This window comes from Oryza sativa, chromosome 4, assembly GCF_034140825.1.
Source record: "Oryza sativa Japonica Group chromosome 4, ASM3414082v1".
NCBI lineage: Eukaryota > Viridiplantae > Streptophyta > Magnoliopsida > Poales > Poaceae > Oryza > Oryza sativa.
This window is the reverse complement of record NC_089038.1, coordinates 4995376-5067464: the sequence shown is the minus strand read 5'-3', so window position 1 is coordinate 5067464 and position 72089 is coordinate 4995376. Positions and strand designations below refer to the sequence as shown.

The 72089-nt window shown below is 45.0% G+C and overlaps 2 protein-coding genes, 3 long non-coding RNA genes and 1 pseudogene across 7 annotated transcripts; 3 read left to right on the top strand and 3 right to left on the bottom strand.

The window, feature by feature from the left end:
* Positions 1-30: 30 nt before the first annotated feature.
* LOC4335067 (uncharacterized) lies at positions 31-5342 on the bottom strand. Of its 2 annotated transcripts, XM_066309526.1 has the most exons (4): positions 4250-5342; positions 621-754; positions 296-499; positions 31-167 (listed from the first exon to the last, which is right to left on the bottom strand). In XM_066309526.1, the coding sequence occupies exon 1, from the start codon at positions 5216-5218 to the stop codon at positions 4547-4549; it is 672 nt and encodes a 223-aa protein (XP_066165623.1). In that variant the 5' UTR covers positions 5219-5342; the 3' UTR covers positions 31-167; positions 296-499; positions 621-754; positions 4250-4546. The 2 variants fall into 2 exon arrangements, with proteins under 2 accessions (XP_066165623.1, XP_025880442.1); XM_026024657.2 differs by having other exon boundaries at positions 31-499.
* Positions 5343-5756: 414 nt separating this feature from the next.
* On the bottom strand, positions 5757-9797 carry LOC136356080 (uncharacterized). 2 transcript variants are annotated; one of them, XR_010740729.1, is made up of 3 exons: positions 9548-9797; positions 6569-6744; positions 5757-6484 (listed from the first exon to the last, which is right to left on the bottom strand). It is a non-coding gene; the product is annotated as an uncharacterized lncRNA (long non-coding RNA). The 2 variants fall into 2 exon arrangements; XR_010740728.1 differs by having other exon boundaries at positions 6646-6744.
* A 27359-nt stretch (positions 9798-37156) lies between these two features.
* LOC136356068 (uncharacterized) lies at positions 37157-37774 on the top strand (annotated as a pseudogene).
* A 12012-nt stretch (positions 37775-49786) lies between these two features.
* On the top strand, positions 49787-51229 carry LOC4335065 (acyl transferase 15-like). Its single transcript, XM_015779032.3, has one exon. The coding sequence runs from the start codon at positions 49859-49861 to the stop codon at positions 51134-51136; it is 1278 nt and encodes a 425-aa protein (XP_015634518.1). The 5' UTR covers positions 49787-49858; the 3' UTR covers positions 51137-51229.
* A 2123-nt stretch (positions 51230-53352) lies between these two features.
* On the top strand, positions 53353-60096 carry LOC107280514 (uncharacterized). Its single transcript, XR_001544951.3, has 2 exons — positions 53353-53835; positions 59826-60096. It is a non-coding gene; the product is annotated as an uncharacterized lncRNA (long non-coding RNA).
* A 2400-nt stretch (positions 60097-62496) lies between these two features.
* On the bottom strand, positions 62497-63497 carry LOC136356299 (uncharacterized). The gene is made up of 2 exons (XR_010741015.1): positions 62993-63497; positions 62497-62859 (listed from the first exon to the last, which is right to left on the bottom strand). It is a non-coding gene; the product is annotated as an uncharacterized lncRNA (long non-coding RNA).
* Between the last annotated feature and the right edge of the window lie 8592 nt (positions 63498-72089).

Here is a 72089-nt window from a genome sequence, read left to right as displayed (position 1 = left end):
AAACATTCAGTTATGCTGTATATATCACAGTTAAATACTAACTCAAATTTTATCGATTTCCTTTCGGAATTAATTACCAAGAACAGAATCCTGTACATGACAAACAATTGGCTCTCTCCTCTAGTCCTACCACATCTCTTGCTCCCAAGTCCCAATTTGTCCTCTTCCTGAATCAGACAAGTTTATGTAATTGTGTTCAGTAATTATGCATACTCCACAGTAAAGATCCTTGCCTTGAGGCTTCAGCAGCAGCTGGCTTACAGAAACAACACAGATCCCAAGAGAAAATCAGTACCTCAAAAATTCAGAGAAGAAGCAAGAGAATAAGACTTCATCACTTGGGTAGCCTTTAAAAGACTGCTTCCAGCCTCTTTCGGAAGCAATGCAGGTAAATTCAGCTTATATAGTTGCCAAATAATATGATTGGGATGTATGGCAATGAATCCTTCATGAAGAGGCTTATGGAAACCGAAATAAATGCAACAACAGATGGAATCAACTGAGTAAACAAAAAATTGAGAAGTCAGTCATCCCTTGAGGAAAAAAATTGAATATCAAATTGGATTAATCAAATAATGGATCTGAAAAACTTCGGTAAAAAAAAAAAGATGTGAACAAACCTTTGCTTTAATATTCAGCAGGAAAAGAGTAATCTCTTGATCACGTAAAAAATTGCTTGATGCCCACCAGAAATCCCGAAAGAACTCTATAGAACCCCGAAAGAACTCTATAGATCCCAGAAAGAGGCGTGCATCTGCAGAATCAAATATTTTTTCATTGTCAAGATTCATTCATGAAGAACAAGTCATAAAAGTAATTCATTCATGAAGAGCAAGATACAAAAGCAATTTCTTCGTGAAGATCCTATATTGAAAAAAATCACAGAAGTTATTTGATTCATTCTGAACAAGCTAGATAACCTCATAACCCATGTTTCATCATATAGGTTACTGATCATATCAGAAGGCAAAATGGGAGTTAGAGCCATCATTTCGTATTATCAATTAATCTATACTAATTTCAAAGAACTTAAGCATGGAGAAGCAAATGAATCATGTATTTATTGGTTAAATAGAAGGGAACATGCGCGGCGCCACGCCGCGCAACCAGTATGGTGACATGATGTGCTAATCTGATGCATTGCCTTACTTAAACGTTTTTTTTTCAAATCTCTGGATCATCTTTGCAAAATGAGACAGCGAGTCAGGTATCAATAATCACCTACAGTGGCATTGATGGTATCAGCTGATACAATCTACAAGTAGGGCATTGCAAATGGTGGGGAGGTAGGGTTACATATAGATTTCGACTGTTTTCATCAGCAGGATTGCAGGACCAAGCATGCTCAGAATTTCCAGTGAAGGAGGCCCTTAGCCATGGTGCCAACAGGTTCTTCTTCGCTCTAATTTCGCCTTGCTCACCTAATTGCTTGTTCAATACAACTGTAACATGTTCATACACCAAAGCGGAACATTCCTCCGATGATCCGATCTTTCAATTTTGCAATAAAATACTTACATTGATTATAAAATTAGCACTGAAAACAAAAATTAAAAAGTAGTAAATAGGTGATAGCAAAAATATAATTTCAAAACTGGAGGGGGAAATGCAATCGGTTACCCCCATCAGAATTCTTCTCCAAGACAATGCCATCTTTAGACACTTGATGCATATCCCATTGATGAGAAACAAATGAGGTAACTTTATTTAGGAGGGATGGCCTGTCATGTCCAGTTGATACTTGCAAGATTGCGTAAAATATCAACAGTGCCCCAGGGAGAAATATACTTGGATTAATGGAAGACAACAGATACATTTGCACATTTTTGTAAGTCACTGACAAGTTTGGAAATCTTTCAGTTTGTAAGTCTGACTGAAATAATCCTTCATATCAATAATAGACTTAACCAGTTAACCTGGTAGCAATCTAGTAGTACCCATGTCATGCAAACAACCTAAGATATCATTTCAAAAAGACGCGATCTAGTGAAATTCAGGCACAATTCTCAAAAACATAGAAAAAGACAACTATTGTAGTATATAGAAAGCTGGAGTCAGGAATGTGATGTAGGACAAGCTCCCTACCTTATAAATGAACTCACCAAAGCAAAATTAATTTAGTTCAGTGGTTTCAGATTTACCTATCAAAATAGTTGAGCAAAGGCAACTATTCTGTATTCAGGTTAGCAGGCTAAGTATCGTGCATAACAAAAATCATACATCGCATATTGATTCAGACAGTGCGGCATAGTCGCAGGGCTCCTCAACCACCCAGCGCGATGGCCGTGCAGTCCCTGAAGCACTCATACCCTGAATTAGACCCTAACGCTAGCGCCCTAACAAAACCCTATGCTGTACCTGGACATGGATCGATGGGCAACCAGAAGATGCGCTGCTATCGATAGCCTGGCCCATGGCATGGACAACGTTCTCCTTGGGAAAGTGGCAGCCTCACAACAATGCTTCATCTACTATCTAACTGTCTGACGATTAGGCAACACACGATCGACTGTTCTTTTCAGTGCCCACTTCTCCATTGTCATTTCGCAATATTAACACATCCTACCAATGCCCAAAGTGTGTCATATTCTTGAACTATGAAAACCAAAGTTAACAAAAAAGAGAGGAGGGGGAAGGAGGAGCTGTGAGACGGCAATTTTATGAAATTTAGGCAGTGAGTAGCCAATGCTGATGAGAAGGCATGGGTGCAATATAATCTTCATGGAAAGCTATGCAAGCAAGCATCATATTATCGAAAAGAATATTGTCATGATTAATATTTGTGATGAACAATTAGCTATGCAAATGATTTAATCGATGAATTGGTTTGAAAAAATGTGTGGATGTTGGTGTAAGTGCGTGTGACTAATGTGGATCAGGTTGTGATTTCTGTGCCCAGAAATGGTTGTTTTGTCTGATTGTGTGTAGGTGACTTGAGGTCAGCCTTGGTCAATGGTGAGGACCGGGACTATGTTCAATGAGGAACAGATGTGTAGTGCGGTCGAGATACCATATAAGAAATTGACTAGAGTCAGGATTCTTGGAGGTCAACTTCGGTCAACGGTGGGGATCGGGACTAGATTCATGGAGGAGTTGAGATCCAGAAGGTCAAGGATACCGGGTGACGAAGTTGGATACGAGATGGTATACGGTGGATGGACATCGTGTGGGAGAGATCTTCACAACGGGCTTCACGAGGTGTGTGTGCAAGTGTCGGTGTTAGCGAAGGAAATTACGAAGAAACTGGAAGAAGAAAAGATGTGCTACAGTACACGAGGTACTGTAGCGGGGATGCATGTACGTGTGCTGTACATGTGTGATGGCGGCAAGCGGCAGTGCCTCGGCTGGGATGTGCACGTGGGCTTGCTTGTGTTGTAGACAGGCCGGCCCAGGTGGTGAGTTGGCGGCCTGCTTGGAGGAAGGGTCAGCGCGTGGAGGAATAGGAAGGAGACCGAGACCGAGCCGGCACAGGAGCGTTCGGCTGTGGTTTTGGAGAATAAGGAAATTGAGGGATTAAGTCCTATTGTAAATAGTAGTTCTACATCTACTATGAGTAGGAGGTTTTTTATGTATAAATAGAGAGGGAGGGTGAGGCCTCCTAATATTGGTTCTAGAGAGACTAGAGTTGAGAGAAAGTTAGGGTTTCGAGTTTAGTTTGAGATTTTGGTGAGGAGTGCTGTTTGTGCACTTTGTAAACACTAGTTGATGCAATAAAGTCAAAAAGTTTCAATCTACATCTTCGAGTTTGTCATCTACCGGTATTTCTATGTCCCGATGGTCTAACCGTAGGTGTGCACGCGGTCTGACCGGTGGGATAGCGGCAGTCTGACCGCAGGTGTTCGGGCGGTCTGACCGGCGGCAGGTGGGCGGTTCGACCAGCGGCGACTAGACCTCGTCACCGACTTCGTTCGAGAATAATCTTTAATTCTGTAAAAGATTTTGGGTTTTTGGTTTTTCCTACCATTCACCCCTCTCTGGTAGGTTTGTTTGGTCTCGTATGATCCTACACCACCGTGGATCAGTATAATGGAGCCAAAGAAAAGCTCATTTGAAACTCACAAACTCTCTCTATTTTTCATCACACAGTAAAACAATCTAAAATACAGCCGTTCCTGTTCAAAGAAAGAGCAATACCATGCCTTCTCAAGGAATGCAGGTGAGTGGATTTTGCTCTCTCCATCGAGTCAACACAAGCAGAAAGCAGGAGGGGAAAAGGGGGAGTTGGTGGTGGGGGTGAAGGATGGAGTACCGTAGCGAGCACGAGGTCAAGCTCGAGGCGGCGAAGGTGGTCTGAATCTGATGCACTGCGCACTCCAACTCGTCAAGGGCTCGATGCTGAGCAAGCCCCTCGTCATCTCGCAGGTGAGGGAGGATTGGGCGGCAGCGGCGTGATCGAGGCAGGTGAAGTCGTCGCCGACGGCCGGCCCGGTGCCGGGGTTGGAGGAGGCCATCGTCGTTTTCGTCGCAGCCGCCGTCAGCATCATCATCGTCGTCGCAGCCACCATCACTGTTGTTGTTGTTGCAGCTGCCACTCGCTCCCGCTCGCCTAAGCCAGCCGCCCTCGCTCTCGCTCGTCTAAGCCCGCCGCCGCCGCTCGCGATGACGGAGGCAGGAAGATCAGCATGCTGCCGGCCCTCCCGCTCCCGCCATGCCATTCCTGAGGACGGAGGCCGCTGGATCCATGTGCCGCTAAGGCTCCCGAGGACGGGGGGCGATGGATCCGCATGCCGCCGTCCTTCCCACTTGAGCCTAGCAGCTCCAAAGGACAGAGGCCGATGGATCCGCGAGCCACCGTCGCTCCCGAGGACAGGGGGGCAGATCTTTGCGCCGCCGTCCTTGCCCCTACACTCTCCCCCTTTCCAACGGCGTGGGGTATGGAGGTGGAGCGGTGGAGACACGAGGACGGGCAGCAGAGAGCGGGGGAGGACGGATGACTTCGTCGGCGGCGGGTGGAGGGCGGACGACGACGGTGACGAGTTGGGGAGGGCGGAAGGTGGCGGGGGGAGTCCTGCGCCCCGTGTGGGTGAGGCGGCGGCCGAGCGTTGGGCAGGATAGGGTTTGGGTCCGATGGCGCCAGATCTGGAGGAGACGGCCGCCGCCACTGCCCTCCCGGCGGAGCCGCCGCCGTGTCCACCCTCCACGCCGCCTCCATCCTCCGCAGCCGTCTACACCGGATCTGGGAGGAGGGGAGCCGCCGCTGGTTCCACCCTCCGCGCATCCACCGCCTTGAGCCGCCTCTGCCATCGCCGGTAGCTGCCGCCGCCACCGCCCTCCGACCGCAGCTCCGGCCGGGATCTGCACCGAGAGAGGAGAGGTGGGAGAGGAGAGGAGAGGGAGAGAATGGGGAAGGGTTTCGGGATTGGGGGGGGGGGGTTAGTGTAGGACGTTTTGAAGAAAAGCCCCTATATTTTTTTATGTTTACAACGCTACCCCTATAAACGGAATTTTCTCTTCTTCGCATTGTATTTTTCTGGAAGACAAGAGGTTATACATAAGAAACAAAACAAGATGTCAGTCGGTGCAAGGATGTATGCGATATTCCGTGCAAATATGAGGAGTTTTTTATAAAAAGCCCAGCCCTCTTACCGGGAGCAGCCCTTCCACCCTAACCGGCAAGCATGCATACCACCACAGCGCCCAATTTTTTATTAACCGGCACACCGCTTATGGGCGGTTGCCCCCGCGCACGCGAGGAGCAGGAGGGATTAGCAGCAACGTGTAAAACAATGAGATACCCCAATAAAAATTCAAAAAAATGAGAAAAACGGTGGGGTTAGGGGAGTTATTGATTGATGATGTGTACAGTAGGATCTCTCCTAGTCACCTATAGAGAACGGCCCATAGGTGATAACTCATTTAAAACCGACACCTATTAATCTTTTCTCACCTCCACAAGATGGAAAAAAAATATAAATCGACATATTGGACTCTCGAGGAGTGATCCTCTCTAGCGGGAGATTGTGAGATCCCCCTTTGTGAGTTCGGCCGGGGGCAGCGGATGAGATCCGAGTTTTTCGAGACAAAAGAGACACAAGGGATTTATACAAATTCGGGCTGCTAAGAAGCGTAATACCCTACTCCTGTGCTATGCTCCTTGAGTGAAGGATTACAAGATCTCCTTGTTGGAGTAAAATGTGGTGTTGATCATCCGGGGCTAGAGACTGCTCTAGAGCGTCAAATGGATCATCCCAGATCCCTCCCCCCTTTTACTAGGTCTGGACCTCCTTTTATACCTCAAGGGGTTACCACATGGGCACAAAAACCTAGCTCCGGTGGAGAAGTGTTTTGCATTAAATGCCTGTCTTGTCTCTTGACTTGGGAAGCAAGCGCGCGTCATCTTGATGATGGGGCCTGTCAAATCTTGCCGCCTGACACGAGGGGCGCCAATGTCAGCTGCTTTTAATGGGTGAAGACTTCTGGGCTCCTATTTGTCGACCCACGATTTTGGAAATCGGAAATCTTCTGTGTTTATGAGTACCAATCCCTGAATCAGTAGTTGGTACACACATAAATAGCCGAATCACAACATATCACGAATGAATTCAGGCTAAAAGAGTTAAATGCTTACATTAGGGCCAGGCAGGCCAACAACTATCAGAGAACAATAGCGGAAGACAAAATAGTACAAGGGCCCGGTTGACATACCACAAGCAGTCGACTAGGGAACGAGACCTAGAATGGAACCGCACTCCGATCATCTTGTTAGGTACGCAAGCGTACAAACAAGGGCTTCTCTTCAACACTCTGCTAAAAGATATATATATATAGAGCAACAATGAGTACAAAAGTACTCAGGAAGCCACCACACAAAATGCAGTAATGTAAGGGTATTACTAGAGTGGCTATGGTTACTTTGCGTAAAGTTGAGTTTTCAAATATCATTTCACAAACCTAAGACCTAGCATAAACTGATCAAGTTTTAGTTCCATTGTTCATTAAACAGGGATGGTTCTGTCCACCATCCATTGTGTTCCCAAGGATAGCTTCTCGCCACTGGTCGTCATGGTTTTCTGGGGACTACACCTTCTCGCCTCTCAAGGAGTTGATCCACCAGCACAAAATCATCATGCATATCCCATCCCATATAGATTAAGGAATTAGAGTCTAGCCAAGTGTAATACATGTCCCGGTGCTCAATAACCGCGAGCACGACTATTCGAATAGATTGGATTACTCACACTGCAGTGGATGTACACTTTACCCGTACTCTGTGACTTGCCCAACACATGAGCCTACGTCCCAACGAATGAGACTTGCCATGGCAAAGCCTTTCAATAACCTTACTTTGGCAGTACCCGCTCCGTGAACTTTAGTCCTCATGCACTCTAGGCGTCCAAGGTTTCTAGCAGTGAGAGGAGTTCTGGCGCTCCCGGGAGGGAAAGATTCACACATGCGTTAAGTTAGGGTTAAGTTTAGATTTACACATGGCAGTCCTGCCGATGGCGACACCACTATAGGCACCCGCCCTTTGCGGTCCTACCAATGGCTGCCCCACCGTAGGCCCCTGCCTCTCACACACATCAAGAAATCCACTACGGCTTGGGTACCGCCTCCACTAGGCTATTTACTCCGCTAGGTCTATACCCACACGAGAAGTACGGTTGTACTAGGGTTTCATGCTCAGGATAGTTCTTATTCTTGATAAAATCTTGATCAACCATCACCTCCTGGAAGCTGCATACGTTGCCTCATGACTAACCGATATACAATTTCCATAATACGCGAGAAGAACCAATATTCAAACAACAATCAAATATGCACAAACAAAATAGAGTTGTTGAGGTCGAACCTAGGGTTGCTCATACTACTTGTGTTTGCTAATGGATTCTAATCAAGCTAAGAGCTAATGTTTCTTAGTCTTTCTGTGGCCATAGTGGTTTTGTCTAGCTAATGGCTATGGAAGAATTATGGCTACACATGCATCTATCTAAATAAAATGGTCATATACTAGAGGTTCTGTCGTCGGATGGATTTAGGATCAATCACATAATTACAGTGAATCATTTGTATTATTATTTTATTGATGGAGGATTTACTTTGATTATGAACATATTTTCCTTGTCACAGTAAATTATGAAAGGTTAATAACTATCCATGCTTTGCATGTTAGAGTTGTTTAGGTTAATCATACTATGGTTACAGATTATTTGTCTGTGTGGTCCCGTAACGATTAATTACAGGAGGTCAAAATTTATAATTAGGACTTATCTACTATTCATGTTTGTTATATACTCCCCAGTTGAATATATGGAAAAGGGTAAATCAATTGTATAGTTATAATGGGATGTACAATATACGTGTGTGCAACGATGTATAAGGTTATGGTCGCCTACAGTACATGAGCCATTTAGAAAGTGTACTACCCAATGCTCCAAGTGACTCCTGAATATATTGTAGTTAAATTATACATTAGCTAGTTTCTATATGGCATTGCATTGATTAAATTATTTGGTGATTCATCCACATCTAGCTCTGTTCTTATTCTCCTAAACAAGTTAAAGATTCATCTATGTGTGTTTATATTTTAGTTACAAAATATGAGGCTAAACTTTATGTAAGTAATTTATAAGTCATGGATTTTATTGAACATTAAATAGTGCTAGTTTCTTCCTATACATCCGTTCATTTGAGACATTACTGTACTTAATTTACATGGTTGCTACTGTGACAAAACATGCTAGAAACAAATATTATTACATCCACTCTACTGAATAATACCAATTTTATTTATTAGCATATTTGTTGACCATAATCTAATCATTTGATATTAATTATTTAATAATTGTAAATATGTTTTATTAAGTAGTGAGTTATATACCATTGGAAAGCTTATGAATTTATATGAAATTAGGTTCAAGTTTCACTCAAATCCGAGTTAAAATGAGCAAGTTATACTAGTTTAAAGATTCAATTTCGAATTAATCCAAGAAATTGTGAAAAGCTACTGTTCATAATTCATTTATTTTTAATCCGAAGTATATCCTTATCCCTAACAGCTGCTGACATGTGGGGTCAAAGCTTTGATTTTCTTTTTCACAGGATTAATTTTCTAAAGGAAATAGGAGGAGTGGGGACGGCTTGTCAGTGGCTCGGCCGATGGTCATCTTCAACCTTCATCTTCTTCCTCCCGACCGAGCGGGAGCAGCAGGGGAACACGGTGCACCCAGAAGGCCGGCCGAGGGCAACCCGGCGGCGGCCAGGGGACGCACGGAGAAGCTCCAGCGACCACCCACCGGCTGCGGCGGCGCTTGGAGGGACGGGGCGCATGGCCGCCATGGCTGCGCCATAGCCGAGCTCGGCTGCAAGTGGCTAAGACGACAGGAAAGGTTTCCGACCAAATTGATGAGTGCGTGAGCATCTACGGCATACGGGGGTTCCATTTTGTTAGCTAGATAGGAAGGGGAGCCCCCGGGATGGCTTGTCCACGGCGAGCTCGCCGGCGGCGAAACAGTGGCCGGTTCGGCACGGCTTTGGGTGCTAATCGCCAAAATTGGTGAGACACTAAGCTTCTATGGAACTAGGAGAGGCTTTAGGAGCGAGGTGTTACCGAGAGGTGGCAAAACGGCGATGTTCGATGCCGTGGTGGGGAGACGGTAGTGAAGCAGAGGTGGACGATGGCGGCGAGCGCGCAGGTGTTCGACTGCAGGTCCTCGGGTCACACCGGCACCCGGAGTTGATCCAAGGTAGCAACAGTAGAGGCATCCCGAAGCCACAGCTCCCGCGGTCGTCAGTACCGGCTCCGGCTTCAAGCAATGGCTATGGAGGCACGCACACAAGGTGCTCGATGAAATGCATTCGAGAGGAAAGGCAGAGAGGGATGGGGATTTCATTGGGGCTTAGCTTAGGGTGTAAGCAAACGGTGTGGATAAGATCGCCAGCACATGTCTGGACGAGCTAGAGCTCTAATAGCGATCGGATAAGGGCAAGGAGATGGATGACGTGGATAAGTTTCGATCCTCCCAGGATTCGGGTTCGATGCATCGATCGGGCGTGATTTCCCATACAGTAGAGTTGCAGGGGAGGGATTGCTAGCTGTGGGAAGAAGCGCTACATTATCCAGCGGTCTTGGCTAGGGGCGACGAGATGACGACGCGATGGCGACAAGAATGGCGGCGACAGGCAGTGCTAACGGCCGCCGATAGAGAGGTGCAGGGCTATCTCTAGGGTGACGCGGGATGACGTGGAGGCCGTTATCCCTCGGCATCGATGGTGACACGCGATGGGACGTGGTGACGCAGGCGCTCGTGGCGGCGCAACCTTTTTGCGGAAATCCGGCGGCTCGGTCAGGCGGCGGGGTCCACGCGAGCGCGGTGCGGCGTGGCGCGGTGCACGGACACGCCTGGTGCGGCGCACGGGCAGAGAGGTCGTGCGCGGCCTGGTTGCAACAGGGAAGGTGCAGCGCTGGGTGTTCGGCATGGGCTGGGGTTCTGGTCGAGCACCTGGCGGCCTATGAACAGTAGCCGGCCGAAATTAAAAGATTTCTAGGGTTTTGAGGGATTTAAAAATTGAGAAAATGGCTAATTCAATTTGTGTTTTCACCAATGCATTTGATCAACAATATTAAGTATTCAAATGTGAATTTGGTCCAAAATAAACATTGTCCAATATTTTAAATCTTACTATAGATTTTATGATTTTCTATATAACTTGTAGGCTCTGATATTTATAAAAATTAATCAAAATATTCTAATGTGACTACTATTAATACAATATCTCATTGGTTGAACTTATTTGTCTAGCAATGTATTTTACACGGAAAAGTTTAATCTATTTTATTCGAGAGGTAATTTGAGACTTGGTACAACATTGATCTAAATGTTTAATTAAACACTCACATAACGTATTTTATATATAAAGTTCAATTTATTTACATGACCAATTATTTTATGCGAGTAGGTTTTATTCCATGCGAGACTCGATGAAATTTATAAATATTAATTTAATTATTCTAGTGGAACACTCCTATATCTATAAAGTCATTGCAGTGGCGACTATTTCGTGGTTACTTAGATGTCATGACCCAATTCAATCCGTAACTTATAGAAATTAATAATTGACTTGCACTTTATTTGGCTTTGCTACCTTGTGTATAAATATTTCTATGGTTAATAATAAATAATGCATTATTGTGATTATTACTTAGATGTATATATTTAGTTTAATATTCCATTGTGACAATTTTATAATTTGCCGAGCAATAACAATCATAACAACCAGCATGATGCAAAAGTTTTAAAAAGTTCGAAATTTTAGTGATTTTTATTGTCAGGAATTTTCAGGGTGTTACACTATTACACCGGGAAACGGGAGCCTAGCTTTGACCAGAGCGGGAGGACCGACTCTGGCTGGGATAAGAGGATGAGAACCTCTCACCATCATTATTTGATGGGACATGTCAGGCTGCACGCCGCCTGACACACGAGCAGCGCACAGGCGCACTACCTAGTCCCATCGGTCATTCGACCGGAAACAGACCGGTTGAGTACACTGCACGCCGCATTAAATGCGGCGTGGCGCGACCGCTCGGATCGCCATAAATGTAGGTAGGTGAGCACCTGTAGGCGGACACCTAACCCACCGTACGTGGTGACCTAGAGAGGGGGTCGGGGGAGCCCGAGCCCTAGTCACGGGAGGGGGCGGTCTCCGCCCGACCTCGGGCCGGATCCCCCCTCGGGGGAGGGCCACGTGGCGCCTGGGGCAGCCTTCTCCCTCTAGTCTCGTTTAGGGAGTGGCCGCCGCCCTACCTCGGGCCCGACCCCTCCCGGGGGAGGGCCACGTGGCATTGGGGGGCAGCCTCCTCCGTCCAATCTCTAGGAGGGAGTGGCCGTCACTCCACCTCGGGCCAAACTCCACTCGAGGGAGGGCCACGTGGCATTGGGGGGTAGCCTCCTCCGTCCAATCTCTAGGAGGGAGTGGCCGCCACCCCAGCTCGGGCCTGACTCCCCTCGGGGGAGGGCCACGTGGCATTGGGGGGCAGCCTCCTCCCTCTAAACATGATACCCCTGGGCCCATATCACCGACAGTAGCCCCCGGCGTTAGCCCTGACCAAAACCTTTCCCAGGTGGTCAGGGTTGACGCCAATCTGCTAGTTAGTTGACATGTGGGCCCGATATTCTGTCCAATCATCCTGGGAGTTGGGCAGTGGGAGTTTAGTCACGTTCATACGTCGCCTTAACTTCCCACTTTCCTCCCGGTTTCCGAGGCGTTGTGGGCACGGGAGTTTAGCCCGTACCTTAGGCTGTGAACTTATTTCCTGTATATACTCAGCAAACGTTGTTAGATTCTCTCGGGCCCGTGAGCATACGCCGCGTACCTCGCTTGCCCCTGCCTTTTGTTAACCTCTGTTCGTGTTCTACTTCATCTATTCAAACAATTATTTTTGCGTGAGCGTGAGGACTGAACTTTCCATAGCTAGCAATCTTCACCCGCGATCAAGCCAAGCTGGGCGCTGTAGCCAGCCGGCGGGGCCAAAGCCAACCACTACGGAAGAGCCAGCACAGGGGGCCCCGGGAGTCGACGGCGCCAAGAGCTCGACGCAGGGCTAGGAGAGAGCTAGGAATCGTAGCCCCCGCATTTTAAGCAAAGAATCGTTTGAATAGATGAAGCGAATACAAACTTTTTGTTACCAAGGGATGCAAGCCAGCACGCGACACGTGGGTACCGCGGGACCGCTAGGAAGAGATAGGCGAGAGATAAATATAAGCAATAATGATTCTATGCAAACGATTATCTTCGCGCAAGTGCGAGGACTTAATTTTCCATAGCTAGCAATCTTCACCCATGATCAAGCCAAGCTGGGCGCTTTAGCCAGTCGGTGGGGCCAAAGACAGCCGCTACGGAAGAGCCAGCACAGGGGGCCCCGGGCGTCGATGGCGCCCAGAGCTCGACGCAGGGCTAGGATATAGCTAGGAATCGTAGCCCCCACACTTATAGCAAATAATCGCTTGTATGAATGAAGCAAACACAAACCTTGCTTGCATGTCGCGACCTTTCAAATCTTTAGCTCGAAGAGGGCCTCCCACCATGGGTTCCTAACCATTTTGGGAAGCCTGCGACCACTTAGAAAACAAGGTGAGGTTCCCACGAGCCTGTGTCCCCACGTTACACATTTTGTTTGCTCTTTCCTTTCGGTGGCCTCCTTCCAATATCTCTCTCTTTTACATGGACGACTACTTTCGCACGAGTGTGAGAGCCGAAAAACTCTAGAGCCAGCGATCCCTGTCCACAGTTGAGCCAGGCTAGGCGCCGTAACCAGCCGGCGGGACCAAAGCTAGCCGCTACGGAAGAGCCAGCACAGTGGGTCCCGGGCTTCGACGGCACCCGGCGCTCAACTTAAGGCCGGAATAGGGCTAGAAAACTTAGCCCCCACACTTAGCGAGGAAACGTTCCTGTAGATGAGAGAGAGGTTGGGCTCTTACCACCGAGGGACCAAACAAATGCGTAACACACGAGCGTCACAGGGCCATGAGAAAAGAACGGGGGGAAAATAAATATAAGACTTTAAGCTGTATTAAGCTGATGAATTGAAAAATTAAAAATACTTGAAGCTTGAAAGGACGATTAGTTGAGCCGGGCCGGGCACCGTAGCCAGCCGGCAGGACCAAAGCTAGCCACTACAGAAGAGCCAGCACAGGAAGTCCCGGGCTTCGACGGCACCCGGAGCTCAACTGCAAGAGCCCTCCAAGGTGTAGACCAAGGCGGGTGGCAGGTTCATGAGCGATCCCTGCGCTTGGCCCTGGAGGGCCATAGGGAAGAAATTCGCCTTGACCCGGTCGTCGCCCCACGTCGCCTCTATGATCGTCGTGTGGATCTGGAGGGACTCAGAGGGGTTGACGCTACTGTGGTACCTTACGGTGAGGCTGGGCCGAACTTTGGGGGTCATCGGACATTCCGAAGACTCGCAATAAAGACCTGGCCGCCAGTCTTACCCGGTGAAGATACGGGGGGCCTAGCCCCCTGCCTGGGGTGGTGCGGCACTTCTGAGGAGGCTGCACCTTCCCCCGCATTGGCGGCACGAAGCTTATCACGCCGGCGCTCGAAAGAACCTCAAAAATAACGAACGCGCCCCTACCTGGCGCGCCAACTATCGAGAGGTGATCCTCTCTAGCGGGAGATCATGAGATCCCCCTTTTTCGGTTTGGCCGAGGGCAGCAGGTGAGATCCGAGGTTTTCGAGATAAAAGAGACACAAGGGATTTATACAGGTTCGGGCCGCTAAGAAGCGTAATACCATACTTCTGTGCTATGCTCCTTGAGTGAAGGATTACAAGATCTCCTTGTTGGAGTAAAATGTGGTGTTGATCATCCGGGGCTAGAGACTGCTCTAGAGCGTCAAATGGATCGTCCTCGATCCCTCCCCCCTTTTACTTGGCCTGGACCTCCTTTAATACCTCAAGGGGTTACCACATGGGCCCAAAAACCTAGCTCCGATGAAGAAGTGTTTTGCATTAAATGCCTGTCTTGTCTCTTGACTTGGAAAGCAAGCGCACGTCATCTTGATGATGGGGCCTGTCAAATCTTGCTGCCTGACATGAAGGGCGCCCATGTCAGCTGCTTTTAATGAGTGAAGACTTCTGGGCTCTTATTTGTCGACCCACGATTTTGGAAATCGGAAATCTTTTGTGTTTATCAGTACCAATCCCTAGATCAATAGTTGGTACACACATACATAGCCGAATCACAACATATCACGAATGAATTCAGGCTAAAAGAGTTAAATGCTTACATTAGGGCCAGGCAGGCCAATAACTATCAGAGAACAACAGCGGAGGACAAAATAGTACAAGGGCCCGGTTGACATGCCACAAGTAGTCGCCCAACCTCGGGCCCGATCCCCCCTCGGGGGAGGGCCACGTGGCGCCTGGGGCAGCCTTCTCCCTCTAGTCTCGTCCAGGGAGTGGCCGCCGCCCTACCTCGGGCCTGACCCCTCTCTGGGAAGGGCCACGTGGCATTGGGGGGCAGCCTCCTCCGTCCAATCTCTGAGAGGGAGTGGCCGCCACCCCACCTCGGGCCTGACTCCCCTCGGGGGAGGGCTACGTGGCATTGGGGGTAGCCTTCTCCGTCCAATCTCTAGGAGGGAGTGGCCGCCACCCCACCTCGGGCCTGACTCCCCTCGGGGGAGGGCCACATGGCATTGGGGGGCAGCCTTCTCCGACTAGTCTTTGGGAAGGAGTGGCCGCCACCCCTCCTCGGGCCTCACTCCCCTCGGGGGAGGGCCACGTGGAATTGGGGCGCAGCCTCCTCCCTCTAAACATGATACCCCCGGGCCCATATCACCGACATGGACCAACTATAAACATAGGCACCGCTTTATCTGAGCTGTCCCCACCCTCCGCTCCTGACGACGATGCCGTTGCCCCCTTTCCTCCCGCCGCCGGCCATCCGCCTCCATCCCGGTCATGGGCAACCCTTACTTCGACCTCTCCCCGTAATCCACCCGTAACGATGACGATGTTGTCGCCCCCTTCCTCCCGTCGCTGGTCGCGCGCCTCCATCTTCGACAAGGGCGACCCCTCCTCCGATCCCTCGCCGCGCTCCACTGCCGCCAATGACGACGCTGCTCCCTTCCCGCACTCCTTCACCTCCACTAGCATGATGGGGACGTGCTTGGTTTCCAAGGATGACAGCGACGATGCTTGGGAGGTGAGTAGCAGATCGGTGTTGGGATTTGTTCTTGTGTTTGATTTTGAGTAGCATGTTCCTCTCCCTAACCAGTGACGAGGAGCAAGCTTGCCTCAATGCGGCACGGCTATTTGTTTTACGAAATCTACACCCAATCAGTACACTGGCCAATGTCACCTGTGACGGGCCCAAACCCTCATCTTTGACAGCTTCGCGCATGGTCAGTGATCAGTGGTCATTGGTGAGTCTAGTCACCTTTGACGGGTGGCCGGCCGTCACAGGTGACACCCACCTCTGACGGGCAAGTTACTAGAAGGCCGTTAGAGGTGTTAATCTCCGCTAGCCTAGGGCGAGTTGGGACCCGTCACAGGTGACTCATCTCTGAAGGACCTTTAAATAAAGGCCGTCAGAGGTGATGGTCTCCGTAGATAGAAGCTGTCACAGGTGATCTACCTGTGATGGCCCCAAAAGTAATGGCCCGTCACAGGTAGGTCACCTCTGACGGGCCTTTATTTGCTAGTCCGTCACAACTGAGGTTACCTTTGATGGATTTTTGTTCTGACCCGTCATTGATGAGTTAATTCTAGAAAAAAAATAAATGCTAAATATTGGCTAGCCTCAAGATTTGCTAGCCATGCCCTCTGAAACACAGATACATCACAGATATATTCTAGTCACCCCCCAATATAACATCACAGATCCATCTCAAACATCACAGATCCCCAACAACACAGATCCATATCAAAAATTGACATCATTCACATATGCAGTTCAAATGCCACAATTTTGCACAGCAAATTCACACCCCTTGAAAGCCACAATTTCGGTCGTTGCTCATAGAACCGCATATATACTTACCAAATGGATTAAAGCCATAATGTCGTCGACCTCCACGACCTGTCAATAAGGAAAAAAAAGGAGAAAACAAATGAATAGTACAACGTAAATCATAGTTGATCAAATTTGATGACAATTTAGTAAACTACCATAAATATTGCACATATGAAAGTAAATTACACTGCACTCCATAAAAACATATTTTTTACATCACAAGAAATTATAAAAACATCTTCTTTACATCACAACAAATTATCTAGCCAAGTTCATGAGTCTATTTGACGTGAAAACGTCCTTTCTTGTTCATTATTTCTGCAAGAATGAAGGCGCACACTTCACCTCTGATAGTGGGGGGGGGGGTTGATGGGTGAGATCTTGAAGCCATCTCTACCTTTCTGTTTAATAAATAAGAGGTTAGCACGTTTTGAATAGCAATGTTGGTATTGAAATGAGCTTATTCGCCATTAGCAACAACCTTAGGGTCGAAATCTTTCACCTCTCTTAGAAGTGTTGACATGTTGTGGCACACGTGGAAACCACATTGGTCTCCGATCTGTTGTGCGCATGCGAACTTGGTGTCATGATAAAGTTCGTCGTTGCCCTCCTTGTGCCTACCACCCTTTTCCACATATGGGCCCCAAGCCATATTTAAGGCCTTGGTGATTTCAGTGAAATCATAATCTTTGGACTTATTGGAGTTAAGGTAGGTAACCCTACTCCACTTAGGTACGATGACTAGGAGAATCCAATGTCGCCTGCGCAGTGGTTATGTAGCGTTAGTACTAAGAACCTTAACTTCAAAAACAATATACACGAAGGGTATTGTCCTCTTGCTCTGGGTTGTGTGCGCACATGATGTACTCCTTGTCTTGATGGGACCATAAACACCGGTTGACATAGTCAACCACCTCAGTGAAGCTCTGTCGTAAATTAACCTCGTTCACCATGGATGGATCAAGGAACCCAACCTGATTACCAAGGCGACGACTCTCGATCCAACACAACCTTAAAACATTTATGTATTAGAACTAATTTAATTAGGAGATATAGTCCAATCATATCACAAGTATAGAAGGTATGCACTTACAAGGAGTAGCATTTTAGAAGACCAGTGTCCAACTTCCAGATCCTGAAAAGGTTGAAGAGGTCATCAAAGCCTATAGTTATGTAGGCAGGCGACGATAGGAACGGTTGGTGGTCGTGATGTCCAACTATGGATGACTCCCTCATTTTCCGCTTCGCATTGCTTAGCTCCATGTATTGCTTATGTAGCTCTCGGCAAGCAATACCCATCACGGCTAACACATTGTCCTCCACCAATGGCATGCTTAACTCAAATTGGGCCGGCGCACTCACGACCTTCCCCGCTTTGCTCACCGGCATCGACGTCGTAGCCTTGCCCATTTTTGGCTCCGGCGCAAACTCCCCAACCTTCCCCTTGCCGCGTTCATGCTTCTGGCCCTTGACAAGTGGTGGGGAGCTATCAGCCTTTCTTGTGGTCTTTATTGGAGCCAAGCTTTGAGCTATATCTGCCAAGTCCATATTAGCTCCATCAGGAGAATGAGGTACTGACAATGCCGGTCCACGGGGAGCCTCAATTGATAGCTTAGACTTGGGAGGTGTAAGCTCCATCAGTCGACTTGGATGAGGAGTCAGTCATCTTCACAACTATGTCTTCTTTGGGCCATTGTATGAACATCTTGCGCGAATCGCCCAAAGTCATGATTTCATCATTGGGGGCATGGGCAGCGGATAGCCTGACAAGGTGTCCTTTACTGTATCGATGGACACCTTGGCATACACAGCTAGCAGGTCTGTGCCGTGGACCTTGTCTGTAACCGAGGGCTTGAAAGCCATGCCCTCAGCGACTTCGGGAGCGAAAGTTGGGTGGACCCTCGCCAGTAGGACACATTGTGCTACGCCCTGTATATGCGAAAGTTGGTTTTTTATTAGATATGGATCAGATAACATCAATTACCTCTATGTGGTCCACTGCAGCTAGTGGTGCGACCGGGAGACCAGGGGCCGACACCTCTGTGGATGCACAACTACTCTTGTGCTGTGACGGACTCGCGTCGTGTTGTGCACGAGGAGTTGGATGCACAGCAGGTGTTGTGCCTTGGGGTATATTCATGTCGGCGAGGACTTTGTTAACCCTTTCTTCCACCCTAGCGTTCATGCTAGCTTCTAGTTCTTGAATGACCTCAACCTTAAGTTCGGCCTTCAAACAAGCGTCCCTCTCTTCCTTGGAGACTTTTCGTTTCCTGTATTGGGAGCTGTACTGCGGGAGTCCATTGTAACATCCTGAAAATTCAAGACAATAAAAAAAATCACTAAAATTTCAAACTTTTTAAAACTTTTGCATCATGCTGGTTGTTATGATTCCTATTGCTTGCCAAACCGTAAATGATCACCAAGAAGGTAAAGAAAAGAACTACATTTAAGCAATAGATATGATTTATGAGAATATATTTAATCCTACAAATAATTATGTGCAAGATATTAAAATCAAATAAAATAAAAGTTATTATTAACCTATTTTATCAAATATTAAAATATTTGAATAATATAGGTGGGTGCCATAATACAAGCCGGCGACTCATAAAGTTGATTCCATCGCACTCGTCGTCAGGAAACTCGGCGTTTACCCCTACCTGGCGCGCCAACTGTCGAAACATGAATTCAGCAATAATAAAAGGGGGTAGCGCTCGAGACCTAAAAGTGGATGGATGCGGAGACAAAGGATTTAGACAGGTTCAGGCCCTCTCAATGAGAGGTAATACCCTACTCCTGTTTGGGGATTTGAATCCGCCGAGTGTGTATTGATCTGACGATTAGGTTGTCTCATGCCCCCTAGAGGGCCTCCTGCCCACCTTATATAGGGTGGGGGGCAGGATTACAAGATAGAAACCTTAACCAATACGGTATCGGTTTCCTAAATCTACTTACAATATTATCAAACCAGGACTTTAGGCTGTTCCGTAATATATAAGGAAACGTAATACCCGAGTCATGATCTATTACATATTCCATAGATATAAGTTATCCCCTATGACTAGTCGGATAACCATGCCGTATGGGTATGGGGTACCCATAATATCCACAACATGAAATGATGATCATTCAAATGAACTGAGCTCTCTGTATATATAATAGAATTATGGGAGTATTTAATTCGATATGTAGATCGATTTTGCACCAAGTTCCTAATTGCATTTAGGGATTGAAATTTGATATATTAAACCCCTCCATATAAAATAAACTAACATATAGATAAATTGAGCTAATGTGCTATTATGTTAATAACGGTCTCATTAGAAAAAATTATAGAATCTTTAATAAACCTTAAAAACAAATTGGTAAAATAAATATAAATTAAAAATAAAAGATTAGGTACGGATAGTAATAAATAAAATATTATCGCGACCATATTTGGATCAATTAAATTTAATTGCGATAGAATAAGAATTTACCCTAATTAAAACTCAAATAAATTATATAAACAAAATATGAGTGATATCAAATTAAGGAGAATTTTAGTTAGGATAACACAAATATGGGATAAACTTCATTTATACAAGATTTAGAAATTATGAAATCAAATTTATATTGAAAATAACCTAAAATCGGGAATAATAGGAAAGTGCACTATTCATTGCTCGCAAGGTGTTCGATTTGGTCCCTAACCTTTCCCCTTCTCTCCCACCTCTGCCCTAGCCGTCCCGAGCCGCGCGTCGCCACCTTGCGCCGCTCGCCCGCCGCGCCGCCGTCGCCATCGTCGCCGTCGGCCTCGCGCCCCGTGCCGCTGCCTCGCGCCTCGCGCCGCCGCTGCCGCGCTGTCGCCATCGCCGCGGGTCGCCGTCGTCTCGCGCCAATGTCGCCCGTCGCCGCCGCATCGCCGTCCCATCGCGCCGCGCACCGTCTCGTCGCCGCTCGTCCGTCGCCATCGCACCTTGCGCCCCGCGCCGCTGCCGCCCGCCCATCCCATCGCCGCGCGCCCGTCGTGTCGCCGCTGCCGCCCCGTCCCGTCGCCGCGCCGCGCGCCCGTCGTGTCACCGCTGCCGCCCGTCCCATCGCCGCCTGCCACCGCGCGCCGAGCCCCGCGCGCCGCCCCGAGCCCCGTGCCGCCATCACGTCGCCACCCATCACGTCACCACCGTCGCGTCGCCGCCCCTCCCCTCTCCTTCTTCCCCTCTTCCCTATAAACACCCCCACCCCTCTCCATTATTTCCCACTCTATTCCTTTCTCCTCTCCCTCTTCCCCCTTTTCCACGCGCCGCCGTCGTCGTGCCGCCGCGCCGCCGCCACAAAGTCACCGCGCCGCGCCGCGACTTGCGCCGCCGTCGCCATCGTTGCCGCCGCGCCGCCGACCACGGTGACGCCGCACCGCACCGGGTGCCGCGCCGCGTCCTGCGCCGCCGTCGCCGTCGTCGCCGCCACCGCCGCCACCGATGAGCCGTCTTTCCCCCCCCCCTCCATCTCGCGCCCACCGCCGTCGCCGCCCGAGGGAGAAGCCGAGGAAAAAGAGAAAGGAGCCGGGAGGGAGAGAAGAAAGGAAAAAGGAGAGAGAGGAGAGAAAGAAAAAGAAAAGAGAGGCCGGCAGAGAAGAGAAAGAGAGGGAGAGAAAAAGGAGAGAAAAAGAAAGAGAGGGAGAGCAAAGAGAGAAAAAGAAAAAGAGGAGAGAAAAAGAGGGAAAATAGAAAAGAAGAAAAGGAGAAAATAGAAGGGAAATTGGGGGAGAAATTAGGGGGATTTAGGAAATAAAAATGGTCGGGGTTAATCATAGATTATTTTTGGAAATTCCTCGAGCGTAATAGTATTTCGATCGAAATTCCGAGTTAATTATAAATATATGTTTCTGGATCAGATTAAATTAAAATTGGTAGTAATTTAGATATAATTAATAACCAAACAATTAGATGAATTCTTATAGATTATTATAGATTATTTTTGGTAATCTCTATAAGTCATCGGTTCACGGTAGAAATTCGGATTCAATTACTTGGAATCTTAGCCGTGTATTATATTTAATCGTTTAGTCATAGACTAAATTAAATTGTATAATATTTCTAAGATTTCGTCCGATATTTAGCTCGTAATCGAAATTTCTAACCTGTTATATGGATATAATGCTCGGGATGAGTAAATTTAAAACTTATGACAACAAAATATTTATACCCGCAAAATAGTTTAAATCGAAATTGGGTTTGCCGTAGTTCGCAGATAGTAAAGTTAATAAAAAGGAATCGACTTTTGCATTCGACTTTTACTCGGATTTAAGTGAAACTTGAACCTAGATTCATCTAAATTCATAAGCTTTCCAATGATATATAATTCACTATTTAACAAAATATATTTATAATTATAACTTAACTAATATCAAATAATTAGATGATAGTTAACCTAAATAGTGTGCCAATGAATAAAAATGGATGTTGTACAGTAGCATAATTATCTTTAACATGTCTTGTCGCTGTAGCAACTAAATAAATTAGTTATAATCAATCCTTCAAATTAATGGATATATAGGAAAATATTAGTACCAGTTATTAATCTATGTCCAAATATAATTAAAACCCACGACTTATTAGTTATTTAAATAGAGTTAGCCTTATAATTATTAGGTAAGTAAAATATAGATACACATAGAACGGTCCTAAGCTTGTTTATGGCAAATAATAACAGAGCTAGTGTGATTAAATCACCTATATGAAATTAATCAACGACATATCCCATATAATAGCATATAGTAGGCAAGGTGAGCAACCCTTAGTTAACCAAGCAGTAAATAGAAACTATTCAAATAAATGATTCAATATACTAAGATATTGTGCACACACATATTGTACATCCCATTATAGATATATGGTATCGTATTAATCTGCTTGTTGCGTATATTAATTTAGAGGGAGTATATGACAAACATGAATATTAGATAAATACTAGTTATACATCTTGTCCTCGTATAATTACAGATCAACTGTAAATTTGGATTATTCATTGTAAAATTATGTGATGGGATAATCCGTAACCATAATATGATTAACCTAAACAATTCTAACATACAAAGCATGGGTAATTGTTAACCTTTTACAATTTATTTTGACAAGTGAAATATGTACATAATTAAAATAAAGCCTCCATTAATAAAATAATAATACAAATGATTCACAGTAATTATTTGGCCGATCCAAAATCCATCCGGCAACAGAACCTCTAGTGTATAACCGTGCTATGTAGATAAATGCATGCCTAGCCATAATCCTTCCATAGCCATTTGATAGACTAAACCACCGATTAGCCAAATATATATGTATCCTATAAATGCTATGTTGGTTAACTCCTAAATAGGCCACGTTGACAATAGAAAGATTAAGAAACCTTAGCAAGATTGGAATCCATTAGCAAACACGAATAGTACATTTTGTTGCGCATATTTGATTGTTGTTTGAATATTGGTTTTTCTCGCGTATTATAGACCTTGTGTATCGGTTAGTCGTGAGGCAACGTCAGCAACTTCCAGGAGGTGAAGGTTGATCAAGAATTACATCAAGAATAAGGACTATCCTGAGCAAGGCAAGTCATCACTATTCCTTGAACATGTTGATCCCAATTGCGAAATTGTTTTGTTTACAAATAAACTTGCATGCAATGATGAACATCCTACTGGTGATTATACCATGCCTTGATTATTGTTCACCTTTAAATCTTTGTAACCATAGATACGTACGAGTCCCTAGTCAACTATGACACTTGCTTAGGAATGCTATTTTAGATTCATGCATACTCATATTTATCAAATGCTATATGCTTGGGCAATTACCTTTGGGAAGGTAATTGAGATGCGGCATGTGGAGACATGAGCGCCACATTGCCATGATATTGATGACATGATTTGTGAAAGGAAAATAAAGTAAAACAACTGTTTTCGACTGGGGCGGCTGGAGGACTTGGGTGGTGTCCGGAAAAGGCTAGTACCGTCCCTGGTCAATTAAGGACCGAGCCATGAAGTTAAGCATGAAACGACCCCCGTACAACCGCACTTCTCGTATGGGTATAGACCTAGCGGAATAGATAGCTGAGCGGAGGCAGTATCCATGCATAGTGGTTTCTTGATGTGTGAGGTAGGGGCTCTACGGTGGGGCAGCCATTGGTAGAACCGCGAGGCGGGTGTCTACAGTGGTGTCGCCATCAGTAGGACTACCATGTGAGAATTTAAACATAATTACAACTTAATGCATGTGTGAGTCTTTCCTTCCCGGGTGCGCCAGAACTCCTCTCACTGCTAGAAACCGTGTACGCCTAGAGTGCATGAGGATTTAAGTTCATGGAGCGGGTACTGCCAATGCGAGGTTATCGAAAAGCTTTGCTGTGACGCGTCTCATGTGTTGGGACGAGGCTCATGTGTTGGGCAGTCGCGGAGTGCGGGTAAAGTGTACATCCACTGCAGTGTGAGTAAACCAAATCTATTCGAATAGCCGTGCTCGCGGTTATTGAGCACCGGGACATGTATTACACTTGGCTAGACTCTAAATTCTTAACTTGTGTGGGATGGGATATTGCATGATGAATTTCATGCTGATGGAGCCACATCCCGAGAGGAGGGAAGGTGGACATCCTCAGAAAACCATGACGATTCAATGGCGGGAAGCTATCATTGGGATCACAATGGATGGTGGACAGAACCATCGTTGTTTAAAGTGAACACTGGTACTAAAATTTGATCAGTCTATGCTAGGTTTTAGGCTTGTGAAAAGAATTGTAAAATTAGCTTTATGCAAAAGAACCTGAAGCCATTCCTTGAAATACCCTCTATCATATGCATTGTTATTGTGGTGGCTTGCTGAGTACGGTTGGTACTCACCCTTGCTATTCATATATCTTTTAGGAGAGTGTTGAAGAGAAGCCCTTGTCGGTACGCTTGCGTATCCAACAGGATGATCGGAGTGCGGTCTTGTTCTAGGTCTCGTTCCCCAGTCGACTGCCTGTGGCATGTTAACCGGGCCCTTATATTATGTTGTCTTCCGCTGTTGTTCTCTGATAGTTGTTGGCCTACCTGGCCCTAATGTAAGTATTTAACTCTTTTAGCCTAAATTCATTCGTGATATGTTGTGATCCAACTATGTATGTGTGTACCAACTACTGATCCAGGGATTGGTACGGATAAACACAGAAGATTTCCGATTTCCAAAATCGGGGGTTTACATCCATGCTTCCAGGGCACATCGCTACCAATTCCCCTAGTCCGGCCAGGATGTCCTTTGGTTCCGAGCGCCTTTGTGAGGATGTCATCTTCACGCCTCTTTGGCGTGGACTCAACATCGCTTTGTGAAGCTTGTTCAGCAACCAAGCCCAACTAGAAAAAAAAAGAGTCGTTTATACGAACTTCTACTTTATACGAACGGAAATTAGTTAGGTTAAGTAGTGAACTCACCAGTTCCTGATAGACGACAGCATCACTTTTGTTCTCAAATGTGACAGAGCCGTCCGGGTTGACCTTACCCCTTGCCCGCGCCCAGTTGCGAGCTCTTTGTTCAGGGATGTCTGAAAACGGGGCAGGGACATTCGCTGCTGCAGCGGCTGCATCTTCTTGGGCCCATATTGCCTACTTGCCGATGTACCATGCAGTGCCTAGCCGATGCGGGTGCTCATTCCGCTGTTGCAGTAGGCGATGTGCCTCGCTTGATTCCCTAAACTCTTGGGTGTTCTTGAGAGAGCAGAATTCCTCCCACACCGCTTCGGTTATTTGAGGGTATTCATCGAATGGCGTATGATTGCCGGGCGGGTTGACAAACTCGGTGAAGAGCTTCGACTTCCAATTCTTCCAACCTTTGCCCATCTTATGGAATGCCTTCCACTTGAGATAATCTATGTGTAAAAAAATGAATATGGGGCACAGGGGTAGCAGCAGCAACAGTAATTCATCAAAAAAGAACAAGTGTACATAAAAAAAAGAACAAGTGTAGATAATCTGTTCTTATGCATTAAAAAAAGAACAAGTTTAGAGGTATTTCTGTTCTCGAGCATTCATCACTGGCCATTTAACATAAGGCAACCATAGGCAGCAGCATGAGCAAACATAGACAGCAAGGCATCCAAAAAAAAGCAAACATAGACAGCAAGGCATCTGAGGTATTTCTAAAACAGCAGCAGCAAGGGTATATAAATCATGTATATAAACAACAATTCATGCAATTCACCTATTCATAGACAACAAGGGTATATAAAGAACAATTTATGCAATTCACCTATTCATAGACAGCAAGGGTATATAAAGAACAATTTATGCAATTCACCTATTCATAGACAGCAAGGGTATATAAATCATGTATATAAACAACAATTCATGCAATTCACCTATTTATAGACAACAAGGGTATATAAATCAACAAGTGTAGATAATCTGTTCTTATCCATAAAGAAAAGAACATCCACTGCAGCAAAATTCATGCTAAGATCCTATAATACCAATAGAATAATTCCTCTAATACTGCATTCATCCAAAATCTAGCCCCTACATTCATCCAAAACATCCACAGACAACAAATCACATTTAATTCATCTACACAGCAGCACCAACAATCGAAACAATAGAAACAAATCACATTTCATTCATCTAAACAATGCAATTCATCCATCGAAAAAAGGAGGAAGGGGGGAGGGTGGCAGCGTACTTGGATAAGGCGGCGCAGGCCGTAGGCGTCCTAGATCCCGGCGGCGGCGAAGACGAGGGCGGGGAGGCAGCGGCGAAGAGGTCGAGGCGGTCGGCGCTGCGGGCCGATGTCGTCAATCCAGGCGTCGGGGAGGTCGGGGTCAGGGAGGTCGGGGCCGGTGATGGACGGACGGTGGCAAACACACAAGGGTGGTGGTGGAGATGGCAGCGGAGAGGGCGGCGGTGGAGAGGTTGAGGTGGCAGTGGTGGTACAGATGGCGACGGAGAGGGCGGCGGTGATCGGGGATCCCGGCGTCGTGGGGGTGGAGGTGGCCGGCGTCGTGAATCCCGGCGTCGGGGAGGTCAGGGTCAGGGAGGTCGGGGAAGTCGATGGACGGACGGCGGAGAGGACGAGCGGCGGCGGTGGAGAGGAAGACGTAGAGGGCGGCAGAGATGGCGGCGGAGAGGTCGAGGCGATGACGGTCGAGAGGACAGTGGAGAGGGCGAGGCAGTGAGGGCTAGCAGCGTCGGCGGTCGAGATGGCGGCGGAGAGGGCAGCGAGGGGCGAACACTAGATGAGGTCGAGGCGGCGGTCGAGAGAGTGGCCGGATCTGGATCTAGAAGAGGTCTAACCCTAGGTCAACCCTAGTCAAACTCACCTGTGACGGGCGTCAACTGTGAGGTCGTCACAGGTGAGGTCACCAATGACGGGCGCCAACAGCGGGTCCGTCACAGCTGAGGCCACCTGTGACGGGCCCAGCGTTCTGGGCCGTCACAGGTGAGGTCACGTGTGACGGCCTTACAGTTAGAGCCCGTCACAGGTGAGTTTGACTACATGGACTACAATATTTTATTTAATTTTATTCTATTTCACTTAGTTCTTTTATTTTCCTTAACATATTTCCACATACACTACATTTTTTATTTTATTTTAATTCCGATGGTTATACTTGCTTAATTATTTTATTTCACTTCTAGTGGATTCCTCACTTAATTATTTTATTTGACTATTTCATAAGCAATATACTATTGATCATTGCGAACATATTAGAGTCATACAGATAACAGACATGTAGACATAAACTACATAGATAAATTACAAAAATAATCCTTCCTCATGGTCGACGCGTGCATATTAAACGTCATCTTCTTCTTCCTCCTCTTCTAGAGGTATTTTTTGACCTATGCCGTGGACGTGCTGGTTGTAATTATCCTCGTCTGCAATATTGTCTAATCCAACAATTCTCCTTTTCCCTTCACGAACAACATGTAGTTTCTTGTTACATGGGTCAACTATGTAGAACACTTGAACAACTTGTTTGGCGAGAACGAACGGTTCATCCTTGTACGCGTTGTTAGCCAAGTTGACAGTGGTGAAACCTTCATTGTCAACTTTTACATTGCGAAGATTGACCCATTGACAACGAAACAACAGGACTTTGAACATTCAAGTAATCTAGCTCCAAAATTTGCTCAACTCTACCATAGTATTGATCACGCCTACCACCGTCACTAGGAGCCTCGATGCGTAACCCACTGTTTTGCACTGTGCATTTGCTGTCTTGCTTTACCGTGTGAAAGGTGTATCCATTTATGTCATATCCTTGCCAGGTGGTGGCACTCCATTCAGGACCCTGTGACAACCACTGAAGTGTTTGACTAGACAAGTTCGGCAACTTGGCAATCCGGTTCTTCAGCCACTCATTGAAAGAAGACATGTGCTTATTTCTGACCCAACTCTCTGATCGGCCTAGGTTCTCCTGTCGGAGAACTGCAAGGTGTTCGTCAACGTACGGCACCACCTCAGTCATATGCTGCAGTACCGTGAAATGAGCTTTATCGTACACCTTCCGATCCAACCTAGCAGTCTTTCTTCCAACAGTACCAACACCATCAAGTCTCCCTTCATGATGAGATCGTGGTAATCCAATTGAAGATGTTTCTAACATGTAGTCCACACAAAAATCGATGACCTCTTCGGTTGTGTAACTCTCGATGATACTCCCCTCGGGGTATGAACGGTTCCGTACATAACCTTAAGGATCCCAGGTACCTTTCGCAAGGATATATCTGCGTCATGAATGCTGGACCACAACACTTTTTTTGCCTCACAAGGTGCACGGAAAGATGTTCCATTATGTCAAAGAAAGTTGGAGGAAAGTACATCTCAAGATGACATAGGGTTCTCACAAGTTCTGCCTGTAGTTCATCTAGTACCTCGGGATCAATGATCTTCTGGCCGATTGCATGGAAGAAGGAACACAACCGCTGGATCGTGTGTCGCACCTTAGGAGGCAAAATATTCCTTATTGCAACGGGCAACAGCTGTGTGATAAGAACGTGGCAATCATACGATTTCATTCCTACCAACTTAAGATCTTGTAGTGAAACGAGCCTACTGATTCTTGATGAGTAACCAGATGGAACCTTTATACCACTCAAACATGTTAGCAAATCAATCTTCTCTTCTTTCGAGAGAGTGTAGCAGGCTGGAGGAAGGTAAACCCTGCCGGATTCCGTAGTTATGGGATGTAGTTCCGAGTGAACACCTATTTCTTCCAGATCTCGTCGGGCGTTGAGACCATCCTTTGTAGTACCTGGGTTAAGCAGTAATCCCGTTAAACTCTCGCATACATTCTTCTCGACATGCATCAAATCTATGCAGTGGCGAACTTCAAGATCCTTCCAGTATGGTAGTCTCCAAAATATTGACTTCTTTTTCCACATGCTCCTCTCTTTTGTCTTTTGTTTTTCCACATGTTCCTCTGTTTTTTCCTTCGACATGCTCTTCTCTTTTGTCTTTCCAATTTTCCTCTTTTTTCCAAACTCGTTGGTTATTCCCATCACTAAGTTGTGCACCTCTGTCCCTGTTAGCTCTGTCGGGGGTCCGGCTGTATCTCTGTGTCCATTGAAATTCTTTCTCATATTCCTATACGGGTAATACCTTGGGAGAAATCTCCTGTGACCCATGTAGACCGTCTTGTGTGAATGCTTCAACCATTTGCTTCTTGTTTCTTCCATACACTCCGAACACGCCCATTTCCCTTTCACAGTTTAGCCAGAAAGGTTGCCAAGGGCCGGATAATCGTTGATGGTACAAAACAGCATCGCATGGAGGTTGAAATACTCTTGTGCATATGCGTCCCATGTTCGTGTGCCCTCATTCCATAGCCTTTCGAAGTCATCGATTATCGGTTCAAGGAACACATCGATATCGTTGCCAGGTTGTCTCGATCCTTGAATGAGCATGGTAAGCATAATATAGTACTGAATCTGCTGGGTGCCTCAACACACTATTGACTTTCCGTTCTTCGGCATTCCAGCGCACTAGCTTAGCTTGTTCCTTATTCGCAAACATTCTCTTCATGCGCTCCGCAATTGGGAGATACCACACCACCTTTGTCGGGGCTTCCCCTCTTTGACTTACTTCCTTCACCTTCACTATTTGCTCGTTTGTATCTTGATGCCCCACAGACAGGGCAGACATCCAAGTCAGCGTATTCCTTGTAATACAAAATGCAGTCGTTCGGACATGCATGAATTCTTCTGACCTCCAGGCCCAACGGACATAATACTTGCTTCGCTTCATATGTCGTCTGCGGTAAATTGTTCGCCTCTGGCAACAGGTCCTTTAACAGCTCAAGAAGTTCTCTAAAACTCTTGTTCGACCAGCCATTACTAGCCTTAAACTTCATGAGTTCCAACACGCATAACAACTTGCTGTCTTGCATCCATCATACAAGGGTATCTAACAATCTTCCACCAAAATACTAAACTTCTCAAAATCTCTATCGTTGTCCTCTGCGTCTTCAATGTCATGCAACATTGTAGATAGACATTGAGTGTCCAAATATATGGTCTCTCCACCTAAAGGAGAAGGTACGAACATGCCTTCTCGAGCTGCGGCGGTGTTCTCTACATCCTGATCCAACACTTCTTCTGCTGCGATATCAGGCGCCTCTTGCTCTCCATGCTTAGTCCAGCAGGTATATTTCTTCATGAATCCATTCATTATCAAATGAGCATGCACTTCATCGCTATTAACGATCATTTGTTCATTCTTACAGTTCCTACATAGACACAACATGTGCATGCTCATCCTACTTTTTCTGTCATTTTTCGCAAATGTGACAAATTCAGTGACCCCCTCTCTATACTCGGTAGATGAACAATGCGCATAGTACATCCATCTACGATCCATCTGAAATCAACAACATACGAAGAAAAATATATGATGATCGATATATTAAGAATGAATGGAGAATAATGTGTTTTTTACCTTAAATTTTAGCAAAAATTTACCCCCCTTGCCCTCCCAACCGATTTGTGAATAGTGAACTGGTCGGGATGAAAAGCAGTTGGCGGTTTGTGGGGTATTTATAGACCCAACACACCTCAAACAGGTTAGATTAAAAAATCCCGTCAAAGGTGTTGGTCATACCTTTGACGGGCTTCAATTGAGTTGTCCGTCAAAGGTATTGACCTACATATGACGGGTCGTAAAAAAAATCGATCTGTCACAGGTGGTGGACCACCACCTGTGACGGCTCATAATGCTACGGCCCGTCACAGGTGAGAGGATACCAGTGACGGGTTGGAAGGAAAACCCGTCACTTCCTCACCTGTGACGGCTTTTCCTTCCGGCCCGTCACAGGTGAGGGGATACCTGTGACGGGCCGTGGCCGGATGCCCCACCGATGACGGCAAAGGTGACGGTCATCTGTGACCAATTCATAAGCCCGTCACTGGTATACCGTCACAGATGTAGAGTTGTGGCGTAGTGTATAGAGGTGCTGGTTCTTTGGTAAAAACCAGCACCTATATAGGTGTTGGTTTTATCACCGGCACTAATAACCTGGGATAATCAGTCCTACTTGACTGGTGTCGACTGATCAATCTAGCAACTACGGACGATTCTGATCAGCCAGCACCAACTGTCTTTTTTGTTGTAATAGTGAGTGCTGCTTCCGGTAAAAAAAAAAGAATTACTGATGGTAATTTTTTTCTCAAGTAAGAATTTGTTCTTTGTTGCAGGGAAAAGTAATAATTTGTTTTGCATAGCTTTTATCTCTCACACAGCCTTGAACGCTGTGTCCTCTTTAATTGTAATATACATTTGTTTTGAATTTCTTGCTCTAATCGGTTTTGTTTTGGTACACCTCCCTTCCGATCTGCGGTTTGGTTCTTCATTTAATTTGTTCTATTTAATAGTTTTCCCTTTAGCTGTATCCACTTGCTGCTAATTTACTCCTAGCAGTTCTGTGCGAAATATTTGATTTTCTCTAGAATAAATTCTTCAGTAGTTTAGCGTGACCATGTCAATATGGATATTCTTTCTCTAAACAATGGGCGAATCCCCGTGTAAAGATATACTCCCTACGTCCTACAGTATAAGGAATTTTGAGTTTTTACTTGTAAAGTTTGACCAATCGTCTTATTCAATTTTTTTTCAAATATAAAAAACGAAAAGTTGTGTTTAAAGTACTGTGAATAATAAAGTAAGTCACAAATAAAATAAATAATAATTTTAAAAAAAATTGAATAAGACGAGTGGTAAAACGTTGCATGCATTTCAGGCAGAGGATAGCACAGATGACGGGGAATGGCCTACACCGATCCATCCGTTGGTACTTGGTATACTGGAATTGTGGCCCAAAATCTAATATGGAGCATACTCTACATTTCTACAAGTACTTATTTTTTCTTTTTAGATATATACATGGTTTTTACAGGGAAAAAGTTCACGTAAGATCTCTCAACTTGTTGATCATCTCTGAACTGAAATATCGGATATAACATATTCTTAATGCTATAAAATCAGATCGTCTCAAACGCAGTATTGCTCCCGGTTTTGACTGATGTGACGGCTGAGACAGCGTGAGACCCATGTGAACTCACATGTCAAGCGAAGCAATCAACTCGATTGCCACGGCAACTAATGATGCCGTCAAACAATAGGTGTACCACATGATTCTGTTCTATAAGAACGTTGCACTTGCAGTTGCAGCCGTTCCAGCTGGGGATGAATCGCTGCCATGCCTAGCTAGAGCGGCCTGGAGGACGACAGTGGGCTCGCTGAGTTGTTCGTCCTGACACTTCCCACCCATGTCGTCTCGTCATCATCGTGCAAGTGCAGGGGGTTCTCTCCGTGGCACGTCGTCCAGCGTGATCGAATTAAATTTGAAAATATACTGTTTATTCAATTTCTTCTAATAAATATTCGGGATGTAAAATTTTTTGCCTAAATATACCGTCGATTTCGTACAACCGTTGCGCGAGAATGATACGGGAATAACGTCGTGGGTGGTATCACGCAGTGAAGGCGCGAGACCGCACGGTCTCGTGGAAAGGTACAGCGAGGCAGAACAGTCTCGCGCAAGCACTGAGCGAGACCGGTGCCATGCTGACTCAATTAGCGACTAATTATCTTGATTAGCGATTAATTAATAATTTATTAATTTGCTAATTAGAATAATTAGTTACTAATTATTATTAGTTAATTACTAATTAAGTAATTAAGCACTAATTAAATGGAGCCGGTGGACAGTTTCGCTGTTTAATTCCGCGAGACCGAACGGCCTCGCTCTTCCATTGCGCGAAACCGTGCGCTCTCGTGCCTTCGCCGCGCGAGACCGTGCGCTCTCGCACTTTCAACGCGCCCATGACGTCACACCCATCTCGATTTCGCGCAACGGTTGTACGAGATCGACGGTATATTTATAGAAAAAATTTTACATCTCAAATATTCATGAGAAAAAATTGAATGAAAAGTATATTTTTAAATTTAATTCCAGCGTGATCTCCCATCCAGATCCTACTTTTGCCATGTCTCCCTGTTCTTGGTCGCTGAGAATGGCGGCGGGGAGAGGTGCGGCGTGGTCCGGAAGGGCGGCGGCCACCCTCCTCTTTTCCTCTCTTCCTCATCGTTTCATAGGCTGAAAGGTGGCCAGCGGAGGCCGGGAGGCAGCCGATTGGCAGCGGAGAGAAGGGCCCGTGGCGCGCGACGGCACACTAGGTTGCTTGTCCCCTGCGCTCGATGTCAGCGCGGTCGCCGGTTCCGGCAACGTCTCCTGCTCCCATACGCCATGTGCTCGCACGCAGAGGCCACTGCGTCTCCACCTCCCACGCCTCACACTGCGCCGATACTGTTGGCCCAGCCACTCACTTGCACACACGGCTCTCTCTCCCTCTCTCTCAGTCGATGGAACTCACACACACACACAAAGAAGATGCACTGACGGAGGAAGAAGATGAATAAACAAGAAATTTCCGTGTTGTACACCAGCGCACACAACACAGGCACTAGTATTTCACTTTTGGCACTGCTAACAAATGCTAATTACATTGGTTAAATAGACCACACACACAGGTTAAGCCACGTCTGGCCGCACAACTCGGACAGTCACTCCATCACTTAATCGCCACTAATCACGTCTCTATACATGCAGCCCATATCTCCTTACATGCATATCACTAACACAAACATGCAACACAGCTAGCAGATCCACTATCCATGCCACTATTGCAGCTACTTAACTCGGCCACTACTCCAAGCCGATATCCACCTTAGCTCCCTACATGCAAGCACCAACAGGCAGATTATGGACTTTCTTGACCAAGCTAACTCGTGCACGCACTAATTACAACTCACACCAAAGATAAACAACAAGATTAAGTCTAACACCGATCTCATCATGGCCTCTCTCCTCACCGGTACCCCACCTGACCCACATGTCCAGTCGGGTGCCACCCCTTCGCCCTATTCCAGTGCCGTGCTCTGTTTTCCTGCTCTAGATGCACAACCCCGAATCGTTGCCAATCTTAGAGCCACCGCACCTCTCCCTACCTGCCTTTCGACCTTTGTCACCCGTCGCCTGCTCCCGTCCTGGATAGAGAGAGAAGGAAAATGGGTTGGCTACTGGCATGTTGGGCTCACGTGGGTATACCACGCTGACTCAGTCGGGTTAACTTCAATCCAGCTAATCATGTCAGTTAAAACCGAGAACCAAACTAGACTTTCGGTAAACGGTTTTGTAAGTTGAGAGATATGTTATATCTGGTACTGTGGTTCGAGGATGTAATTTTAACCTGACGTCAAGATGAGGGACCATAAGTGAACTTATTCCTTTTTGCAACCATTAGGCAATGGCTGGCCAGGCCTGAGATTTGTGATCCATGATTCCACGTAATGCATATGGGTCTCCAGCTTGCTGTTTAATCGCCATCAGCCGGGAGCCCGGGAAAATTTGTTCGGCCCAATAGAATAGTTTACGGCATGGGGCAGACATCAGTGATTTTGGTAAATTGGTCCTTTTAAAGAAACTTATTTATAAAAACCATGTTAAAAACGTATTTCAAAAATTGAGCACAACCTCAACACCATGTCCGATGACGCTGAGATCTAACTAATCAACACCATACTCGGTGATGCAGCATGCTAAACCCCCGCTGTCACTGTAACACCGTGGGCGACATCAACGCTAACCCAGCTGGCTGACATGCACCTTTAGTTAACATAAACATTATAGGCGTATTGTGCAGCCACTAGTAAAAAAAGCATCATAGGTGCCGGTTCCCAATTGGCTATTCCAACCGGCACCTATTGGTCGGCACTAATACAAGCAACCGGCACCTATAGGTTTGCACGAGCCAAAAAAAAGAGCCGGCTCGAATCGAGCCGAACTAATAATCACCTTCACTGCGCCATGCCCCACATCTAGTTGTTTGAAATCCCCAAATCCCCACATCACAGATCATCCACAAATCACATTTGAAATCCACAAATCACCACATCACAGATCATCCACAAATCACAGATCGAAATATATTAAAAAAATCATCCATAAATGAAAAAATATCTTAAAAGAATCTACAAATCATCCCAAAAAAATCCTCGGGCACCGCTGCCTGCCCACCACCTCCCCTCCCACCGGATCCGACGGAGGGGAGTGCGCGGCCGCCGCCGTTGCCGTCCCTGAGGTCCGCCGTCTCCCATCCAGTCGGATCTAGAGGAGGGGAGGACACGCGCGGCGGCTGCCGCCGCCTCCACCGGACCGCCGCCGGCTATCGCCAGAGGTCCACCACCTCCCCTCCGGCCGGATCCAGTAAAGGGGAGGGCGCCACCGCCACCAGCCGCTGCCGCCGCCTCTGCTAGGCCACTGCCGAAGCCCACCGACTCCCAAATGCCGTCCCCCACAAGCTCCCCTCCACGCCGCCGCCTCCGCCCGTGGGGTGCCCGCTGCCTCCCCTCCCGCCGGATCTGGCGGAGGGGCGGGCGTGGCTGCCGCCTCCGGTTGCCAGCCGAGGGGGCTCGCCGTCTTCGCCGCTCAGCCACTGCCGAGACGCGAGAGAGAGAGGGGAGGGAGAGCGTGAGAGAGAGAGGGGAGACGCGAAAGCTGAGAGAGAGGAGAGAGGTACGAGTAGATGGATAAGGCGCATATATATGAGTTGATAAGGACGTGCGGTAGGTGCGGTGCTTGTAGACTCGGCTGTCCGGTTCGGCTCAAAGCTATAGGTGCCGGGTTTTTTGCTAGAACTGGCACCTATAATGTTTAAAGGTGTCGGTTCTATGTTTTTCCATCGTATGGAGGTGGGAAAAGCTCCGACACCTATGAGCTGTTCTCTATGAAGGTTTTTGTAGTAGTGAGCGGTAGTGCATCTGTGTTGCTAACCTTGAGCGCAGGGTTAAGCCAAACGGTATATTTGTAAACGAAAAATAATTTGTGAATAAAATTTCACAGGCTGAAAATAAACTTCCATGAAAAAACTCCTAAAATCAACTCTAAATTTAGAATTGAAAATTTAAATTTTGACTGATAAGGATAAGCATAAGCAAAAAAAGATAAAGCTGCTAGTTCAGTTGTTTTTGTTTTAGCAGGAAAGCTACTGCCACACTCAACTACGCTAGGGTTTTGATGCAAGACACCCAAAACAAAAAGGAGTATCAACGAAACTGCCGTATGTTTTTTGAGTAAAAAACTTTCAGATGTAATTATAGTATAATTGTAGTGTAATTACATATGTGGTTTACTATATTGTAACTGCAATATACTCCTTCCGTCCCATAATATAAGGGATTTAAGAGGGATGTGACACAAAGTGTGTCCAGATTCATTGTACTAGATTATGTCACATCCCTCCAAAATTAAGGGAGTAACTTATATAAAACTTACATTCAACTAAAATTTGGTTAGCTAGCACTGAGATCTTATGCAACACTTGTAAAAATTTCTTTCTAGCAATTTTTCTCCCTTCATGCATAAATCTCGAGGTGATCCGATGGTTTCAAATCTGAAAGTTTTGGGGGCAAAACAAACTTGGTAGCACATCCAAACATAAAAACTCATATTTTTGTTAATTATTAAGAAACCACATCCTTACTGTCGGGCCTCTTTTCCTTCTTTTTTTTTTAATTTTTTTCCCTCCAGCCCACCACACCATCTCAGTCCAACCCACCCCTTCCACCTCCAGAAGCTAGCCCAGCCAGCCGCTACTGCCTACTCCTGCTTCGGTTTTCTGCTGTTATTTTCTCTGATAAGTTGTAGCTATGATAACTCTAATTGTGGAGATTATGGATACCCCATACCCGCATGGCGTGTATATCTGACTGGGTATGGGGTGCCATGTATCGATAGAATATATTCAAAGGGACTCGGGTTAAATTCCAAACTTGTATGTCAAGGAAATACTCGGGATCCTAATCGGTTACGATTGTATCTTATCTGTAACTACCTATTCCGTTAGGGATATGGGCTGTACTTTGTAATACGGACCCTTTCCCCTATATAAGGAGGGGTCCGGGTGCCTCTTGGGGACACGATTTTTCTCCCAGATCATACGATCAATTATACACTCGGCGGATCAATCCCCGGACAGGTGTAGGGTATTACTTCTTATTAAGAAGGCCTGAACCTGTATAACATTCCTTGTCTCTAAACCTATCCACTTTTCCAGCTTGATAGCCACCCCTTTTAGTAATGCCGAAATCTTGTTTCGACAGTTGACGCGCCAAGTAGGGGTAGCGTCAAGTTCTTCGCCGACTAGGGCAATGGGTTTCGTCTCCGGCATCAACGACTTCGTCTTCCCTCCTGGGCAGGCATTCTGGTTCGGCAGCCTCAACTTCATCACCAACGACTTCGGCAAGATTTCTATCCTTGACTCGGATCCGAACCAGTCGGGGAGAGGCCAGGTCTCCGCTCTGTTCGATATCCTGAACTCGGCCGAAATCTACTCCAAGATCATCTCAACCGAGTCGGCTTCAAACCACTTGGACGAGATCCAATCTACTCCAACATGACCTGATCAAGACGATGAGGCCTATCCCTCAATCCTGATGAAACTCCCCGACGATTTGGCTGCTGTCTTCACCACAAGGGTGTCTTCTCCCCGTAGGTCTAGGCGGGATCCAGCCTCGGCTCCGATCCAGTCTAGCTCCAGGGAAGTCGGTGTCATACTCCAACCTCACGGGACAGTTTCGACAGAAGAATTGGATGGCTATCTTAGCTCCCCAGGTGTCGATTCTCGACCGACAGATATCCTCGAGTACGATGACTTCGGCTACCACTACGACTACCACAACCTCGACGACTTCGACGAAGGCTACGAAGACAACTACACGCCTCTCTTCTTTGGCGTTTTCATGGCCGACAATGAGACGGAAGAATAGCGTCAAGCCTGAGAAGCAGAAGAACAGCGCACACAACAAGAAGCCGCGCGTCGCCGACTGGAGGAGGAGCGTTAAGCACAAGAGCGAGAACGGCTGCAGCGTGAGCAACAGGAGCGCGAACAGGCCGCGAAGGAGGCTGAGGACCGGCGACAGCGCGCCTTGGAGGCTGGGCAACGAGCACGAGAACTTATTGGACAACAAGACGTTGAAGGGACGGCGGTTTTTCGCACCCCGCAGCAGAACGCGGTTGCAGCGATCACCCTTCTTGACACTCTACTCTAGGAAGACGCACCCAATCACGTCGTCAACATCTTAAACCAGACCAAGACCATGATCGCCGCCTCAGTTCCAGTGAACTCCTCAAGCGTCCGTACACCGACTGGCAGCCGAGTTCCGCCTCTTTCATCTCAAGACTATCACCAACCAAGCCTCAGCATTGCCGGCGCAGGATCTAGTCGCAGGAGCAGCAATCACGGTGAATGATCTGTTCACTCGCCTCCCGACCGACACAGGGAGCGTTGGGTCGAATAGCCGCGCTCTCCACGTCGAAGGCGTCCCGTCGATCTTCGTGATACTATCAACCAGCGACGTGCGGAGAGAGGCCACATCCCCCACCATTCACTAGATCGTTACAACGACGATGTGGATGGAGTTGCCGCCTTCACAAGTGACCTGCGTTGAGTGGATTGGCCGGCCGGCTTCAAACCGACTGGAATTGAGAAGTATGACGGCACGACAAATCCTAAGTCACCGTCTATGGTCTTGCAATTCGCGCAGCAGGAGGAGATAGCAAAGCCATGGCTAATTATCTGCCCGTGGCCCTAGCGGACTCTGCCCGGTCCTGGCTTCACGGGCTACCCCGTGGCACGATCGGGTCCTGGGCGGAGTTTCACGACCACTTCATCGCCAACTTCCAGGGCACTTTTGAACGCCCTGGTACCCAGTTTGATCTTTACAACGTTATCCAGAAGTCCAGAGAATCCCTTCGAGATTACATCCGACGTTTCTCTGAGCAACGTAACAAGATCTCTGACATCACCGGCAACGTTATCATCGCCGCCTTTACTAAGGGCATTCGCCATGAACTCTTAGTCGGCAAGTTTGGCTTTAAGCCTCCCAAGACGGTCAAGCAGATGTTTGAAAAAGCCAATGAGTACGCCAAAGCAGAAGACGCTGTCATTGCATCCAAGCAGTCGGGCAGCACCTGGAAGCCAAAGAAAGATGTGCCGACTACAGGGGGAGTGGAAGTGCCAATCACAAGGATCGCAAGCATAAGCCCGAGGAACTTGTGGCAACTACTACACCATCCTCCCGACAGCATTCACGCGTCAAGACATTCGACAAGATCATGAACTCCCAATGCCCGCATCATCCGAATTCAAATCACGCGGCCAAAGATTGCTTCGTCTACAAATAGTTCACAGAGCAATACGCCAAGAATGCACGCAAGACGACTGACGGAGATCAAAGTACGTCGAAGAAAAAGGATGATGAAGATGATGCCTCGACTAGTTTTCAAGACTCCCGTAAAGAACTCAACCACATGTTTGGTGGACCCCTGGCTTATGAATCCAAGCGAAAGCAAAAGCTGACCGAACGGGAGATCAATGCTGTTCAGCCTGATACGCCCCAATATCTTCAGTGGTCAGAGACTGCTATCAAGTTTGACCACTCGGATCATCCTGACCGAGTGGTCCACCCGGGGCGGTACCCTTGGTACTAGACCTAGTGGTTCGCAACGTCAAGCTCCGACGATCCCTCATCGATGGTGGCAGCGCACTCAATATCCTTTTCGCCAAGACTCTGGACGACATGCAGATCCCTTGGACAGAACTAAAGCCGAGTAGTGCGCCCTTTCACGGAGTCATCCCCGGGCTATCTTCTACTCCACTCAGCCAGATCACTTTGCCGGTTACCTTCGGTACACGGGAGAACTTCCGCACAGAGAACATTTGCTTCGAAGTTGCTGATTTCGAGACAGCGTACCACGCTATACTCGGACGCCCGGCGTTACCCAAGTTCATGGCCGTCCCGCACTATACCTACATGATGATGAAGATGCCAGGTCCTCGAGGAGTCATATCCCTGCGGAGCGACATCAAGCAAGCCGTCACCTGCGACAAGGAAAGCTGCGAGATGGCACAGACTCGCGAGATCACGCTCGCTCGAGAGGAGATCCGACTAGCTGCATCAATAGCAACAGAAGAAGAAGTGCCTGCAACCAAGATGCCAAAGAGCGGAGAAGGCGACGCCAAGACTAAAGCCGAGTAGTGCGCCCTTTCACGGAGTCATCCCCGGGCTATCTTCTACTCCACTCAGCCAGATCACTTTGCCGGTTGCCTTCGGTTCACGGGAGAACTTCCGCACAGAGAACATTTGCTTCGAAGTTGCTGATTTCGAGACAGCGTACCACGCTATACTCAGACGCCCGGCGTTACCCAAGTTCATGGCCGTCCCGCACTATACCTACATGATGATGAAGATGCCAGGTCCTCGAGGAGTCATATCCCTGCGGAGCGACATCAAGCAAGTCGTCACCTGCGACAAGGAAAGTTGCGAGATGGCACAGACTCGCAAGATCACGCTCGCTCGAGAGGAGATCCGACTGGCTGCATCAATAGCAACAGAAGAAGAAGTGCTTGCAACCAAGATGCCAAAGAGCGGAGAAGGCGACGCCAAGACTAAGAAAAATCCTCTAGATCCCTCTTATCCCACTAAGACTGCTGTAATAGGTGCTGAGTTAGATTGCAAATAGGAAAGCGCGCTTATCACCTTTCTTCAAAATAATAAAGATATCTTTGCGTGGAAACCATCTGATATGCCTAGTATTCCTAGAGAGGTGATTGAGCACTCTTTACATGTTAAGGAAGACGCTAAACCCATTAAGCAATGACTCTGCCCTTTCGCACAGGATAGGAAGGATGCGATCAAGGAGGAATTGACCAAGCTGTTAGCAGCAGGCTTCACCAAGGAAGTCCTACATCCCGACTGGCTGGCAAACCCGGTCCTGGTTCGGAAGAAGACGGCACAATGGCGTATGTGTGTTGATTACACCGACCTCAACAAATCTTGTCCCAAAGATCCCTTCGGGTTACCTCGCATTGACCAGGTAGTTGACTCAACGGCCGGCTGCGAGCTACTCAGTTTCCTGAATTGTTACTCAGGATATCATCAGATCCGTTTAAAAGAGTCCGACTGCTTGAAGACTTCATTCATCATGCCCTTCGGGGCTTACTGCTACATCACCATGCCTTTTGCATTGAAGAACGCATGAGCAACTTATCAACGCATGATCTAGAAATGTTTTTCAACTCAGATTGGTCGCAACGTTGAAGCTTATGTTGATGACGTAGTTGTCAAGACCAAGCAGAAGAATAATTTGATTGCGGATCTAAAAGAGACCTTTGCAAGCATCCGTGCCTTCAGGATGAAGTTAAATCCTGAAAAGTGCATCTTCGGAGTATCGTCAGGGAAGTTGCTTGGCTTTATGGTATCCCATAGGGGCATACAGGCCAACCCGGAGAAGATCAACGCTATCCTCAACATGAAACCGCCGAGTTCCCAAAAAGACATTCAAAAGTTAACTGGATGCATGGTGGCACTCAGCCGGTTTATCTCACGACTCGGCGAGCGGGGGATGCGCTTTTTCAAGTTACTAAAGAAAACCGACAATTTCCAGTGGGGACCCGAAGCGCAAAAAGCCTTTGAAGACTTCAAGAAACTTCTCACTACTCCACCGGTCTTAGCTTCACCACATCTGCAAGAGCCGCTGTTGTTATATGTGTCGGCAACATTTCAGGTTGTGAGCACGGTCATGGTTGTCGAGCGTGAAGAAGATGGCCATGTTTATTTCGTCAGCGAGGTTTTGACCAACTCCAAGACAAGATATCATCAGGTGCAAAAGTTGTTATATGGTGTTTTAATTACCGTCAGGAAATTATCTCACTATTTTCAAGGTCATTCGGTCACGGTGGTCACATCGTTTCCACTCGGGGACATACTTCATAATGGCGAGGCAAATGGACGGATTGCAAAGTGGGCCTTAGAGTTGATGTCTTTGGATCTATCCTTCAAGCCGCGAACTTCGATCAAGTCCCAAGCCCTAGCAGATTTTGTCGCCGAGTGGACTGAGTGCCAAGAAGACATGCCTTTAGAGAAGATGGAGTATTGGACTATGCATTTTGACGGGTCAAAGAGGCTTTCAGGCACCGGAGCAGGAGTTGTCCTGATTTCCCCAACTGGAGAAAGGCTAAACTACGTATTGTGGATACACTTTTCTGCGTCCCATAATATGGCAGAATATGAGGCGCTTCTTCATGGATTAAGGATCGCGATATCTTTGGGGATCCGGCATCTGATAGTTCGTGGAGATTCTCAGTTGGTTGTTAATCAAGTCATGAAAGAGTGGTCCTGCCTCGATGATAATATGGCTGCTTATCGGCTGGAGGTACGCAAGTTAGAAGATAAGTTTGATGGCCTCGAGCTAACCCATGTTCTTCGACATAATAATGAGGCAGCCGACAGATTGGCCAATTTTGGTTCGAAACGAGAAATAACTCCTTCTGATGTGTTTGTTGAGCATTTTTATGAACCAACTGTACCAAGGAAAGAAACAACCGAGGCTGTGGACACTCAAGAAGTAAGCATGATCAAAGCCGACTAGAGAGAGTCCCTTATCAAGTTTTTGACCAAGCAAGAACTCCCTCAGGATAAAGACGAAGCCGAGCGGATCTCCAGGCGCAACATTACGTCATACATGAGACCGAGCTATACAAGAAAAGTCCATCAGGGATTCTGCAACGCTGTGTGCCTTTGGAGGAGGGAAGGCAATTGCTAAAAGATATACACTCGGGCATCTGCGGCAATCACGCTGCCGCATGAACCATTGTTGGCAAGGCCTATCGGCAGGGTTTTTTCTGGCCTACTGCGGTATCCGACGCCGATAAAATTGTGCGAACATGCGAAGGTTGTCAATTTTTTGCCCGACAGACTCATTTACCAACTCAGGAGTTGCAAACCATCCCGTTATCCTGGTCGTTCGCCGTTTGGGGGCTCGACATGGTCGGCCCATTCAAAAGGGCTACCGGTGGTTTCACTCATCTTTTTGTAGCTATTAACAAATTCTCAAAGTGGATTGAGGCCAAACCAGTCGTCACGATTACAGCAGACAAGGCTAGAGATTTTTTCATCAACATCGTGCACCGGTTCGGGGTACCCAATCGAATCATCACAGATAATGGTACTCAATTCACTAGCAGTGTGTTTAAAGATTTTTGTGAAGACTTCGGCATCAAAATTTGCTATGCCTCCGTAGCGCATCCTATGAGCAATGGACAAGTCGAACGCGCCAATGGTATGGTACTTCAAGGAATCAAAGCGCGAGTCTTCGACCGACTGCATCCCTATGCTGCTAAATGGGTAGATCAGCTGCCATCCGTACTTTGGTCTCTGCGTACTACGCCCAGTCGGGCCACGGGTCAGTCACCGTTTTTCCTGGTATATGGTGCGGAAGCAATGTTGTCAAGCGAGGTAGAATTCGAATCTTTGCGATTTCTCAACTTCAAGGAGGAGCGCTACGGAGAAGACTGAGTTAACGATCTCAACCGACTGGAAGAAGCCCGTGAGGCAGCCTTAATTCAGTCGGCTCGGTATTTACAAGGGTTGCGACGTTATCACAACCGCAATGTTCGATCGCGGGCTTTCTTAGTCGGAGACCTGGTTTTGAGGAAAATTCAAACTACACGAGATCGGCACAACTTGTCTCCATTATGGGAGGGACCGTTTATAATTTCTGAAGTTACTCGGCCAGGTTCTTATCGACTCAAGCGTGAAGACGGCACTCACATCGACAACTCTTGGAATATTGAGCATCTTCGTCATTTTTATGCTTAGGCATTACTTTTGTATCTTTTCTCCCTCTTTGACTGCTAACATCAAGTTGCTCCTTGAGTTACCAGTCGGGGGCTACTATAATATTAATGGAGCGTGATTCTTATCAATTCAATTTGCTTACTTGATTTATCATTGCCTTGTTCGATTTTTTGGCCTAGTCAATGAGGACTGAAAGTTTTCAAGAACTTTTACGGGTTTTAGGCTCAATAAGGTTTGACAAAAACTTTTAAGAAATCAGGAGTTGAGTTTAAATTATCAAACACAGCATAAATTCATCAGTATTGTACAAATTGTGCCTCCATCATCATAAGTTACACTATACAATGTCAATCAGACTCAATTTTTCCATTATCAGAATCATCAGACACAGTCGGCCTGAGATTGTTGTCTAGAAACCTCTCAACTGCATCAACAACGATCTTGTCAGCAGCCTTCTGTGCATCATTGATGAGGTCAAGGGCGTCTTCTTCACTTGTCCCGTCTGCAAAGCATTCGACAGCGTCAATATCGATCCTCGGGTTTAAGGACTTGGTCATTGCCAATACCATGCTCGCCCCCATGCATCCAGCTTCCTTGATGTTTTTAAAGTATGTATCCGGAGCAGCTCTTAGCTTGTCGAAGATTTCAACAGCATCGAACGAACTCGGACCATTATTATTAAAAAACATGGCTTGGATGAGTGGTGTAGCGGCGTTGGCAACTTCATCCCTAGCTCCTTCAAGCTTCTTAATTTTGTTGACCAAGACGTCGAATTGAGCCTGAGATTTAATTTTGCGATCTGCATAAATGGTTCACATCAATAACTGGGCACGAAGACAAGAGTGGTTCTGGAGTTTCAACTATGAATACATTCGACGTCTTTCAGGGCTGAGTCCCACTGTTTGGTCAATTCACCTTTGTCTTTTTCCAGAGCTTTGATTCGCTTTTCTAACTCAGTGATCTTGGCAGCTTGCACTATAATATTTTCCATTGGTCAATTACATACGGATAGCAGCTTGGGGTAAGTCAAACAGGAATAAAGGTTACCTTTGGATGAACCACTCAGCTCGAAATTGGAATCTTGGAGCTCGGCGATTCGGTCCCGAAGATCATGTTTGGTTTTCCTGGCAAGCTCCCTGGTTTCACGAAGTTGGGATCTGGTCGCTTCCAGGGTTCCAAGGTGAGGAACCAGTTTCTCGAGGGTTGCAGTTTTTGCTTCATTCCTAAGATGGATTCTCTGCATTGCAAATTCATCTCTATTTAGTAAAGTGGCCGACAGGATGAGTAAAGCTATGTGCAAAGAGACATACATTTACAAGACGAGTGGCCTGATTGAGCGTCTTTGCAAGCAAAGACCCTTCCTCGTCTTCTTTCTGCTTATTTATTACAATCCCTTGTGGCTGCATTTCGTCATCCCACCATTTGACTAAGATAGGTGGGCGAGAATCTTCAGCCGACTGAATCCGAAGAACTTCTTCTTCATCACCGATCATTGGGCCTTTACATATTCACAGATGATGATAAAGCAATCGAAGAGGATTTGTCAGAGCAAAATGAATTTAGAAGAGTTGATTACCTGTTATGATCTTTGGTTGAGGACGAGCAGGCCCTTGCACCCTATCGGATGAACTAGACTTCGGGTCGGTGTCGGTATCTTTTTGGGGAGGGCTGCTTGCTCGGGCCTCTGTTTCCGGGATGTCCTCATTTCATTCTGTACCCAACTGGTTTCCAGTCGGGGGCTCCTGATCAGCTTCGGCCGACTGGTTCCCGGTTGGGGGCTCGTTGCTGGCCTCTATATTATCGGTTGCTGGTTGATTACTACTCGGGCGATTTTCGGCGGTCAGCCCAGTTTCTGTTGTAGGACCAGTCTCCATGCTAGTCGGTTCAGAGTCTTTTCCAGAAGGATCGATGTCAGATGGCTTCCTACAGATTTGAGATATGCTATTAACACTACTTTGATGGTGTATGTTTAGCGATACAGGGAAGATTATTAAATGACTTGTACCTGGATGACTTCCTGATTTTTGGTATTGGACGACTGGATGTTTTCTTCTTCGGGTTAGCTTGCTTTGGTTGTTTTCCAGTCACCTCTTTGTTGCCAGCTTTTTCAACATTGTCACCCTCATCGTCACTCAGTATTAATTTCCTTTTTCGAGAGTTAGACTAGTTAGTTGGCTTTGAGATGCTTGGCTGAGCATCAGACTAGATTTTCGGCCCTCCACTGGCTTGACCTGCTTGCCGGTGGGGTGAGCGGCGTTGAGCGATTGGGGGATCAGATTTCATCAAAGAAAGTTCCTATGCATGATATTTCAAGTTTTCAGCCAACCTTGCAAAAGACAAAAGGATACCATCAGAAAGGCCGAGATGTCTGTTACATACTGGTGGAGGAGGGTTGAAAGCATTGTATGGCACTACTGGAAGCAGGTGTGAGTAGCTAACTGCGATAGCGTTAGAGAAGATTTTGTACATTCTCTCCTTCATGATTTTAAACTCAAGAGATTCTGGATCTTCACGGTTGGGGTCATTCTTGCCATCAAATTCGAAGGTAGTGCGAGATCTTTCTTTGATTGGTGCCAGCCGGCTCTTGATGAAATGCCGAGTGATTTGTTCCCCTTGCAGACCCTGTTCTTTAAGTTTCAACATGCGTTCCATTAGAGAAAGAGCTTGGGCAGCCTCATCTCCCATTGGAAGCGAGTTCCAGGTGTGTTGGTATGTTGGATGAAGGCAGGAGTACTCGGGGAGCGCTCGCTCAGGATTTTGCCCATAAAACCAGTTTGCATGCCAGCCCTTGTTCGAGGTTTTGAAGGGCATGGAGAAGTATTTCTGGCTTAAGGTTCCCCTTAACTGAAAACCTGCCCCCCCAACGACGCATGGCTTGCTCTTGTTTGGCTGGGACTTCAGGAAGAAGATGCGGCGGAATAAGGCAAAATGTGGCCTAATCCCTAGAAAAGCTTCGCAAACATGGATGAAATTGGCGATGTGAACTATGGAATTGGAGTTTAGGTGATGCAAACTAATCCCGTAAAACTCCAGGATCCCCCGGAAGAATCTTGAGGTTGGTAGAGAAAAACCACCATAGAAGAAATGAGAAAATACCACGACCTCGTGTGTGTCAGGGGTCGGAAATGCTTCGCCATATGCCAGACGCCACCCGATAATCTCCTTAGCCGGAAGAACGCCATGTGCTACCATCTCCTTCAAATTCTCCTCTGTTACATCGGAGGGAGCCCATTGACTTTCGAAGCTTTCTCTCTCCTCAGCCATGGGTGCGAGATGGATGATGAGATTTGGGGCGAGGACGGCAGCGAGTGAAGAGGAGATTGGTGCGGTGGATGTGCGGAAGATCTATGCAAGAGCACTAAGCTTCGAGAAGGGTGGAATGGTGTGGATTTGCGAACCCTAGTCTCCGTCGGCGCAGTGTTTGTACTGTAGCGGGAAGTGGGGAAAATGGAGAGGATCGCGGCGGGGAAGACGAAACGGCGCCCTATTTTAGCATTTTTTTTCGCTAGGGTATCGGGAGGTGCTAATGGGCCTGGGCCTAAGCAGTACCTTCAGCCCAATTTTATTGTCTGCGTGGTTGGTTGTGATCCTTAGGGACTTAGGCATATGTTTTTGCTTTGGCAAAATTTGCTCACGACAGAATAGCCCAGTGCTGCTCAAATCCTTTTTGATGCAGTTAGATAATTCTTTGGAATTTCTACAATGCAAATAAAAAGGTGCCCAACAGAAAAGTATTATATTAATTTTGTTGGCCTTTTTAGGCTACAAAGCTATTCGGGTCTTAATGAGATGACTGATTTTAAATGGTCATTCTCTTAGCATGTTATATGCTTACCTTGATAATGGTGTGAGTCATAGCTTAGGCTATTTAGACTCGTCATTTATCATGCTTCATACCACATTTGATGGATCTTTTTTAGAGTTTTTACTCGGATTTTTATCATGTGTGTTGATTTATAGAGCTTTAGAGTGTTTCTCACTCGGGCCTCTTCTATATTTCTTTTTTGGCGCATTAAAGCTAAAGCAGTCGGCTGGATGTTTTATCAGATGCCGCATATGCTTAGCTATATGATCCCTTGGGTGATTTGGTTGAGAAACCACTCGGATGGATGTTTTGATGCATTTTGACTATATGTTTAGTTTTTATTTAACTAATCACATAGTTGGGGGTTACACCTAATTAGGTGCATCTAGTCGATGCACCTAATTTTTTCTATTTTCAGCCCTTCACAGTCTTTGACTTTAGTACTCGGGAGACCAAGGCAGAAGAAGTTGAAACACTCGGATTATCGTTTTGAATTACGAGAGAAGACTATTTCGTCGCCTGTAAAGGTCTCAGGGGCTACGGTGGAGATTATGGATACCCCATACCTGCATGGCGTGTATATCTGACTGAATATGGGGTGCCATGTATAGATAGAATATCTTCAAAGGGACTCGGGTTAAATTCCAAACTTGTATGTCAAGGAAATACGCAGGATCCTAGTCGGTTACGATTGTATCTTATCTGTAACTACCTATTCCGTTAGGGATATGGGCTGTACTTTGTAATACGGACCCCTTCCCCTATATAAGGAGGGGTCCGGGTGCCTCTTGGGGACACGATTTTTCTCCCAGATCATACGATCAATTATACACTCAGCGGATCAATCCCCGGACAGGAGTAGGGTATTACTTCTTATTAAGAAGGCCTGAACCTGTATAAAATTCCTTGTCTCTAAACCCATCCACTTTTCTAGCTTGATAGCCACCCCCTCTTAGTAATACCGAAATCTTGTTTCGGCACTAATAAAGACATAAATAATTTTTTAGCTTTTATTACTATCTCTATTCCAAAATATAGCAACTTTTAGCTATGAATCTGGACACACAGTTATCCAGATTTATAGCTAAAAATGCTTATATTTTGGGATGGAGGGGGTATACAATGTATCAACTATGCATATGTGTACTAACTACTAATATAGAAATTGATACTGCAAAAATACATTACGTTTCCGATCGACAAAACCGGGTGCCAAGAGGCACCCACCGTGACCTTTCTTAATTTTTGTTTGACAATTTACATGTCTTAAGACTTCTCTCTGAGTATTGAATGACTTAATTAGACGAAAGTCTTTCAACATGGCAATTAAGTCGACAAGTTGTCACATGCACTAGCTACTGGTTTTGTTCTCAACGTTTTCACGACCAATAACTCCTCCGCTTTTACTGTTAATGGCAGCATGATGTATCGTAGAATAAATGTATCTATTAATTTTATAGTTTTTTTAGATAATAATTTTATGGTTATTTAAAACATTTAAATTTGAGACTCGAATATACTGTATCATAAAATATGGCTACATTTTCAAGTTTAGTCTAGCTATATTTTGAGACAAAGATAGTATATATAACTTGTAAATACATCCTACAATCATGCATTTTAATTTCAAATTTATTTCTATATGTACAACCAGACAAGTAGCAGGTATAGTACATTATATATGATCGATTGGATTCAACGGATCCAAAGCAATAGATCACCCCTAATTACAATAGAGTACTGTAAAAGGGAAATGTTTCATATCCACACAACCCTTCTCGTCTCGTGTATACAATGTATGTACCTATTAAAAAAACATCACCAAAAATTGTAGAAAAAGTTGTATATGTACTTTTAGTAGTATCATATTTATGAATAGAGTCTCATCTTCAAATTCATTCCATATATGGTGTTAAACAAAGATAAAATTTTGATCGATTTATACACTTAAAACTATTAAGGATTTTATCTTTTACATTACGGCTAAAATATAATAAATTTGAGATTAAGACTTTATACATTAAGTGTAATGCTATTAAAGTACATGTTAAATTTATTTTTAGATTTGTTGATGAAATTTGTTAGTTGATGTGCACGGTATGTATATGATACATTCCCCTATAAAACAAGCCTTACTAAATTGCAATATGCACTGGCGGCGTCGTCAGCACTATTCTTAAAAACGTGGTCAACTTGACTAATCATAATTCCAAATTGTCTAGAAATTCCATGCATGTTATCTTAGATTGATCACATGGCTTCTTAATTTTCAACGTTTCAAAATGACCGTCACTGTTTGTGATATAAACTGCTAAGACTTTTACTCTTAAATTTCTAGAGACCTATCAAGTATGAAGTATCAAGCAATAGGTAAGTCGCATATTCCCACAGAGTTTTAGCTCAAGACGATGACGTTCGTGGTAACCAAGTCGTCGCCGTCGGTGCTCGTCCGCCCGTCGGAGCCGACGCCGGCGGCGACCATCCGGCCAACCTCCACTGACATGACACGCCTGGGCATGTCGTTCACGTCGTTCCACGTGTTCGAGCGCGGCGTCGACGAGCCGGCGGAGACCATCAGGCGCGCGCTGTCGCGTGCCCTGGTCCACTACTACCCCTTCGCCGGCCGCCTCGCCGGCAGCGGCGACGACGTCGTGTTCTCGTGCACCGGCGAGGGCGTGGTGTTCGTCCGCGCGACGGCGAACTGCACCCTGGAGGACGTGAACTTCCTCGGAGCACCGGTGGTCATGTCGCTCGCCGACCTCGCCGTCCGGTACGGCGGGCCATGCCGGGCGGCGTCCGACCCGCTGATGATGATGCAGGTGACGGAGTTCGCGTGCGGCGGGTTCGTCGTCGCGGCGACGTGGAACCACGGCGTCGCCGACGCGTGCGGGTTGGCGCAGTTTCTACGCGCCGTCGGCGAGCTCGCCCGCGGTCTCCACTCGCCGTCCGTCGTGCCGGTCAGGTACGACGAGTCGCTGCCTGACATCCCGCAGCTTGCCACCATCCTCCTCAAGCGGCTAGCCGCCGGCGTAAAATTTGAGCACGTCGACTTCGCCTACTGCGACGTCATCATCCCGTGGAGCTTCGTCAACCGCGTCAAGGCCGAGTTCGGGAGCAGGCACGCCGGCGACCGGCCTTGCTCCGTGTTCGAGGCGGTCACCGCGGCGATGTGGCAGTGCCGGACCCGCGCCATCAATGGCCACGGCGGCGGCGCCCTCGCGCCGCTCGTGTTCGCGGCGAACGTGCGGAAGCACGTCGGAGCCAAGGACGGGTACTACGGCAACTGCATCATGTCGCAGGTGGTGGTCGCCACGGCCGACGCGGTGGCGAACGGCGACGTCGTCGACTTGGTGAAGCTGATCAAGGACGCCAAGGAGCGGATCCCGGTGCTCCTCAGCACCAAGACGCTTGGGCTCGACGACAGCGGCGGCGGCGAGCTCGTCGCCGCGCTGTGCGGGTACGGCGCGCTGTACGCGTCGAGCTGGGCGGGGCTCGGGCTCGACGGCGTCGACTTCGGCGGCGGGAGGCCGGCGCGGGTGATCCCCTACTCGGAGGTGAAGATGCTGCCGTCCATCTCCCCGGGCGCGCCGTGCTCGATGATGGACGGCCATGGCGTCAACGTGGTGGCGTCGTGCGTAACAGACGAACACCTCGAGGGGTTCCGGGCACAATTGGCGAGGCTCTAGTGATCTGCCCTATTTCAAAGAGTATCCTAAAGCGATTTCAAATTTTCAAATCTTTACTTTTATGAATTAAGTTTTGCAGATACTTTTTATGTCTTTGCTCCAGTGAACCGCTCGCTTTATGAAAGAAGAAGAAGAGGGGGGGGGGGGGGGGCTTTTAACTATTTGTCACTCTTACGAGTGGTTCTTAACGATTTGCCACTAGGCCCACATGTCATAGACATATAAGGGCCCGCATGTCATAGACACAGTGTGGCAAATCGTTAATTGCCATGTCACAAGAGTGGCAAATAGGGCGGCGGGCTAATGGGCGATCGCTCGATCCCAATCCCCCCATACGCTCTCTCCCCCTTTCCTCCTCCCATTCTTCTCTTCCTACTACACCATACATTTAAAAAAATAAAAAAACAAAGTTGAAAAAAATTATATATAGAAATACTATATTAAAAAATATTTGAATTTAAATTCAAATTTGAAACGGGTAGGTAAACTTTTGACTTATAAACTTTGGGTGTACAAAGTAAGAGATAATCTCTGATATGCCACTGAAAATTGGTCTGATCCCTTATATGCCACTGAAAATTGGCTCTTCCCTTATATGTCATTGGTCCAAATTTGCGCACCCTCTCAAGCCACTACTGTCAGTTGACCGTGTGTTGACCGTTAACTCTCAAGTAAAAAAAGACATATTTGCCCTCTTTCAGTTGTTAAGCATGCCCTATACTCAGAAGGGTAAATACGTCTTTTTCCTTGAGAATTAACGGTCAACACACGGTTAACTGATGAGAGTGGCATGAGAGGGTGTGCAAATTTGGATCAATGGCATATAAGGGAAGAGCCAATTTTCAATGGCATATAAGGGATCAGACCAATTTTCAGTGGCATATAAGGGATTCTCTCAAGTAAGAGAGATAATTGAATTCAAATTCAAATTTAAATCGGGTATGTAAACTTTTGACTTATAAACTTTGGGTCTATAAACTTTAGGTGTATAAACTTTAGATGTATAGAAATACTATATATAAATAATATTTGAATTCAAATTCAAATTTGAATCGGATATAATTCATATTCAAATTTAAATCGGATATGCAAACTTTTGACTTATAAACTTTGGGTCTATAAACTTTAGGTGTATGAACTTTAGATGTATAGAAATAATATATATAATATTTGAATTCAAATTCAAATTTGAATCAGGTGTATAAACTTTTGACTTATAAACTTTGGGTCTATTAAAATTTAGGTGTATGAACTTTAGATGTATAGAAATACTATATATAAAAAATATTTGAATTTAAATTCAAATTTGAATCGGATATATAAACTTATAACTTATAAACTTTGGATCTAAACTTTAGATGTGTAAACTTGAGGTGTACAAACTTTAGGTGCATAAATTTACTAAAATAGGAAAGTAATACGGTGCCTAAAAAGGAAACCACGTGGAGGAGAGGGGGTATCAGTTGATCCGATCTCTAGGGGCGATCGATCGCCCCATAGCCTTTTCGAGAAGATCATGGATTGACATGTGGGCCGGCCCAACTTATACAATTTTGTTTTACTAGCAAAAGTGCCCGTGCGTTGCAACGGGAAGCGTACAGATAAGAAAAATATGCAATCAATTAAAATACAAATTCGTTGAAAATTTTTGGTATTTTTAAGTAGATATGTGTATAATTAAATAAATTTACAAGTAAAGAAAATTTGAGAAATAAAATAACATGGTTGAATTTAATTTTATTAAATTCTCCATGATTAGTTACGCTCTTTAGAATTTTATTGGAATTTTTAGAGCTTAATTGCTAATTTTAATAATACAAACATCATTTAACAATTATTTAATTTGAAAAAGAAAAATAATCCTTCATTTTAGGTTTGATTCGAAATAAACACATTAAGTAACTATAATAGTAAATGCTACTGAAAAAATGAAGTACTAAAATGAACTTCTTCTCTTTTTCTTCGGCCTGAGGGGCCTAAAATAGACTTATTTTTCGGTCCTTGCCGGTCGGCCCACGGCCTTTTCCTCATGCGCGGGCGCACTTCCCCTCCCCAGGCCGCAACCTGGGGTTGGGCCGGAAAAGTGGCCTCGCTCTCGATCCCTCTTGGGCCGATTTTGACCCGGCCAACGCCGGCCGTCCGATCTCTAGGGTTTTGATCGGACGGCCAAGCGTCGAGATCAGGGAAACAAAACCCCCTCCCTCTCCGCAGCCACCGAAAACCCTAGCCCATTTCCTTCTCTCCCTTCTCTCTCTTCGACGCCCTCCCCTCCGCGCCCCCGATGCTCCCGTGCCCAAGCGGCGGCGGCGGCACCTCTCTCCCCAAGCGACTGCGGCGGCGGCGACGCCTCTCTCCCCGAGCGACTGCGGCGGCGGCGACGCCTCAACCCCCGTGCCCAAGCGGCAGCGGCGGCGCCTCTCCCCCAGAGCCCAAGCGGCAGTGGCGGCGCCCTCCCCTCGAGCAGCGGCGGCGGCGGCGCCCTCCCTCCACGAGCGGCGACGGCGGCTTCACCACCACCAGCGGCGCGGCGGCGTCCTCCCCTACCACTGGCGGCGGCGGGGGCGGTAGCGCTCGGGGAGGCGTCGGTGGCCCGCTGGCGTCCAGCGGCGGCGGTGCCCCTCCCCTCTGCCGGATCCAACGGGAGGGGAGCTGCGGCGGCCTGGCGTCCCTGCGACGGCGGCGGCGGCTGCGGTTCGACGGTGACCTCTCCTTTGATCTTTTTTTTTGGATATATTTGTGTGTATAATGCTTCCTCCGATTTTATTTTATTTGTATGATTGATTGAATTCCGATTGGGATTTTTTTGGGTGGGAGTGATGGAATTCCGATTGGGATTTGGGGGAGGCGAGGGGGACGAAAATCACCATACCTATGAGGTGACGAACGGAAAAATACGAATATCTATATTAGTTATAGATATGGACTTGGCTGACTGGATTGCACTGGGACCAAAACTACTTTATATGGTGTTTATCGGTAATTTATCTTGTTTAAAAAGTTTAGTGGCGAATATCAGTTAAGTGGTTAAATTGGAATGCTAAATCAATATTTAGCGACTAGCCTCGTGCCCCCCCTCTCTCCCCCACGTGGTTCGTGGTTAGTTCCGTGCAGTACGAGAATACATGTATGTAAAAAAGAAATGTTTATATGTATATAAAATATATACGTATGATTTTTTTACATGTATATATAATATTTTTTATACGTATGAAATTTTTACGTGTATATATAATATTTTTATACATTGAATATCTATTTCCTACTATCGGGAGTAGTTATCCCCTGGTAGTCTAACGTTCATCTGCTTCACAATATATCTTATACCGGATATGGTTTATGGGAATCTATACTTTATATAAAGTTGTAGCACCACTAAGTGTAAAGCTCAACATGTAACTATACTACATCATCACCCACTAACAATAATTACATATTTAGCCTCATGCAAACATACAACATCTTCTACAATTTATTTGATTGGGAAAATTGCATCCATGCCTCCACTTTCAGCCCCAACTGTTGTTTTACCTCCACTTTTTAAGGTTTAAACTTTTATTGAAAACGAACTAGACATTTGCCCTCACTTTTGACAACTAGTTTGATGGTGTTAGTTTTAGGGCAAAAGCACATTTATACCCTTGGCTATTTGTTGTATTTTTTGCCCTTACAATAAACCATAATACATAGAAATCATAGATATAGTAGCAAGCATTACTTAGTGTCACATAGTCCCAAATAACGAATGTAATTTATCCAACGAATCAAACTGAATCAAGGGAGAACCACAATGATAAGAATAGATCAAATTACATGTTAATCTCTTCAAGTATGCTCCATTGAAAGGATTTCCTCCATTGATGCCCTTCCCCTAACCTTTACCTCACATACACCGAGCCTCTGTTCTTCCTGCCTCCAACAGAGCCCAACCGCCGCCGCTGCCTGCTGCGTCAGAAGGCCTGGGGCAGATGCCTGCCTTGCTGCGCCGGAAGCCCTGGTGGCCCCTGCCACCGCTGCGTTGGAAGCCCCGCCGCCGCTTGCCTTACCGCACCGGAAGCCCTGCCGCCGTCTGCCTTCGCTGTGCCAGAACCCCCGTGGCCGCCGCCCGCCCCGCCGGAAACCTGTCGTCGACTCGAGCCATCATCGCACATGCCAGAACCGCCAGTGCCTGGCCGCTGCTCGCCGCGCACGCTAGAACTGCCACCGCCTTGCTCCCGCCCCACGGCCGCCACCTGGCTGCTGTCTCGACGGAGCGCTGTCCGACGCTCGCCACCGCCTTGCGCATGCCTGCACCACCGCCACCGCCTCTAGGTCTAGGGTGGTCTGGGTGTTCATAGGCACAACCACAGTCGGTGGGGAGGAGAGGGATTCCATCTATATCCATTCATTCAGGGTAGAATGGTAAATTGATATTTCATAAATCTTTTTTTAATTTCCATTTGTAATTCTAAACACTTAAACGTGGGACCCACCAAACATGCGTTACAAGTGGGGGTAAACGGCTGGTTCGTTATTAAAAATTGGGGATAAAATTGCAAACCCTAAAACGTAGGGGTAAAACAACAGTTGGGGTTGAAAGTAGGGGCATAGATGCAATTGTCCTTATTTAATTCTACAAATCGTAGATGCAATTGTCCTTATTTAATTCTACAAATCGATATGTAAGTATATCCAATCATCACCCCTCACATTATTTGCACAATATTTTCACAAATCTATCTATCATTTTTATTTTTATGATATTTAACATATACTTATCAATATGCTTTATATTAAAGCGTAAGTATCATTTATTTGTTTTATAATAAGTGCTGATAAATCCTGATGTTTTGTTTTTTTTTCTTTTTACTAATAGCTTGATTCTCGAAAAAAATATATTAAAAATTGTTTAGTAATTCCTGCAGTAAAGCGTAGGTAATCACGATACAATGACCGGTTAGCATGCAGACCCGGTCATCCAACTAAATAAATTTAGAACATAGTTTGTCAGTTTATTAAATTGTTTGGTTAATGCAATTAACCAAGTCACGTAATTGGGAAATGGTTTTTCCAACTTCATGATTAGCGGGCTACATGCAAAACAGAATTTTAAACTTAGTGGGAAAGGAATATGGTGACCGATTTATAATTTCTTCTCTTCCGCTATAGAACAATTCAGTTATTTTATTGCGAAACTCATAACATGCAAAACTTATGGGTTGGTACTACACTTTCGGCAGCAACATACCGAGGAAATTATAGTAACGTAAAGCATGCAGTAGTAACGGTATTGCTACAGTACTTGTGCATAGATAAAATTTTAAGTCTTAATCTCGTGCAAAGTACATGTGCTAAAAAGTGCATGTGTATGGTCACAAGTTGACACAGGGGCTAAAGTACTTCTCTTTGTCCACACAAAGACACATACAAAGACACATAGTAGCAAGTTTTTCAAACTGCTTAACGGTGGGTTTCATGAGAAAACTTTTTATATGGAAGTTGCTCTAAAATACCAGATAAATATATTTTCCAACTTTGTAATAATTAAAAACATAATTAATTATACGTTAATACCACCTCATATTTCGTAAAACACTTAATCTTCATCTTCATCTATATGAGTTTAAACACCACCTAAATACTATTGATATTTTTAGAATTCTAATCTTTTAAACAATAATATCTCTGACACCATATCTTATATTTGATGGTGGAAATGTTATATTTTTTTAGAATTCTAATCTTTTAAACAATAATATCTCTCACACCATCAAAATTTGAATTCGTTTTCGTTTTTTGAACTTTCTCGAAAAAATTCCATTCGACACTTTCCATTTCTGAAAATATGTTCGGAATCCGAAAACGTTTCGGACCGTTTTCATCCCATCGGTGTGATGTAATCACATATTGTATGTTTTGTATGACCTAGGAGTCGAAATGCTTTTTGTTCGTGTGATTAACTGGTGGAAAAAGTTCAAAAACGCTATCGCACGAGCGGTCGTGTGCGGCGCTCAAGGGATCACTTCTGTTTTCCAATTTTGGCCAGTGGTCCGATCCCTCTCTTTTCCTATTTAGGCCGTGTTGGTTTCCTTCTGAAATTCCTTCCCGGCTTGGCATGTGTTTGGTTTCTTTATTGGGCTTGGCCTTAGTTTTTCTAGAGTGAGCTGAATCTAAGTGGGTGTACTATGGGCCTGTTTGGGGAGCTTCTAGTAGCTGCAGTTTCTCCTAGAATCTCCAGTTACCAGAAACTCCTCCAAACAATCTAGCTTTTTACCTAGATTCTGAGAATATGTAGTTGTAGAATCTGAAAAATGAACTAGAAGCCTGAACTGGGTTTCCCAGCTTCTCCAAATTCTCACTAGCTAGCTAGCTTCTCAGCAGCTGCTTCTTAAAATTTTAAGCTCTCTAAACAGGTCCTATATATCCATGTGCATCGCCTAGTATCGGGTGGAAGGTCGGACAAAGCCAAAATTCTTTTATTCCATTTTTTAATTTGGTATTAAATTTATACAGGCAAAGTATATATACGCACATGTGCAGAACATCTACTTATCAGTAAAACCACCTCCACAACCACCCAGGACATTATTTGCACCGGTCTTATTAGTTGGAGGAGTTGATATAGCTGGTTTTGTGGATGGTGGACGGGAATCGTACTAAAGCAATAGTTGAGGGAGTCAAAGTATACTTTTTCCTTTTTTTTTTAAGCCAGTATAATGCTTGTGGGCTTAAAGGCACATGGGCTACTTGGCCTGCTTAGGCACACATGGATGGGCTCAAAGGCACATGAGCTGCTTTCCGTTTTGGGAGCACTTGGATATGCTCTTTTTCATTTAGAAACCGCACATCTCTGCACGCGCGTGATCAGTCGCGTCGCGCATCAGACGCCCCTAAAAAAGTTGGCTTCGTTTGGTGATGGGCTTTTCAACAATGATAACGTGGAATAGTCTACACAATCACATCAGAATTGAAATATTGTTTGGATTATTGGAATTGAAATATAGTCTACACACAATCACAACCGTTAATTGTCGCCCGGTACTGTGCCATCCACCTTTGCTGGCTTTCTCTGCGGTGAGCAAAGGAAGAGAGGAGAGGGGGGAGAGGAAAAAGTGGAAAAGTGAAAAAATGTGGTATAGGTGGGATTTACTTTAAGCAATTTGTATCGTGGAACATGTGTTGATGAAAAACACGAGGCCTGGGAGATCTTCTTAACTCCAGTGCAGGTCCAAAACTCACCTTCGGGTATGCTAGCATGCCAGTTGATTTGATCCTGCAATCAGCAAGAAATAAAGGCAAAGAAACCGCGGTTAAATCCATAAATGACAGCCGATCGGCTAGGTGCCGATGATATATCATTTATCTTTGAGCCGATGTCATATATGTATCGATCGGCAGCCATGAGTAAATAAGAAGGAACTAAATCTACTCGATCGGCTGTAGATATTAACAATATATACTCCTTATATCGATATATACTTAAATCAAATGATTGGGATATATCGGTCGCCATGCCGAGACAGTATAAATCACTTAGATTGAAATATATATTAATAATAAGACTATATATGTTTATAGCATAGCCGATCAGATAGATCTAGCATGTATCGGCTAATACTCCGATACTACTCTATATTAAGATATTAAAGCAAGCAGAATATATCAAACAAAAGCCTAATACACTTAAATGCCACAAAATCTTAATATAAAGGGCAGATTTAACATGTCAGTAAAGCATATATAACAAGTATAGTTAAATCAGGTAAGATCGGCTGAAACCCCGATACTACCCTAATCGGCAACCAAGAAGCAGGCTAGAGATTGAGATTCTAATCACGACTCATAAGATCAAACAACTGATGCAGCTATAAGTATGAAAAGAAGGACAATATCTAGACAATCAAGCCATTGGAAGTTTCATAGAGTGGTAGATATCATGTACAATCTAAACCAACATCGATATTTAACCTAATCGGCTGACCTCTACTAGTAGATGTTAGCTGATTGTAGGTTAGATGATGATATTGCTATAGATTATATAAGATATATGACAACTCGACGGATTACATAAACAAGATTAGAGTATTATAAAGATGGAAGCACTAATCCTGAGAACGCAAGCCGACAAAATCAGTTTTACCTCTTGTTGAAAATCGAAACCGATGCAGCTCAACCCGAAAGTAAGAACTCGTCGAAATAAAACGAAAGTAAAAAGGGTGGCGATGCGCCGAGATTGTATTGAACGTGTGTGTTAATTGATTACATGGGGTACGGGGTCTATTTATACCCGAGAATTACAAACTATGTCCATATCGGACACGACTCCTATCTCTAACAAACTCTAAGATATCATAAGTCTTTGCAGACTTTTGCCCAAACATATCTCTAAGGAAATTACATAAAATATCCTAATTAATAGATACAATTACCTTCTCAAGACTCTATCCATGCGTGGCAATCATCTTGAAGCATATCAACTCAACCCGATGATGTACACCAAGTTGTATTGTTGGATTTAGCTAAATCGGCTAACCTCGTCCGACTCGAAATCCGCCGATCTTAGCCGTAGCCGATTCGGACTTCAGCCGATCTTACTCTGTTCCCCGATCGATTTCCATCTCGGATTCTACTTTTATTCCATCTCTATCTCCGATACTTAGATTACCAAATTTGGTCGTTAACAACATGTAGCTAACATTGTTTTTTTTCTTAGGTGAAGGGTTCCGCAAAATTTCGTTTCACATTGTGAACGTCCTGAAAAAGTTGGCTTGTTTGGTGAAGCTAAGGTGCTTTTCGACAATGACAACGTGGAATAGTCTACACAATCACATCATGAATTGAAATATTAATTATTTGGATCTTTGTATTATTCTCCTAATTCTGTCCAGGTACATAGAATGATGTCACTAGCTTCAGTGCACGACATCAACTAATTAATAAATGTCAGGCTACTTTTTAAAATAATATTGCACATATAACTTTCATATTTCCTTACCTGTACATACAAGTGTAAATTAATTTTTGTGAAAACTATTATCAAACTATAGCAAAACAACGTATCCAACAAATTTCATCATAAAGGCACAAGCATCTTATTATTAGATTATCAATTATATATATAACACAAATAGGAGCTTGCCGCGGTGGTTGGTGCGGAGGTGGTGAAGCGACGACGGTGCCCTTGCCGACTGACGCCTCCAATTCCAAGAACCGCCGAGCTCCTGTCGTCCCCCACTACCGCACCGTTGACCTCACCGTCCTCCACTACTAACCATGCCGTCCGCCGGTACCACGTCACCGACCTCGTTGTATCCCACTAACAGCCACTGACCTCACTGCTGTACTGGGGTGCGGGGAGGGGAGGGGTGATGCATCGACGAGTGCTAGGCCCCACCGCCGCTTTTCTCGGTGCCATCGCCGCTTGGGCCGCTCGGCTCGGCACTATCTCTGCCCAGCTTTCTCTGCAATGGGGAAAGGAAGAGAGGAGAGAGGCGAGAGAAAAAAAAGAGAAAAGTAAAAAAAAAGGTATTGATAGGACCTACTATAAGCAACTTACATTGTGGAATATGTAGCTAACATTGTTCTTCTTTTGGTGGCATGTGAGGTTCAGAAAATTTCGTGTCGCACTATAAACGTCCTAAAAAAGTACAAAATCTTATTATTAGATTTATCATATATATATATATATATTCAAAACATATTATCGCAAAAACACTAGCTGCAGGCTGTGGCTGTGCTGCCCTGCTAGCTAGCTGTGGTTGGGCTAGCACGAAACCATAGAGCTGGTTGTGGCTGTGCTGCAACAATGTCAGCGAGCACGTGAATAATTAATATCCATACGTTCACCATCCTTGTGTCGCCAATCGCCATTGCTGTCCAATTGAACGAAAAAAAAATGCTTGTCTCCACGTCGAAACAAACACGGCATCGAAACCTTGTAGAAGCATCGCTATACAACCAACAACACAAACAAAACTGTCCTCGTAGGAACAACCATCACTTAAAATTTGTTGATATTGGATATCCATTTGTTGATATTGGATAGTTGGGTTAAAACGAAAATAAAGGCACCGGCCAGGGAGGAATCGATGGATATTCAAATTTCTGCATGCATGTCCGGCCGGTACTCTATTTTCAAACTTTTGCATGCATGCACACCAGCCGGTGAGGATTTGTTTGAAGATTTGGAGATGTTCTGTAATATGTAATGATTTGGATATGGGAGGGGATGGTGTGAAATCAATATTCAATATTAAAAGCAGAAAAAAAAGAAAAAATATCTTTAGTCCCGGTTGGTGATGGGAGCATGACACCAACCGGGACTAAAGATTGATTTTTAGTCCCGGTTATTTGAACCGGGACTAAAGATAGCGATCTTTAGTCCTGGATTTGTAGTCCCGGTTGGAAAACCGGGACTACAGGGGGGTTACGAACCGGGACTAAAAAGCATTTCTCCACCAGTGTGCCATGCCACGTTAAAAATTTCAGATATACTGTTTTCTTAGTTAGTAGAAGTATATACTCTTTTCACTAACTATTAGTATTTGTTTTGTCACTATATACTCTACTTTGTTTAGTAGTAGTATATACTATTTTTTTCAATATATACTATTCTTTACTTAATAGTATACACTATATTGTCAATGCACAACTGCACAGATTTGGTGCACAATTGAAGGAGGCCATGCATTTGGTTTCAAAATTGACAATGTACCTATCTAACTTTCCTCTTTTTTCAAATACTAGTACAGATTAGTACTAGTATATGCAGTATTTGTTTTTGTATTGGTATATACTGTTTTTTTTGTTACTAGCAGTATATATTATTTTTAAAGTTACGGTATATACTATTTGTCAGTTAGTAGTAGTATATGCTCTTTTTAAAGTTAGTATCGGTATATACTGGCTATATTTAGTTGCAGTACATACTCCCTCCGTTTTTTATAATAGATGACGCCGTTGACTTTTTCTCACATGTTTGACCATTCGTCTTATTCAAATAATTTATACAAATATATAAGATATAAATCACACTTAAAGTACTATTCGTGATAAAACAACTCATAATAAAATAAATTATAATTACGTAAATTTTTTGAATAAGACGAATAGTCAAACATGTGAGAAAAAGTCAACGGCGTCATCTATTTAAAAAACGGAGGTAGTAGTATTTTAAAAGTTCATTGCAGTATATACTATTTTTCAGTTAGTAGTAGCATATGCTGTTTTTTTAAGTTAGTATCGGTATATACTAGTTTTACTCAGTAATTCAAAAGCTAACTGCAGTATATACTTATTTTCAGTTAGTATCGGTATATACTTCATTTTAAGTTAGTGGTAGGTATGGGGTTGATATATAGTTATGAATCAGAACACACTGAGTATGACTGCGAAAGAAGTATCAATTCGCTGATTAAGATTTACAAACAACATCACTGTTACATTCAGAATTATGCAAAACAAATTTAATGCTCTGGCCGTATACTGAATGAACAGTATCAGTACTTCTTTTCCAGATCAAAACCAGGAGAACAAGAACGAAACATAATACTCCTACATCGATTTTAAAATGATTTCTTGTTGCCTGACAACATCAATCACCCGGGTGCCGTACGTGGCCGTCGACGCCGCCACCAACAGATAGGCAGCCGTGGAGCAGCAGTTATGCCATGGCATTCACTGAAATTCATGAGTCGTTCGAGTCGACGCTGCACTGCACATCGATATACTCTGCTATCGGCCACCATCTGCATACAAAAGAAATCATGTGCTTAATCATTCAAGGAAAGAAAGCCAGAAAGGCAGTATATACTATACGTGAATAGCAGCACGGACAAGCAGAAAAAAGGAGTTCAATTAACAGATGCATCACGTACGTACGTGTTTTTACCGGACGCCGGCGTTGATGCGTTGTCAGATTTCATCGGCTGGGGCAAAACCATAGCTTAAGGGAAGAGGATGACCTTACAGGGGCTGCCGTCTCTGATGACGATTCGCTTCCAGCAAGCGACGTACGAATAGGCCAGGGGATTTGCAATTATAACACTGTAAACATTAACCTTTGCTATAATGGTACTGGACCCACATTTTATAGACACAGATAGATCCATTTGTCATCCACTCGAAATGTCCCAATATTGTAATTTTCAGGAATAGGCCATAGGGCTAGCGAAATCAATCTTCCGCCGCCTGCTGGGAACGACGAAGTCGCCGTGCCCGAGAGTTGAAGCACGTTGTGCCTGCCGGTGAAGCGCGCCAGGAACGCGCCGGCCGTGGTGCCGCCATCTACGCTTCTCCGATGGGGTGGATCTGTCAGCACGCCGAATCTCCGATGAGCATGTTGCCCCTGCCGCCGGCTGGATAGAACCGGAATATATATGCGAGCAGTTCTACACCGATGCCAGATCCGATCATCAAGGGATAATCAAATATTCCAGCTTTTCTTTTTAGAAAATTCAAAATCGGTCTGCTGGGATCCGATACGCAGGAACATGTGTGCAATCGATCGATAAGGTACGCGGATGGACGGTGGATGCGGACCAGGAGTACGTACTCCCGGGAGTACATAAACATTTTTCATATATATATATATATATATATATATATATATATATATATATATATATATATATATAAAATCATGAGCAGCACTTAAGAGTCCGGTCGTCTCAAGTTAGCATGCGAGTTTTTTTAAACAAATTTCTTATATGGTTCCTTCTGTATTACCAAAAGTAAACGATGTTAAAAACCGACTCAAATACGGATATGTATTTTCAAAAGCAAACGAACTTAAAAACCGACTCATACATAGATGATATACAAAAAATACCGGCAAAAACATCTTCAATTTTTACAATAGTAGAGATAGATTTATATCCAAAAGTATTTTTTCATAAGGCGTTAATGTTGTGGCTATTGATAATATATATACTATGTGAATAATCAAAGTACAATATTAAAGATAGTATAAAAAGACAACACGCTATAATTTTTTCCGAGCGGGTATATTTGTGTTAATTTACCTTTATATATGAACAGCCAATATGCTTAGCATACGTGAGTAGGGATGAAAACGGATCAGATACGGTCAGAAACTAGCTCTATCATATTCGTTTTCACATTTTTTTTAAATCGGAATCGGAATCGGAAACCCGGATATGAAAACGAAATCGAATATTGTCGGATACAGATATGGTGCGAATACGAAGCGAAACGAATAAGGTGACGAATATTAATCGGAACATAAAAACCCCTCAAACTAAGCATCACAACTCAAAAAAGAAATATAACCCGTTATTTTTTCTAATATAACATATCAACTTTTCCAAATTTTAGTGTTAATAATTTTGTTATATCCGATTTTGTGGTTGAGGGAGAACGATTCAATAGTTTATCGCACTCATATGGGCGTCTTAAGGAGCTGTATGTGAAAATAATATTTAAAACTAGTTTATCGCACTCATATGAACACTAAATTGGATGATTCTTTTTCATAAATATTTCTAAAATCATGCTCTAACGTGTTATTGTGTTCTTACTGCTATTATTTTGGCCATAGTTTCTTGTGACTTTGTTTTATCAATTTAAAATTTGAATTTCAAAAAATAGCAACTTCAGATAATATTTTGAAGCAGTAAATAATTTTAGCTGAAAAAGTCATGAACATAAGAGTTGTAGAATTCATCAAAAGCTACAACTTTTATTTTGGTCATTTCTTCATCCGATAAAGGGATAGTAACATTGTTCACAGAATTTATATATCTCTCTTACAGCTTATGAAACCATATGTGTGATATGTACATTTTGTAAACAATGTTACTATCGCTTTGTCGGATGAACAAATGACTAAAATAAAAGTTATAGATCTTGATGAGTTATATAACTTTGTTCTTGATGACTTTTTCAGTTGAAATCATTCAATATTTGAAAATATTGTTTGAAGTTATCATATTTTAAAATTCAAATTCAAATTGTTTAAACAAAGTAATATATTTGAAAAATGACCCAAACAAAAGTTGTTGATCTTGATGCGTTGTACAACTTTGTTGTTGACAATTTTTCCATTTGAAATCATTTACTACTCGAAAAATTATTTGAACTTCTTATATTTTAAAATTCAAAATTTATATAGTTCAATCAAACTCGTATAGAGAAATGACTAAAAGAAAATTGGTAGATCTTAATAAATTCTACAAGTTTGTTTTTGACAACTTTTTTCATATGAGTTCATTTAGTATTATAAAATTTAATTCGAAGTTAAGGGAGTACATACAGACTTATTAGCTAATTCTTAGGCCCGTTGGCCCATTTAGATAGAGGGATATATAAACCTAACCCTACCCGGCCACTCCCACAGTACCACTCTCCCAGCCGCCACCCTTCCTCCCATGACAGCGTGCGCCGGATGGCATGGCGACACCAGCCTTGGGGTGGCCGACGTCGTGGGCTCCGCGGCGCGAGGCGACGGCGTGCGACGGATGGCGGCGAGCGGATTCGACGGTGCCGGCCCCGGAGCGGCCCAATCTGACGTCGTGAGACGATGGTGACGACTGGGGCTTGGCTGCGCGAGGCGACGGCGTGCGGCGGACGGCGACACCAGCCTCGGGGTGGCCGGATCCGGGGTCGGCGGTCCCGGAGCTGCAGGATCCGACGTCGTGAGGCGACGGCGACGGTAGGGGCTCGGCGGCGCGAGGCGACGACGTGCGGCTGACGGCGACGAGCGAATCCGGCGGCGCCGGCCTTCGGGTGGCCGGGTCACGACGACGGGCTGCGGCGGCGGGCTCGACTGCGGCGACAACTACGATGCGCGGCGATGGCGTCGGTGGGCGGCAGCGGCAGGCGGCGGATCCGGTGGCGCCGCCCTCAGGAGGGGTCGGATCCGCCGCCCTACGGAGGTGTTCAGCTCTCGGCCCCGCGACGGCCAGCGGCGGGCAGCAGCAGCGGCGCGGATCTGGCGCCGGCCACGCGGCGGCCGGCAGTGGGCAGCGCGAAGGTGGCCGGCTAGGGTTTTAGGGTTTCTTTTTTTTTTTTGCTGAAAAATCTCTCTTTTGCTAAAATACCGGATATCCGATGAAAAATCCCGCATAGTTTCCGTCGGATATCAACCTTACTATATTAGTTTTCGTATCCGAGAAAAAAAAATCCGAATTCGTTTCCGAATCCGAAAAATCCTGGATAGTTCCGACCGAATTTTTCTGAATCTAAAAATTGGTTCGGACAGACGGAAACAATCCGAACCAGTTTCATCCCTAACGTGTGTTAGAGGGTGATCTCCTCCTTCATGGACCGTGAGGCCCCCCTTTTTTTGGTTCGGCCGGGGGCAGCTGTAACATCTTGAAAATTCCCAACAATAAAAATCACTGAAATTTCGAACTTTTTAAAACTCTTTGCATCATGCTGGAAGTTATGGTTGTTATTGCTTGCCAAACCATAAATCGACGCAATGGAAAAAAAATCAATCTAAAGATTTATACCCGAGCAATAGTTACGATTTACAACGATACGATATTTATTATCAATCCCATAAAATATTTATGCACATGAAAGCCAGGCCAAATAAAGTACAAGTCAATTATTAAACCCTGTGGTATAAATCACAAATCAAATATTAAATAATCAAACCATGTTGATAGCCTGATTTCATATTTAACAAAAGGAAACAACATAGTTGAATATAATTCACTTGAATCCAATCTCACATGAAATATATAAGTACACATGAAATGATGATCACATCAATGGCCCCATCTATAATAGAGTATCTCACTAGAATATATAATTAATATTTGAAACACCTTATTAAGCTCCTCATAGCATGAAAATCACTCATATAAAATAATGGTCATATAAATAAACTAGGCTTTATACATAAATAAGAATATGTGAGTGTTTAATTAAACAATTAGATTAATGTTGTACTAAGTCTCAATTTATATTTATAGAATGAGTAGACCCACGTAAAATGCATTGTTATACAAATAAGTTCATTCAATGTGCTATTGTAATAATAATGGCCACATTAGGATATTTTAAATTAATTTTAGAACCCTCAAAGCCTCCAAAATTATCTAGGTTAATTTTAGATTTAAACCTCATTTAAATAATACAATAGGAAAATATATAAAATATGGGTAATATTAAATTTTGGTCAACTTTCATCTAAAATAAAACATATATTGGGTAAAACTCTAATTGTGTGAAATCTAGAAATTATGGGACAAGTTTTAATAGAAAATAGGCCTCAAAAGTGGATAATTAGGAAAAAGTCACTGTGCCTCGCCGCCGCTGAGCCGACGCGCCCCGCCGCCGCGATGTGCCTCGTCGCCGCGCCGTGCTCCGCCGTCGACCCCGCCGCTGCGTCTCCGTCGACCCCGCCGCCGAACCAGTGAGCCTCCCCCTCCCCCACCGCTTGCCGTCGCGCCGTGCCGCCCGCCGGTTCTAGCCGAGGCCGTGAGAGAGAGAAGAAAACAGAGAGGAGAGAGAGAAAAGAGAATGGAGGAGAGAGGTTAGAGTGGGCCCCACCTGTCATTAATTCCATCCAATTTCCCTTAGAAAAATAATTCTGTAGAAAAGAAATTCAAGACCTTGACCCCACCTGTCAGTCACTATAGCTTGTGGATAAGGTTGTATTATAAATAAATGAATTAGGAACAGTACCATTTTGCAATTATTAGAACTAATTCAAATTTGAATCTTTATACTAGCATAACTTATTCATTTCAGCTCCGATTTGAGTGAAACTTGAATCTAAATTCATCTAAATTCATAAGCTTTCCAATGATATATAATTCACTATTTGATAAAATATATTTATAAATATTAAATAATTAATATCAAGATGATGCATAATAGTCAACTTAAAAATATGCTAATAAATAAAATTAGTATTGTACAGTAGGGTGGATGTAATAATATTTGTCTCTAACATGTCTTGCCACTGTAACAACCACACAAACTAATTTTATGTGATGTCTCAAATGAATGGATGTATAGGAAAATACTAGTACTTATTTAATATTCGATGGCCATATAATTAAATCCATGGCTTATAGGTTATTTAAATCAAGTATAGCCTTATGATTATGTAACTAAAATATAAACACACATAGATGAATCTTTAACCTGTTTAGGAGAATAATAACAGAGCTAGATGTGGAGGAATCACTAAGTAAATTAATCGATGCAATACCATATAGAATAGCATATATATGCCTAAATTGATTACCACTTATTAGTAACCCAATAGAACCAGTGCTTAAACTTGTCGTATCACATATACAATATCACTCATAGAAACTAGCTAATGTATAATTAAACTACAATATATTCAGGAATCACTTGGAGCATTGGGTAGTACACTTTCTAAATAAGCTCATGTACAGTAGGCGACCAAAACCTTATACGTTGTTGCACACATATATTGTACATCCCATTATAGTTACACAATTAATTTATCTTTTTCATATATTAAACTGGGGAGTATATAACAAACATGAATAGTAGATAAGTACTAATTATAAATCTTGACCTCATATGTTCATAGTTCAATTGTAACTCCGGATTGTTCATTAAGAGATAATCTGTAACTATAATATTATAAACTTCCCGAATTTAACATATAGAGCATGGATAATTATTAGCCCTTTTATAATTTGTAATGGCAAGTAAAATATGTTCATAATTAAAGTAAAGCTTCCATCAATAAAATAATAATACAAATAATTCACTGTAATTGTTTGATTGATCCTAAATCCATCTAACAACAGAACCTCTAGTATATAACTGTCCTATTTATATAGATGCATACATAGCCATAATCCTTCAATAGCCATTTGATAGACTAAACCACCGATTAGCCAAATATATATGTATCCCATAAATGCTATGTTGGTTAAGTCCTAAATAGGCCACGATGACAATAGAAAGATTAAGAAACTTTAGCCTTAGCATGATTGGGATCCATTAGCAAACACGAATAGTACATTTTGTTGCGCATATTTGATTGTTGTTTGAATATTGGTTTTTCTCGCGTATTATAGACCTTGTGTATCGGTTAGTCGTGAGGCAACGTCTGCAACTTCCAGGAGGTGAAGGTTGATCAAGATTATATCAATAATAAGGATTATCCTGAGCAAGGCAAGTCATCACTATTCCTTGAACATGTTGATCCTAATTGCGAAATTGTTTTGTTTACAAATAAAATTGCATGCAATGATGAACATCCTACTTGTGATTATGCCATGCCTTGATTATTGTTTACCCTTAAAATCCTTGTAACCATGATTACGTATGAGTCCCTAGTCAATTATGACAATTGCTTAGAAATGCCATTTTAGAATCATGCATACTCATATTTATCAAATGTTATATGCTTGGGCAATTACCTTTGGGAAGGTAATTGAGATGCGGCATGTGGAAACATGAGCGCCACATTGCCATGATGTTGATGACATGATTTGTGAGAGGAGAAATAAAATTTAAACAACTGTTTTCGACTGGGGCGGACGGAGGATTTGGGTGATATCTGGGAAAGGCTAGTACCGTCCCCGGTCAATTAAGGACCGAGCCATGAAGTTAAGCATGAAACGACCCCCGTACAACCGTACTTCTCGAATGGGTATAGACCTAGCGGATTAGATAGCCGAGCGGAGGCAGTATCCCTGCATAGATGGTTCACCCCTGAGTGAGGCAGGTGCGCTATGATGGGACAGCCGTTGAGGTAGGGCCGAGAGGCGTGCCCTACATCGGTGTCGCCATTGGTAGGACTGCCATGAGTGTGTGAGAGAGAGAACTTAACTTGAACCATAATTTAATATGTGTGAGACTTCTCTTTCCCGGAAGCGCCAGAACTCCTCACACTGCTAGAAACATGGACGCCTAGAGTGCATGAGGATTTAAGTTCATGGAGCGGGTACTGCCAGTGCAAGCTTATCTAAAAGCTTTGCCGTGACGTGTCTCATGTGTTGGGACGAGGCTCATGTGTTGGGCAGTCACGGAGTGCGGGTAAAGTGTACATCCACTGCAGTGTGAGTAAACCAAATCTATTCGAATAGCCGTGCTCGCGGTTATTGAGCACCGGGACATGTATTACACTTGGCTAGACTCTAAATTCTTAACTTGTGGGGGATGGGATATTGCATGATGAATTTTATGCTGATGGAGCCACATTCTGAGAGGAGGGAAGGTGGACATCCTCAGAAAACCATGACGATTCAATGGCGGGAAGCTATCCTTGGGATCACAATGGATGGTGGACAGAACCGTCGTTGTTTAAAGTGAACACTGGTGCTAAAATTTGATCAGTCTATGCTAGGTTTTAGGCTTGTGAAAAGAATTGTAAAATTAGCTTTATGCAAAAGAACCTGAAGCCATTCCTTGAAATACCCTCTATCATATGCATTGTTGTTGTGGTGGCTTGCTGAGTACGGTTGGTACTCACCCTTGATAATTATATATCTTTTAGGAGAGTGTTGAAGAGAAGCCCTTGTCGGTACGCTTGCGTATCCAACAAGATGATCGGAGTGCGGTCTTGTTCTAGGTCTCGTTCCCCAGTCGACTGCTTGTGGCATGTTAACCGGGCCCTTATATTATTTGGTCTTCTGGTGTTGTTCTCTGATAGTTATTGGCCTACCTGGCCCTAATGTAAGTATTTAACTCTTTTAGCCTGAATTCATTCGTGATATGTTGTGATTCAACTATGTATGTGTGTATCAACTACTGATCCAGGGATTGGTACGGATAAACACAGATGATTTCCGATTTCCAAAATCGGGGGTCCACAGCAGCGGGTGAGATCCGAGGTTTTCGAGACAAAAGAGACACAAGGAATTTATACAGGTTCGGGCCGCTATGAAGCGTAATACCCTACTCCTGTGTGTATGATGATTCTTCTGTGCTTGCAAAAGCCTCTGAATCTCCGATGTACAAGCTAGGGTTAGAGAAGCTTTGGCTCGGGGATCCAGAGTTCGATCCCCCTTCCCGCTAGGTATGGTCCTCCTTTTATACTCTAAGGGGATACCACATGTGCTGCGAGTGCTACCTAGGAAGAAGGGAAAATATTCTCTATATTAATGACATGTCTTGTGCCTTAGCTTGGAAGCCGCATACACGTCGTCTCGGTCGTGGGGCCTACCACATGATGCCGCCTGACACGGGGGGGCGCCCATGTCATTCACCATTTAATGGGTGAAGACTTCCGGGTTCTCGTTCGCACCAGGAAACGGGAACCCGGGTCAGTTCTGACCGGGGTAAGAGGCTGTGAAGCCCCTCATTATTATGATGGGATGGGACGGAGAACGCCGCACGCCGCCTGACAAGCTGACAGGGCGAGGGTACACAGCCGCCGTCCCATCGGTCATTCGACCGGTCACGGACCTGTCACAGATCGGTCACAGATCTGTTGAGTGCACTGCACGCCACATTAAATGCGGCGTGGCGCAACCGCTCAGGTCGCCATAAAAGTGGGTAGGTGAGCGCCTAGAGGCGGCCATCTAACCCATCGCACGTGGCGACCTAGAGAGGTGGTCGAGGGAGCCCGACCCCTAGTCACAGGAGGGGGCGGCCGCCGCCCTACCTCGGGCCCAATCCCTCCTCGGGGGAGGGCCACGTGGCGCCTGGGGTAGCCTCCTCCCTCTAGTCTCGGCTAGGGAGTGGCCACCGCCCTACCTCGGGCCCGACCCCTCTCGGGGGAGGGCCACGTGGCATTGGGGGGCAGCCTCCTCCCTCTAAACATGATACCCCCGGGCCCATATCACCGACAGTAGCCCCCGGCGTTAGTCCTAACCAAAACCTTTCCCAGGTAGTCAGGGTTGACGCCAATCTGCTAGTCAGTTGACATGTGGGCCCGATCTCCTTTCCTATCATTCTGGGAGTTGGGCGGTGGGAGTTTAATCACGTTCATACGTCGCCTTAACTTCCCACTTTCCTCCCGGTTTCCGAGGCGCTGTGGGATCGGGAATTTAGCCCGCACCTTAGGCCG

Bases quoted from the DNA above. Each gene is read 5' to 3' on its own strand.
- LOC4335067 (XM_026024657.2), bottom strand. From the start codon at position 5,218: ATGCGCGGAGGGTGGAACCAGCGGCGGCTCCCCTCCTCCCAGATCCGG.
- LOC4335065 (XM_015779032.3), top strand. From the start codon at position 49,859: ATGACGTTCGTGGTAACCAAGTCGTCGCCGTCGGTGCTCGTCCGCCCG.